This window comes from Bos taurus, chromosome 18, assembly GCF_002263795.3.
Source record: "Bos taurus isolate L1 Dominette 01449 registration number 42190680 breed Hereford chromosome 18, ARS-UCD2.0, whole genome shotgun sequence".
Lineage (NCBI taxonomy): Eukaryota > Metazoa > Chordata > Mammalia > Artiodactyla > Bovidae > Bos > Bos taurus.
The window spans coordinates 3,833,098-3,905,186 of record NC_037345.1 but is presented as its reverse complement, the minus strand read 5'-3'; the positions used below and the strand labels follow the sequence as shown (position 1 = coordinate 3,905,186).

Below are 72,089 nucleotides of genomic sequence, written 5' to 3'. Positions count from 1 at the left end.
CAATGGCCATACAATTGTGCAGTTATTCATATATAATGTGTATTCCTATGATGAAAGATCTGAGAATTTATTTTGTTTATACTCAGTGTATACTGAGCAAAATTTGGCCTTGGAATCCTCTCCCCAATTTCCAGTTAACTTTTAAAATCAGCATTCTACAGAACTTACGTTGGGAATGCCTAGTTATAGAGTTAAAGTTTGCTTCCTAATGAAGTCTAGAGTCAGCAACCCCAATTAGAAATGTGTATCACATGGAGCCTGGGCTGGTCATTTAAAAACTAGGAATTAGTTACTCACTTCAGTGACTCTCAAGGTTTTACAAGTTTTGTTAGAGCTACCTGACTCCCCATATTTATTTTCAATTTGCAGTTTTAAAATTGCATCTTAAAAAAAAACAGATGAAACATTTATTTTCATCCTGTTTATATCATGAAAGTCAAGGTCTGTGTGACCAGAAGCCTTCTTCGGTGTCCAGCAGGACTTGGTCCACGTCCTTAGTGCTCAGTACTCCCCAGCTCTGCTGGGTGTCACCGAAAGCGTCAAGTTCTTCCCTACCCTCTGGGCCTCGTCACAGCCCACAATGTTTCCTCCACCCAGCGTCACTCCCCCTAAATCAACAGTACTGCCTTTTTTATATTCTCATCTGTTGACCTGAAACAAATAGGCTGTCAGCTGTTTCTCCAGCAAAGTTGGATTGCGGATTGGGAGAGAATTGCAGTGTGGAGGGGTGGTGAGTGGTGGTCTGCCCCTGTGGTGAGGCACGTGGGAGCCCCTTCTGGGAAGAGAGACTTTTATAATGGGGAGTAGGCAGCTGGGAACAGGGAGTCCATGGCTTCTCTCTCACTGGCTGTGTCCTTGCCAGCAGAGGAGTCTTGTCTTCTCCCTGTTGGGCTCTGCTATCTTCTCAGGGCGTGAGAGCTCCCCCATTCTGGCCCCCCAGGTCTGTTTAGTTGAGGCTTCTGTTAATTTTTTGCACACCCATTCATTTATTGTTTCAGTGTCCCTTCAGATGACATTTGAGGATGTAAAGCACTGTGATCATAAGACTCTAAGTAGGGAAGTTCTCTGACAGTCAGTGTCATTCACGTAGGAGAGGAAGCTCTGTCTGAAATCGTTCAAGTCTGGACATTGTGATTAGTGCCCAAAGAAAATCTGTGCATTTCACTGCTACAGTGGGGATCGTTTGTTTGAGTCACCCCCAGAGGATGAAGTGAGTCGTTTGAAGGTGGGTTTTGTCAGTGGGTTCTTGGGGGCCCCTCCACAGTCCTGTAACGGAGATGTAGGGCTCAGACTGGGTAGCGTCAGCAGAATAGTGTCCAAAGCTGTGGCATTGGGGTATTCACACCTAAATTGTTAGTTGCGCGAACTGTTGTTAGACTTGTAAGACCTTCAGTTTGTATATTTAACTCACTTCACATTCTAGCTACCAGCTGATGCCTGAATGCGTTGCAAGCTCTCTTCATGGGTATTTGACTTATCCTGTGCCTATAGCTCTTCCGTTTGCCTTTTCTCATTAAGACTCCGGTCAACTCCACTCCTCTCATTCATGTCAGGCCACAGAGTTGGAAAGGATGGTGTAAGAAGAGGAGAATGTTAAGATTCTGCTTAAGAAATGAAGTACCCTTGTGAGTGAATGACGTTCATTCTTCACTCACTCATTTCTGGCTATCACCATTCCGTAGCTAGCGAGGAACTTTCTGTTGCAAATCTGAATTAGCTTTGCAGTCCTTTGGAGGAGAAGTGTATTCCCTTGATAAATCAGGGGGTTTATCAACCAGTCCTAGCGCTTGGCCTCTTCACCTGTTTTTCCAAACTCTCAATCAGCAGCTACTACATGGCTCATATATTTTTAGATATAAAGATTAAAAAAAAGTAGTGCTCAGCATTACATGATAGTTTAAAATAACATTTACCCATTGACCTTGACATTTTTATGAATGTGTTCAAAATTAGGTCCTCCTTCTTTTCAGCTTCATTTTAAACTTGATTCTGCACAGATGTTGATAGGAAACTAATGTGTAAGTGAAAATATAGAATATATAGGAAAATACAGAATTAGCATACAGAAATACAGAAATATACTTTTTAAAATGTAAATATATATACACATATATATGAATATGGCTTGAAAATTCATACAAACACAGCCCTTAAAACTGCCTGAATGAGTTACTGAAAGGCTTATACACAGTAATAAAAATAGCAGTTTTATAAAATGCCAAAGTTACAGTAATAAAAGAGGCAAATGCTTCCCACACATTAGAGACTGTCCCTCACAAGTCAGCAATTACGCTCAAGAATTATCTGGTAAACACTTGCATTAGGGATTTTTCTGACTGAGTTCCTTCCAGTAAAGATGGTAGGTCTGTTATGTAGAATATGACAGTGACTAGAATCAGAAAAAGGGAAGCAAACAACATTCTTGTGCCACAGAATAAAATCATTTAGTTTCAAATTAAAGTCATTCTGATGAATTTTGACCTAAAACCTTCAACATAACTGATGTTACAAATCTAGGTGCAGCTCTTTAGTTTTCTGAAGATGCAGCATGTGTTCTAAAATGCTTTTTACAGAATTCCAGTAAGAGGTAAAATAAATCATCTGTCTCAAATTGGTATTTTAGCAAACATTTATTTCTCTGTTAGAAAATATGCCAGATACCTTTTGAACCAGATGAACTGATAGTTTTTCCTCTGAATTTGTATACCTTGTTGAAATTGTTCCTAATATGTGTTTGTAAATGGTCTCCTTCATGAGAAAAGCTAAAGGGAAGCATAAAGTATTTTGTCATTAACATACCTCAAAAGTCAAAATATAACCAAATATAAAATAATTTTCAGAGAGAGTAGATTAACAGTTGCATTTGAATGCAATAATTGTTGGTTTTCAGTTTGCCCTAACAGTCAATTATGAGTGAAAGTGTGGTCTATGTGTTTATTCTTTTATCAAATTGTTTTTCCTCTTTTTAAATAAGTGAAAATATTATGATTTAGCCATGTAACAGTTTCAACAAATAATTTCACAATTTGTATGGAAATACAAAAAACCTGGAATAGACAAAGCAATCTTGAGAAAGAAGAATGGAACTGGAGGAATCAACCCGCCTGACTTCAGACTATACTACAAAGCCACAGTCATCAAGACAGTATGGTACTGGCACAAAGACAGAAATATAGATCAATGGAACAAAATAGAAAGCCCAGAGATAAACCCACACACCAATGGACACCTTATCTTTGACAAAGGAGGCAAGAATATGCAATGGAGAAAAGACAATCTCTTTAACAAGTGGTGCTGGGAAAACTGGTCAACCACTTGTAAAAGAATGAAACTAGAACACTTTCTAACACCATACACAAAAATAAACTCAAAATGGATTAAAGATATAAACATAAGACCAGAAACTATAAAACTCTTAGAGGAGAACATAGGCAAAACACTCTCTGACATACATCACAGCAGGATCCTCTATGACTCACCTCCCAGAATATTGGAAATAAAAGCAAAAATAAACAAATGGGATCTAATTAAAATTAAAAGCTTCTGCACAATATGTAACAGTTTCAAACTCTACCCCATTTTTTAAAAGAAATTCTCATCACTATATGCCACTATCCCAGTTGCATTTTAGAAAGATGATGGAGAGAGGGTGTTCAGCAAATCTTAACGTCTCTGTGTCTCTTAATTAAAGATGTAGATAAGTGGGCTGTTGAGTTGCCGGCTCAATTGTGTCTGACTCTTTGCGACCCCATGGACAGTAGCCTGCCATGCTCCTCTATCTGGGATTTCCTAGGCAAGAAGACTGGAGTGGGTGGCCATTTCCTCCTCCAGGGGATCTTCCTCCTCCAGGGATTGATCCTTTGTCTCCTGCCCTGGCAGATGGTCTCTTTACTAGATTGAAAGGACAGCAGTTCTCCAGGTCAGGCGGGAAGGGGAACGGCCCATCTCTGGACAGCTGGGGAAGGCAGGTTTGTTGCCAGACCTTTCAAATGTCTCTGTATTGTCGTCCCTGAGATGTGTCTCCTGAAAGTGGTAATGAGTGTAAAGGATGGAGAGATACTGTTCTTCTCAAATTTGGGCAGAGGGTCCTGTTCTGCACAGGGAGGCTGCGGTGGGGGCGCTGCTCTGGGCATATCCACACCCCTTTGCATCACAGTTTGGCTGCCATCTTTGGGAAGCACAGCATGGCAGCCTTTCAGCCACTGCAAATAGTTTAAAATCATCAGGGCCATTAGGAAGTGAGGAGAAGCACAGAAGGATAAAGGAATCGAGAGAAGCCACCCAGCTGGCTGAAGTCTGAGGAACTCGATGGAGGTGAAACAGGGGTGATCCCTAGTAGAAGTCATCATTGACCTAAAACAGACAGACTGCCGGGTGTCTCTCCAATACAGATGGGCTCATCCCGTGGCGAGGGAAGGAAATGCCTTCATAGAAGGGAGTAGGAAGTCGGGGTCTAGGAAGGGTAACCCGTCTGTGGCTTTTCCTTGACTGAGTCCTTCCCCAAGGAAGGAAGAGCCGGAATTCTTCCTGTCGGGCTCTGCTGTCTTCATAGGGCATGAGAACTTCCTCTCTGGTCTCCTAATTCCGAGATTTCTGTTTCTTAATTGTTTACATCACTCAAGAATAAGATTGTGGGTGAGTGGTATTCGACTTGAAGCTGTGTTTTTGTTCCCATATGTGTTGCACAGAAGAAGCCAATTCTGGCTCCATGTTAGAACTGTTCCTTTGACTTGCCTTTCGTTGCTTTTGTTGTTATGATCATGCAGAATGGCTGCCTCAGAGAACCCTGCCCCTCTGCCTGTTAAACTGAAGTGCCTTTGTTCAGAACCCTGTCTCTCTGCAGATGGCAGGCAGGAAGGAATTAACACACCCCTGCCTGAAGCTTGCCATTCCAGATGTTTGCAAGACCAATGGCCTTTTTACTTTGCTTCCTCACCTTCCTGTCTCTGACCTATATAAGATGGGTATTTTGAGGTGCTAGCCTGCCATCTTCCCAGTCAGTGATCCGCTCCCCACACCCCCAATAAAGTCTCTTCTTTGCCTCAGCTCCTCGTCCCTCAGATTCATTGGCCTGTCCTGCAGTGAGTGAGCGAACGTGGACTTGGTAACATAGGTACCCCGTACTCTGCTCCTCCCAAATCCTAATTCTTCAGTTACGGCTGCCAAATAACCAATTGCCATATGTGGAGTTCTGTGGTTTTTTAGTGATTGTGTAGACATAGAGAAAATTATTTTCCAGTTGATGCCGTGTGGAATAGAAACCATTATTCCCAGGACAGAGAGACGACTTGAATCTGTAAAGCTGATCGGAGAGCCAGAGGGTGAGGAAGACAGTGAGGAGGAGCACACATGTTTGGGGAGGCGTTTTAGAGATCCCTGAAGGTTGGGTTTCGTGATAAAAGCAGGGCTATCAACATGGAGATGAGGGTCTCTGTGGTTGCTGGCAGCCTGGGTCAATAGACAGGAACTGACTGGAAGCCTTTTCTAGGGGCCTGGCCACCCAGAAGGTGTGGCTGCCTCAGGCGTCTGGTGAGGAAGTCAGCAGAGTCTGTTGACCGCCGTGGAGTGTGCAGTGAGTGGCGGGCCAGGCCCCTGGCCCGGGGTCACCAGTGCCCCTTCCTTTGTCAGGGCAGCCCACACTGTCTCAGGTGTAAAGCCTGTGGCTCTACAGCAAGTGTCAGGCATGTGGGGGTCAGAGAACGTTCCAAGGGCTCCTGGACCCGAGAAGCAGTGAGGCCCCTGGTCCTTCCATCCTGCTCCTAGGGTTGTGCCTCGACTGCTGGACCTGCTCCCAGTAATGTGTGCCACTTCTGGTGTTTGCTCCTCTGCCCCAGGCATGGAAGGGCTGGCACAGGGAATTAGGGCACTCATGCCTGGGAGCCTCAAATGTTCTGCAGGCCGCGGGCAGCGTGGGCATCCCGTGTGGAGGAGCCGGCGGGGAAGGCGGTCTTCCGAGCCGTGCCCCCCCCCGCCGCCCCCCGCACACACGCCTCCATTCTGGGCAGGGCCTCCACATCAGGCTCCAGGCTGCAGCCGCAAAACGGCAGCGACCCCCTTTCAAGTGTGCTGCTAAGTTGCTTCAGTCGTGTCCGACTCTGTGCCACCCCATAGACGGCAGCCCACCAGGCTCCGCCGTCCCTGGGATTCTCCAGGCAGGAACACTGGAGTGGGTTGCCATTTCCTTCTCCAATGCATGAAAGTGAAAAGTGAAAATGAAGTCACTCAGTCGTGTCTGACTCTTAGCGACCCCATGAACTGCAGCCCACGAGGCTCCTCCGTCCATGGGATTTGCCAGGCAAGAGAACTGGAGTCAGTGCCATTGCCTTCTCCCTTTCAAGTGTATAGACAGTTAAAATGTGGGACACTTTGAGTGACACTGTTGCGGTTTTCAGCAGAATTCAACTTACCGATGTAAATATAATGTTCTTCAGAGTACCTGGGCTCTAGCCAACTTGGCTTCGTGGAAATAGCCGTCTTATTCCTATTTAATGTGCAGCATAAAGTCTCCTGGCCACCGTTGGTTGAAACACTTAATAAGAATAATGGTATTGTAATTATTCCTACTGGGAATCATGGCCTCCACCTAAAAATACAGTTTTATTTTGCAGTATCTTCTTAATTGCAAGATCTCATTGCTGCTCCTAGATGTCTCTAGGCTATGGACAGCCGCCTGTGTCCTCTACTCACCTGACCCCTGGGCACTTTCTTTCCCGTCTCTTTAGGAAGTTTTTCGTGCAGAAAGGGAACACGAACTTTGCATTTCACTCTTATTCAGTAATGCATGTCCCTGTGTGAGAGTCTTTAAGTACTACTCTTTCTAAAAATTGAAAAATAAATGGAGAAGTGCATCGAGTGGATTCTAATCTGAATAAGAGAACTGGAAATGTTATTTGGATAAACTTTCAAATAAATTCAAACTTGGAGAGAAACCTTTAGCAGCCTATTCATGGTAAGTCATCCCATGATGCTCAGCTCTGTTTATCTGCAGATTAGTAAGTGCAGAGTTGATGAATGGACAGAGTGTCAGAGAGTTCTTCACTTTTTGTTCTCAAGTCAATCATATTCACTGTATACTTTTTAAAAATAAACTTTATGTTTTAGAAACAATTTTAGATCTATAGGAACATAATGAAGTTAATACAGAGGAGCCTCCGTCTAGCTTATATTCCCCCCTGTTGTTAACATCTTATGCTTGCAGGGCACATTTGTTACAATTAAAGAACTGATAGTGACGTGTCTTTATTAACTAAAGTCCATACTTTACTCAGATGCCCTTAGGATTATCTTACTGTACGTTTTATGTTCTAGGATCCCATCCTGGATACTGTAATCAGTTAATAGTCGTGTCCCCTTAGACTGCTCTTGGCTGTGACAGTTTCTTAGACTTCCCTTGGTTTTGGCGATATTTTTAGTGTTTAGGGATACCGTCAAGTATTTTATAAAATGTCCCTCAATTGGGATTTGTCTGATGTTATGATTGGATGGGGTTATGTGTTGTGGATAAAATCAGAGAGGTGTGCATTTATACCACATCATATCAAAATATGACTTAATTTGTTGGTAGTGATGTTGATCACCCAGCTAAGAATGTGTTTGACAAGCTCTATAACTCATTCAAAGTTACTCCTCTTTGGATAGAAGTCAGTATGCTCAGACCATTCTCTTACAAAGAAGCAGGGGTCCTTGGAGAAATAACAGAGTCTAGCAATGGGGCAGAGAAAATACAAGATGAGCCTGGAGGATATTGTATTATGAGAAAGCAGGGACATGTTCAGAAAACAGAAGGATGGAGTTATGTCAAGGCGATGCAGAAGTCAACCAGAAAGACTTCTCCATGTCCAAAACTGAAGTAATTCCAGCAACAAAATAAATAGCATCGTGCTGGATTATAACCCAGGATATAAAATAAATATGTATTTGTGATACTAATGTACATAAATAATTGAATAAATGAATATAAGGACGTTTCTTGTTACTGAGAGCTTCCCAGAGCACTAGTGGTAAAGAGCCTGCCTACCAATGCAGCAGACAAAAGAGACGTGGGTTCAGTCCCTGGGTCAGGAAGATCCCCTAGAGGAAGACATGGTGACCAACTCCAGTATTCTTGCCTGGAGAATCGCACGGACAGAGGAGCCTGGTGGACTACAGTCCATGGGGTTGCAAAGAGTCAGACATGACTGAAGTGACTGAGCACACACGCATATTACTGAAATACTCAAGTAATACATGTACATAATCCCGTTTTAAGAACATGGACCTGTCCTCTTCACTTCCGACTCCACTGAATGTAGGTTGAATTTAGTGATTTGCTTCCAAGGAATAGAATCAGTTCAGTTCAGTCACTCAGTCGTGTCCGACTCTTTGCGACCCCATGAATCGCAGCACGCCAGGCCTCCCTGTCCATCACCAACTCCCGGATTTCACTCAGACTCATGTCCATCAAGTCGGTGATGCCATCCAGCCATCTCATCCTCTGTCGTCCCCTTCTCCTCCTACTCCCAATCCCTCCCAGCATCAGCATCTTTTCCAATGAGTCAACTCTTCACATGAGGTGGCCAAAGTATTGGAGTTTCAGCTATAGCATCAGTCCTTCCAATGAACAGCCAGGACTGATCTCCTTTAGAATGGACTGGTTGGATCTCCTTGCAGTCCAAGGGACTCTCAAGAGTCTTCTCCAACACCACAGTTCAAAAGCATCAATTCTTTGGGGCTCAGCTTTCTTCAGAGTCCAACTCTCACATCCATACATGACCAATGGAAAACCATAGCCTTGACTAGAGGGACCTTTGTTGGCAAAGTAATGTCTCTGCTTTTGAATATGCTATCTAGGTTGGTCATAACTTTCCTTCCAAGGAGTAAGCATCTTTTAATTTCATGGCTGCAGTCACCATCTGCAGTGATTTTGAAGCCCCCAAAAATAAAAGTCTGACACTGTTTCCACTGTTTCCCCATCTATTTCCCATGAAGTGATGGGACCAGATGCCATGATCTTAGTTTTCTGAATGTTGAGCTTTAAGCCAACTTTTTCACTCTCCTCTTTCACTTTCATCAAGAGGCTTTTTAGTTCCTCTTCACTTTCTGCCATAAGGGTGGTGTCATCTGCATATCTGAGGTTATTGCCATTTCTCCCAGCAATCTAGATTCCAGCTTGTGCTTCTTCCAGCCCAGCGTTTCTCATGATGTACTGTGCATATAAGTTAAATAAACAGGGTGACAATATACAGCCTTGACGTACTCCTTTTCCTATTTGTAACGAGTCTGTTTTTCCATGTCCAGTTCTAACTGTTGCTTCCTGACCTGCATATCGGTTTCTCAAGAGGCAGGTCAGGTGGTCTGGTATTCCCATCTCTTTCAGAATGTTCCACAGTTTATTGTGATCCACATAGTCAAAGGCTTTGGCATAGTCAATAAAGGAGAAATAGATGTTTTTCTGGAACTCTCTTTTTCCATGATCCAGCAGATGTTGGCAATTTGATCTAAAGAACAGAATAGGGCAAAATAAAAAATAATAATAATTTTAGAGTTGGAGAAACCTGGCAAACTACCTTAACCAAGGGATGAAGACCAATGTCATTAATAGTCATGCTGACATCATATACCCCTCCTGCTAGGAAGAAATAAGAGCACTTCACCAGTGCAGTGGTTTTGCCAAGACCCTTGACCCCAGTATAATCATGACCAAGCATGGTACTGCCCTGGGGATATTCTGCAGGACAGCCTGGAAGGTCATAAAAAGACAGAGAAAGACCGAGAAACTGTCACGGATCAGAGGAAACTGGGGAGGCATGACAGCCAAATCTAATGTGATATCCTATACTGAATCCTGAAACAGAATATGCGCATTAAAGGAAAGACTGGTAGAATCTGAATGAAGTCAGAACTTGAGTTAATGTTCCAATGTCAGTTTCTTAGTTTGGACAAATGTACTGCAGTCATGTGAGATATTAATAATAATGAGAATGCTGAGTGGTGTGTGAGAACTGTCTCAACTCTCTTTGCAACTTCCTGGTAGTATTTCAATACAAGTTTTTTTTTTTTTTTTTTTTTTTAAGAAACTAGTGTTTCTAAGTTTAAAATAAATCATCTCTGAAGGAGGATGTGCATTTAGTATACAAGAAACAAATGTGGACTAAGTGGAATGACTCCTTGTATTTCTGCTAACATGCAGTGTAATTTGCAGGTAGCAGAAATATTTCTGACCTTCAAATCTAAAGAATCCATAAAAGGATTCAAGATTCCATTATCTTTACATGAACCAGGTTATCAAGCAGAATTTCTTGTATTTAGAACAGATGGTACTTCGTATTTCTTCCCTGAAAATTCTGAATTTTGCAAGCAGAGCCATTCTTCAATTTAATTGGAGGAAAAAAGGTTTAAAATGTATTAAGCTCATGAGATGTTGGTGGTTTCTCCCCATTTGCACTGCATGGAATATGAAAAGAGATGTTTTTACCATGGTAGGTGGCTTACTCTGAAGACATTAGGACAGGAAATAACTATAAGAAGCTACAGAATATGCTGCCACTTTAGAATCAGTCAGAATATAGCCATTGTAAGATTCACTTAATGCCCATCCTCCTGCTTTATCCTGAGACACATAACACGACATGGTAACACCAGCCAGATACTGTTTAGACACACATTTATGTCAGTGTAGATGCAGAGAAACCATGAGACAGTATAATGAACAATATGAAAATATGACTTCTATTAAATGACCATTTCTTTATATTTTTAGATTCTTATAAGTAACATGCAGTTCTTATAAACTAGAAAGCAGTATATGTAATTTTGAGCTTACTAATATTATCAGTATTTAGTAGAATCTGGGATGAAATTAGATGATCACATGAGTTTCTTAAATATGAAACTATTTAGAATAACAAAGTCATTTATATCATAATTGTAATGTTCTATTAAAATAACAATATAAAGTTATAATCTATTTATAAAATAAGAATTTATACTTTATAGCTTCTTTTTTTTCTTATACCCATGTTATAATATTTGGCATAAATTTCATCTCATTAACAGAAGCCTAAAATTGAAAGTAGAACAGCTGGAGTGTTGAATCAAGAGCCCTCCATAGCAAAAATCAAAGTTTTATACTTAATTACTTAATCTCATCTACTAATTATTATGGGAACTAGTACTTGATTTAGAATATATGAATTATATTTTATTTTACCTTATATGCCACTCATGGCAAGGAACATACAGAGGAAAATGTAATATATATATTCACTTTTTCCTTCTTAAAAAATTAAACTCCTTTAGTTCAAATAAGAATGGAGAAGAAAACAGTTCAGGATAAGTTTGGAAATCAAGAAAACAGCGCTACTCTGTCCTTTTGCATATAATTCATTCTTCTACTAAAGGATAGATTTGACATTCTTCCAGCTACCACTAAAACCGTCAGAAAACCCTTGAAAATAGCATTTAAAAAAAATCAATAGTGCCCCTTCACATCTTTTAAATTGGTCAATTTTGATTGCCTAGTTCCCTGAAATGCTTTGAAATTCACTTGTGAATAGATGACCTAAGCCAGTCATTATAAAAGCTATTAAAGAGAGGCACCAAATTTACAGAGCAAGATATTGTAGAAACGTATAAAAATGTGTCCTGAGGTACTATTTATAAGGAATACCACGGTTTCTTAAGTGTATCCATCTCCTGGGTCCATACCAATCATTATAATTGATTTTTTGTATGTGGTTTAAAACATACTGTCTTCCTAATTTGCAAGCATAGGTTTCCTTTTTAGGATGGTATGAAACAAATTGAGAGAACCAGAAGTGATTTCCAGCCAAAGGTAGTATGTGAAGATTGGCCTGTCTCATGGTCAGGAGCTCTGAGCTGCTGTGATTTTGCTTTGCTTCTCCTCTCAAGACTTAGGACTCCGAAGGTCCTGACAGGCACCACCCGCCCTGCCCATCCCTCCATGCTCCCTCCTCCCCACTCCCTCCCTCAAGACAGTAGACACAAGCCAAGCTACAAGAGGTGATCATGTGATCACAACTGTATCCACCCTGCTGTCACGGTAGCCCAACTTAGGAATGAGAACCATTGTGTCTGCAATCCAAGGAAGAGGTGAGAGGGATGATAAAATTAATTGGGTGGGGACTCCCAGGCGGTTCAGTGTTCAAGTCTTCACTACCTGGTAGAGGGATATGGGATCAGTCCCTGGTCAGGGAGCTCAGTTCCCACATGCATCATGGCCAAAACAAACACCCCACCCCCTAGAAAAGCAAAACAAAATGTGAAACAGAAGCAATATTTTAGCAAATTCAATAAAGACTTTAGGGCTTCCCTGATAGCTCACTTGGCAAAGAATCTGCCTGCAATGCAGGAGACCCTGGTTCGATCCCTGGGGCAGGAAGATCCACTAGAGAAGGGACAGGCCACCCACTCCAGTATTCTGGGGCTTCCCTCGTGGCTCAACTGGTAAAGAATCTGCCTGCAATGCGGGAGGCCTGGGTTCAATCCCTGGGTTGGGAAGATCCCCAGGAGAAGGGAAAGGCTTCCCACTCTAGTATTCTGGCCTGGAGAATTCATGGACTATATAGTCCATGGAGTTGCAAAGAGTTGGACACAACTGAGTGACTTTCACTTCACTTTGCTCCATAAAAAAAAAAAAAAAAAAAGCCTTAAAAAGATTAACTGGGCGAAGCCATAGTGTAAGAAGTGATGGCCACATGAAACAGATTTTAAGAAAAACAGTTGTTTAATTTTAGAATAGTTTTGATTTATGTATTGCTTGATTTTTTTTTTTAAAGAGATAGATTACTTTTAAACTAACAGTCTGCCTGCAGTGCAGGAGACCTGAATTCCATCCCTGGTTGGTTCCTTGGAGAAGGAAATGGCAACCCACTCCAGCGTTCTTGCCTGGGAAGTTCCATGGACAGAGGAGCCTGGTGGGCTACAGTGCATGGGGTTGCAAGAGTCGGACATGCCTTAGTGACTAAACCAGCAGCACAAGCCTATTCTAAGATACGATACACTGAGTAGAGGACCTCAGGGGCTGCTCCTGAGGCTCTCCCTGGAGTCTTGAATCTGGCTGTGCCTCCTGCTCAGGTCAGCCTCGTATTTGCAGTTAATGGAGCAGATGTATGTTATGGGCTGAACTGTGTCCCTGCAAAATTTATAAATTGAAGTCTTAGCCTCCAGCACCTCTGAATGTCACTGTATTTGGAGACAGGGTTTTTAAAGAGGTTGTTATTGTTCAGTCACTCAGTCATGTCTGACTCTTTGAGACCCCGTGGACTGCAGCACATCACGCCTCCCTGTCCTTTACTATCTCCTGGGGTTTGCTCAAACTCATGTCCATTGAGTCAGTGATGCCATCCAACCATCTCATCTTCTGTTGTCCCCTTCTCCTCCTGCCCTCAATCTTTCCCAGCTTAGGGTCTTTTCTAATGAGTTGGCTCTTTGAGTCAGGTGGCCAAAGCATTAGAGCTTTAGCTTCAGCTCCATATGCGAAGAGGAAGTTAGCACACACACAGTGAGAAGACCACGTTAATATAGAGGGACGAGTTAACACAGAGGGAGAAGTCAGCCATCTAGCTGTCTTATAGCTGCGAAGGGAGACCTCAGAAGGAACCAGCCCTGCTGACACCTTGATCTCAGACTTCTGGCCTCCAGAACTGTGAGAAAATAAATTTCTACTAAGTTGCTCCGTCCATGGTACTTTGTTACAGCAGCCTTAGCAAATTAATACAGATATTTGTTTGTAGACTTGTTCATTTGTTGCATCAGCCAGTTTGAGATGGTTTGTGGATCACTTCTAACTCACCAAATGCTCAAATATTAATGAATGTTATTTATTTAATTCTTCCTCATTGACTTAGCCTGTTGGTTTTCTTCAAAAGCGTGGTGGTCCCTTGATGGCCTTTTGTGCTATAAAAGTTGGAAAATCTCACGGAAAGCTCTGTTTTCTAGGGCTCCTTTTTAGGCTGAGCCCGTGCAGAGCCATTCATCACACTGAGGCGCCCCCTTGCTGGGGTGGGAGGCTTACTCTATGGGTGTCACCCACTCTGTACCGCAGCTGTCTTCCAGCGTGTGTTCAGGCCTTCTGTAGAGACTTCAGTGGTTGGTCCAATGGTGAGGACTGAAGGATGGAATTTTTAATCATCTTTCAGTTATTCTCTGGTTTTTGCTGGTTTTTTAGCTCTCCCTCTTGTTCCGGTCCTCCACCTTGCCTGCAGCTCCATTTCTGGGTATTTCTGACACTGCACCTGGCAGGGCAAGGTGCTACAGTACTCCAGTCCTCCCCATGGTTGTGACATCCTCCACTCTGTTTCTTCTATTAAACTTTTGTATCCACTTTGGATTTCAGGAAAAAATACTTTATATCTCTTATCTCAGGGTGGGGGGGGGACTCCCCCTCCTGTCTGTTACAAGCGTGCCAGAGGAGGCAGGAGTTGAGCGCATCTCCTGTGCTGAGAGCCAGAGAGGAGGTGCTCTTGTAGGAGCGTCCTCCCAGGAGGAGCCCTGGCCCCCATCAGAGTTGGCATCAGTCAGCCCCCAGTGTGACTGCCCGACAGTCTCAGCCAGCTGGGACCCCTGTGTCAGTCCCCTCCTGTGTCTGAAGCAGAAGAGCCCATGGTGGGCTAGTGAGGGAGCGGAGGAGGAGGGCAGGCCCATGGTGGGGAAATTAACAGGAGAGTGGCCATGTTCCTGCATTCTCCATAGTAAGTATCCAGTCTGTAACAGGCTAGAGCCCAGGGGGGAAGGAAGCTGTGACCTTGAACAGTCTCAAGGTTGACTCTCACCTAGGATTAGACATTTCCATTGCTAAAACTAGACTGACTGAAATGAGACTTAGGATTTTTATTATCTAAGAGTAGCTGGGGTGGGGGTGGGGGGAAATGAGACCTGCCCGACTGTTCACAAGGTCCAAAGCGAAAGTTATGACCACAGAATGGATTGAAAAGGACTATGACCAATTCTTCACTAATTCTTCAATTTTAAAAATACGTCAAAAACGCTTTCCTTTTAGCACATGTAGTATGGTGGCACCTGACTTGTGATTTGTTCTTAATTTTGTTTCTAAAAAAATATTCTCCTATTTTGGGTGGTCTGTAAAGTAACAATTCTTTATGATAAGTGCATCTTTTTTCTTCGAATGGTTTAGTTATGTGATAATCTGATGGTACTTAGATACATGTGCAAACTATCAGAGGAAAACTACTGATTCATGGCTTAAAGAACAAAAATAAACATAATTTCAATATTACTGTTAGGTTGAAACTTCTGGGGTGATAAAATATTATGAAGTTGGAGCAAGTTTTAACAATTAAGTTCATTTTCAATTTGCTATTTAATTGGAAAAGATCCTGAAAGCAATATGACTCAGTGGTACATTTTTTTCATACTGGTGCCAGTATTACAAGTTAAACTGATTCTAACTAATTTTCTCTTAGAATGTGGACAAGAGAGCATCCATGCAAGTATTAATCTTGCTCATTTGCTTTCTTTCCCCCACAAGATTTTATTATTCTGATACAAATTATGAAAGACAACACGTTGCTTTGAACCCACCTCAAAAGTGTGTTTTAAAATCAATTTTTTGAGGTATATTTACATACTAATACTTACATACTCATTACAGGTACTCATTTTAAGTGTCCCGTTCAATGAGTTTTGACAAATGTATACACCCATATGACCATGGTTTAGGCAAATGCACACACCATGTGACTTCTGAGACACTGAATATTTTTTATCATCCCAAGAAGTTCTGTTGACACATTGGCAGTCAGGTCCCCCAGCCCCCAGGAGTGGGCAAAAACTGATAACCCTTCTGTCCCTATAGTTTCGCCTTTCCTAGAACGTCCGAGAAGCTGAATTGTACTGTGTGTGTGCAGGCGTCTTTTGTTCAGCATGGTGTTCAGAATCATCCAAATTGTATACATCGGTGGTTCATTGCTTTTCATTGATGAGGTTCATTGCTTTTCATTCATTCATGATGATGATGCTTTTCATTGATCCATTTTCCTCCTTCGCTTTCTGTTGCGAGCAATGATCTTGTATCTACAATGCTTGGAAGAATGAGACAGGGGGATTTTATCCCCAGACATGCTATTTATGTATTGTATAACCCTCAGCAAATTCCACTAAGCCAGCCTTTTCCATTTGTTAGATACGGGTGATGATGGAATGTTACTCTGTGAGCCCCAGAAAAGTTTACATAAAAAACATGGGGAGTCAAGTTCTGGTGATGACCTCGGCAGCACTGAAATGCTAAAAGCAGTGTGAGGAATAGCCGCTCTCCTTGTGAACTCAACTAACAATGCTTTGAGCCTGATCCAGGCAGCCAGTTATCGTCTTTTACACCCTCATTTGTGGAGGGTCATATTTCCAACATTCACGGCCGTGAAAAATGATTATTTACAGAGGGTTGCATTTTCAAATAGGAAATGGGCATTAGGGCTAGAAAGCAATAACTGTCAGAGAACTTTTCGGGGGGAAAGGGGCATTACTTATAGGTCCTGGAAATTCCATGGCACACCTAGGGCCCACAGGACAAGGTCACAGTGGGGTGGGGAGGTGCGGAGACCAGGGCCTGGAGTTCACCTCTGTTGTGGTTGGGAAGGGGGGCGTCACACCACTGATTCTAGCAGAGGTTCATCTGGGCCCGTGGGGGGCAAGGTCTGAGGTAGGGTCAGCTGTCTGACCCTTGAGAAGTCCCGCTCTGGTGCTCCAATGCTCCTGCAGGCTCTGTGACTCAGGGGCTGAGGATCCCCCCATCCTGCCTCTCCTGCAGTTCACTCCCTACTAGGGCCTTCCAGGGCACTGTCTGTGTGGTAACCTCAACAACCATCACTCCAGTCACAGCTGTGGGCTTAGACGGGGGAGTCTGGGGTCCTGCCGCAAGGGCTTCTTCCTGTCTGCCTCTTCAGGACCGATCCACCCTCCTTTCAGGAAGGAAATCTTTTCATCTGTGATTGTTATGAACAGCAACAGTATCTCAACAAGGTGCTTATTTCCTATGTGAAAATAACAGTCCTTGGTATGTAGAAAGATTAATCATTTTCACAGCAGACATTGTGATGGTTAATTTGGTGCATCAACTTCATTGGGCTAAGGGTTGCCCAGGTAGCTGGTGAAACATTATTTCTGGAGGCTTCTGTGAGAAGGTTTCTGGAAGGAATGAGCTTTTGAATCCAGAGTAAGACTGCCCTCACCCATGCGGATCGGCCTCACCTAACCCACTGAGGGCTCAGTGGAACAAAAAGCCGGGGGGCGGGTAGACCTGCTCTCCTCTTGAGCTGGGTCGTCCTCCTTCTCTGCCCTTGGGCGTCAGTGCTCCGGTTCCTTTCAGACTGAGATCACTGGATTCCCTGGTCCTCAGGGCCTTTGGGTTTGGACCAGAAAGAACTCTACCCCCAGCTGTCCTTGGCCTCCAGCTGGCAGACAGCAGGTCATGGGGCTTCTCAGTCTTCAAAATCACGTGGGCAAATACCTCATAATAAATATCTATTTATTGATCTGTATCTGATTGGATCTATAGCTGATTGGTTTCTCTGGAAAATCATGAATAATACAGATTTTGGTATCAGAAGTAGTTCTAGAAGAACAGAGACTTAAGGACAGATTTTCTGAATGGGTTCTGGGGTTTCTGGAATTGGCTCTCTAATCTGATCAAAGATGCTAATGACTCTTACTTCTAGCAGTAAAGGGAGCCCTGATAGTCCACAATATGAACTCTTTATGGCAATAGGTAAAATATCTCGGCATTGGACACTCCTGAGCAACCAGTTAAGTGACTCCATATAATGATGCTTTCGAACATTATTAGAAAACTAGGGACTATAAACGACATTGGTTAGTTGCCCCTGATGTTGCTGGACAAAGTGGTGAAAGAAAAGGATGAGGTCAGGGCTTTGAATTCCCAGCTCAGACACCATATAAATGACCTAAAAGCTTTTGTGTGTGGTATGCAGGGCTGAAATTGCCCCATCCTGAGAGTGGCTGAATTACTATGCAAATTGAGCTCCCAGCCTCGGAGGGTATACCCATCTGAGAATACTGCCCCGGAAAGAGTCAGGTCCTGTAAGGTGATGGCGACGTGAGGGAAGACCCTGATGAAGCTGGGGGCCCTGAGCCTCTAGATTCTAATGAGTCTCCTGTGCGGGGGAGGAGGTCTCCCCCACGCCTAGCTCTTCCCACCACCATCTGAGGGATGGGACTTGGGGAAACTAAAATGGGACAAAGTTGACTGGACTTACTGAGGTTCAGATGTTTTTCTTGAATGAACGCCCCCTGTATTTACCACTTCGGTTTTTTCCCAGAGTTTTGAAAAACCTGATTTTGTCCACTGCTGCCAGCATTCGCATTCTTTTATGGAAAAGGAGGATTTTTGAATGAACTTATCCCATTATTCCTGCGGCTGTCACCTAGGGTCATGTAATGACATTATTAAAAGCATGACTAGCCCTTTCTCATCATGTTCCCAACAGTTATTTGCTATTCATTCAGGGATTACGACAGTCCATACTCTTCCACTTTTTTGAATGAAGTGACAGATGGTATTGTTTGTTGGGGGAAAAAAAAACTTTAAAAAACTTTAAAATATATTCCTAGTGTTTCCCTTTTAGCGGTAGCTTGCGATAATTGCCAGCTGTTCAGTACTTGCCACATTTCATGAGGAATTTACAATACAGTAGGGTTTGTTGTCCATGTTTTTTAAACAGACATACTACCTCAGTTTGTCCAGATTTTCTCTCTAATAATTTTTTTTTTGTTTTATCATTTTAATTCAGCTCAATAAAATAGCTGTGTTCTTATTAAAAGAATATTAAACAATAGTTAGTACCCTTTGTTTATTTTTTATTTTTTTATTTTTTTTAATTTTTATTTTATTTTTAAACTTTACAATATTGTATTAGTTTTGCCAGATATCGAAATGAATCCGCCACAGGTATACCTGTGTTCCCCATCCTGAGCCCTCCTCCCTCCTCCCTCCCCATACCCTCCCTCTGGGTCATCCCAGTGCACCAGCCCCAAGCATCCAGTATCGTGCATCGAACCTGGACTGGTGACTCGTTTCATACATGATATTATACATGTTTCAATGCCATTCTCCCAAATCTCCCCACCCTTTCCCTCTCCCACAGAGTCCATAAGACTGATCTATACATCAGTGTCTCTTTTGCTGTCTTGTACACAGGGTTATTGTTACCATCTTTCTAAATTCCATATATATGCATTAGCATACTGTATTGGTGTTTTTCTTTCTGGCTTACTTCACTCTGTATAATAGGTTCCAGTTTCATCCATCTCATTAGAACTGATTCAAATGAATTCTTTTTAATGGCTGAGTAATACTCCATTGTGTACATGTACCACTGCTTTCTTATCCATTCATCTGCTGATGGGCATCTAGGTTGCTTCCATGTCCTGGCTATTATAAACAGTGCTGCGATGAACATTGGGGTATATGTGTCTCTTTCCCTTCTGGTTTCCTCAGTGTGTATGCCCAGCAGTGGGATTGCTGGATCATAAGGCAGTTCTATTTCCAGTTTTTTAAGGAATCTCCACACTGTTCTCCATAGTGGCTGTACTAGTTTGCATTCCCACCAACAGTGTAAGAGGGTTCCCTTTTCTCCACACCCTCTCCAGCATTTATTGCTTGTAGACTTTTGGATCGCAGCCATTCTGACTGGTGTGAAATGGTACCTCATTGTGGTTTTGATTTGCATTTCTCTGATAATGAGTGATGTTGAGCATCTTTTCATGTGTTTGTTAGCCCTCTGTATGTCTTCTTTGGAGAAATGTCTATTTAGTTCTTTGGCCCATTTTTTGATTGGGTCATTTATTTTTCTGGAGTTGAGCTGTAGGAGTTGCTTGTATATTTTTGAGATTAGTTGTTTGTCAGTTGCTTCATTTGCTATTATTTTCTCCCATTCTGAAGGCTGTCTTTTCACCTTGCTAATAGTTTCCTTTGATGTGCAGAAGCTTTTAAGGTTAATTAGGTCCCATTTGTTTATTTTTGCTTTTATTTCCAATATTCTGGGAGGTGGGTCATAGAGGATCCTGCTGTGATGTATGTCGGAGAGTGTTTTGCCTATGTTCTCCTCTAGGAGTTTTATAGTTTCTTCTAATAATTATTTATATAATGCTTTTGATAAATATGTCTCATTGATCTTTTCTCACTTTAATTTTTTTCCCTCAAATGCTAGTGCAGAAATGAATCAAATTCTGCAACTAGTGCCAGGAGTTTTGTGACATTTCTGTTATCTCAAGAATTGCCCTTGTCACCATGACCTCTGAAGGGAAAACTGCTTTCTCTGAGAATTGAATGACTGCAAAGAACCTCTTAGTATCTCAAACTGTTGCTCAGTGTTTCTTCTTCCGAACACTGGTCCAGTCTGTGCATGTTTATTTACTTATGTATAAACCAAGTAACAGAGAAGGCAGTGGCACCCCACTCCAGTGCTTTTGCCTGGAGAATCCCATGGATGGAGGAGCCTGGTGGGCTACAGTCCATGGGGTCGCTAGAGTCGGACACAACTGAGCGACTTCACTTTCACTTTTCACTTTCACGCACTGGAGAAGGAAATGGCAACCCACTCCAGTGTTCTTGCCTAGAGAATCCCAGGGACGGGAAGCCTGGTGGGCTGCCGTCTATGGGGTCGCACAGAGTCGGACACGACTGAAGCGACTTAGCAGCAGCAGCAGCAAACCAAGTAAACCGAGCCTTTCTAGTTTGTGGACTATTGATGACTTTGGAGTATTCTCATCATATGCACCTGGTCTCAAGACCCGACTTATGGAAATTATTTCTATCTTCTTGAAAACAGTTTATAAGCAAAATGTTCTCTGAAACTGTTAGGTGATAGGCCATCCAGCATCACCTAACTGTGACTTTTCAAAAACAGTTTTTCACAAAATACTTGAGAATATCTGTTTTGGCCATAGTATATTCTCTTTGATATTCTATAAATATTACTGGGAATGTTATTTCTTATCCCTGGGAATACAATTTGGAGAGGGGACCATTTTTCATGTAGCAGTGTTGTGTCAGTCTTATCTTTCTCTATGGTTTACCCTTATGGTCCTTTTTGAACTTTGGTGTGATTGATAATGCTGAGAAAATATCAATATTCACTGAAAGTTAAGAATACTTCAAAATGCTTATAGCCTCTACAAATTCCCCCGTCAGGAGAGGAGAGAGAGAGGCTGAACCAGAGAGAGAAGCCGGTCTTACGTTGTAATTAAAATGCCTTACTTTTACAACATTTATAGAAACATATGATTATCTTAGATCATTTCCAGGGCCTTAAAAACTGCCTGTGTACCCGAAGCATCCAGAAGCTTAGGTACATTTGAATCTCGACCCCAGACTTTTCTCCTCCCTCTGAGATAACAGAAATTCCTGGGGCTCCTTTAAGATATAAAGAGTAGCCTCCAATTAGCAATTTAAAGCATCCAGTGAAAGGCCTCCAGTAATCAGCATCTGTACTGTCGTTGACTGCTTCCCCCAGTGGGCTGATGCAAGCGGGAGTCTGTGACTTGAGGAAGGAGATGCGGCTTCTCTGTCTGTCGCTCACCTGCCCTTCCCCCCGTGTCCCTCCCCCGCCGCTGCTTCCCGTGTCAGCGTATCTGAGGAAAGAAGTGGCTGATGGCAAGTCCCAGCTTAACTGGCACTGTTGTAGGTTGGCTCCATCCCCTCTAGACCTGGGAGATATGGAAGCAGGCTCCCTCTCTGGCCTGGGTGTTCTCATAACTTCTGCAGAGCTCCCCCACCCGTGCGCCATCTGGCTGCACCTCGCAGTCATCTGGGGATGCTTGCTTTGACACCCTTTGCCCTCCTCCCTGCACCCCTGGGTTTCAGGAACAGAAAGTCACATGACTCTCCATTAGAGTTCCATCTTCTTCCTAGCTGGTTTACTGGTCAGGTATCCAAATAGATCCAGGCTGACTCTCCCACTCTCTCTACTTCCAGGACCAGGTCTTGTTCATGAAAAACAGTCCCCTGTCCTGTGTTCCTGCTCAGCCAAAGTGTAGGGTAATTCCTATGTAGGCCCGCCCTTTTTTTGCAGACCTCTGGGTCTCATGGCAGAGGTCAGCAAAAAGGTCTCATGTTTCCCCCTCCAGGAAGCATAAGTCAAGCGTTCCTTGAAGCTTCCCCTTGTGCCCCCCAGAGAAAGGAGGACGCCCATCTCCCCACACAGGAACTCAAGTCACACTCCCCTTCCCCTGGTGTGTAGGTGGGCGGGACAAAGGCACAGATCTCTCTGAGGAACTTATCCTCATAAAACTCCTTTCTATAGAACTAAAATCCTCACCATTCTTTGCCCTCACGCTAAAGAGTTTAGTCTTTAGCATTTGCTTTGATATCTACATCTTGATCTGACTCATAACACACTTTATTATACAGTCTTTTGTATCTGGGTGCTTAAATTAAAACTTTCAGTATAACAGCGTTTACTCTTGGGGGACTTGAAAGTAACAGATTCAGAAAATCTCCTTGATTATATTCTTTGGGTTGGAAAAGATCTCAGAAAATACAAGCTTTGGCAGATCAAAACTGGGCTTGTATGAAGTTACAGATGCTGAAAACATAGTTAAGATGTTAAGATCATTCAATCAATTAATCAAAGACTGTCTTCCTGGACTAGCTCTCTCTATACATAAGTAGAGAGTTAAAATTTGTTCTTTTACATTGCTGTTTCATGGTTTAAGTCATATAAATTCAGGAGCTAAATCAGGTTTGAATTTTTACTTATGTCCAAATGGGATTTTCTCCTTGCCGTCTCTCTTGCTCCCATCTTATTTTTCCATAAACACACCACCAGAGACTGTTCTTTTTCCTGGTGCTCTGTTCCAGCTATGGCGACTGCTAATTATTTGGGTAAGATTCAGAGCAAGACGGAAACTAAATGATCTGTGATCTCTGTTTACCCTTGACAATCAGCCTTTTTCACGCTACCTGCCTGCTTAGTGGGAAAGGCAGACTTAATTAGTAAGTCACCAGTAACGCTAAACAAAACATTCATTTTCAGCCTTTTATGAATCTTTAAAAGATTAAATTTTAAAAACTTTTTTTTCTTTTTTTTGGGTCTGTGATAACTTAAGTCCAGGAAGGCTTTGTTATTTATTCGGTATTTTCCTATTTTCTCCTCAATCTAAGCTAATCTATCTTAAAGTACTTCTGCATAAGCCTTCCCAAGTGGGTCAGCTGGTAAACAATCTGCCTGCAATGCAGGAAACATGGGTTCAATCCCTGAGTTGGGAAGATCCCCTGGAGAAGGTAACAGCCACTCCAGTATTCTGGCCTGGAGAATTCCATGGACGGTTCAGCCCATGGGGTTGTAGACAGTCGAATACAACTGAGCGACTTTCACTTTCACAAATGGTCCTCACTTCTGCCTAAGGGTAAATATAATACTTCAAATGTATAAGTTTTGTTTGACAAAATTAATAAAATACCTCTGTAACCTAAAAAAACCCTTAAAAAACCTAGACAAAGGAAAGATGTCTCCTAAATAAGACTCTTCCAGGAATCTCTCATTTTCTATCCCTCTAACTCTTCTCATCCCCAAAACCTTCCTTAACTGTTTATTTTTTTAATAAGTTACTTCATAATTTTACATTTGGGTTGTTAATAAACTGATTATTTCCTCCCAGCATTAGTTCTCTTATTCCTTAATAATAGATCCCAGTATTTCACTGTTCCCCTCGTCCCTAATGCTTTTCTCTGCTGTCTTGTTAGCTGGGTACAAATTACAATAAGCTGTTCTTTTTGAGATATAAGGAGAAATTCTGTGTGGTAATTGTGTGTGTGTGTGTGTGTGAGAGAGAGAGAGAGAATACTCACTCAGTCATGTCTGACTCTTTGCAACGTCATGGACTGGAGCCCACCAGGCTCCTCTGTCTGTGGGATTCTCCAGGCAGAATACTGGAGTGGGTTGTCATTTCCTCTTCCAAGGGATCTTCCCGACCCAGGGGTCAAACCCACATCTCATGTCTCCTGCACTGGCAGGCAAATTCTTTACCAACTGCGCCATCATTACAAAAAAAAAAAAAAATTTAAATGGAAAAATCTTTAAGAGGTAGCAAATTCCTAAACAAAAGATTCAAGAGGCTCTTGGATACTATGGGTATTCACTGCAGCACTATTTATAATAACAAAATGGTGACAGCAACTTAAAGGTCTAGTAGGAGATTAAATTTTTATATGATCATAATACAAAATCCTCTACTATCATTCAGATCAAGTTTTCCAAGGATACTTAATAATAATAGGAATATATCTCATTATTTATATGCTGCAAAAGAATTAAGTAAACTGTGTTTTTTGGTATTATGGAAAATTATACAGACTTCAAATATCGTTTCTTAGGATTCGTATAACATGGAGGAATGTTTATGATACTGTGTTAAAAAGCATAGCGTGCACTTGTACAAAGTGCCTATCTATGTACGCATTGAAACTAACCCTGATAGGAAGTGTATGGGGATGTTAAACACTGCTTTAATGTGAGTAGTGAGGATATGCATATACTGTTTTCTTCTTTTGTCCCTTCTTTTTGTGTAGTCAGAGTTTCTATAATGGAAAAGTATAATCTTTATGGTAGAAATAGACATATTTCCAAGAATAAATACAAGTGCTATAGAGACTTCAGGTAAAATGAGGGTTGGGGAGCTTTCTTCAGCTTTGGCATTTAGAAGGTGATTGGAGAACTTAGAACATTTTCTGTGAAGTTGATGGGGGTAGAAGTCAGTTTTCTGTAGATTAAAATTTAAAACTGGCCGCTAAGAGTGTTCGTGAAGTTGAACCCTATTTTGAAACAGCTCGCCTGTGAAAGGAGAGGAGCACAGTGAAACAGCTGAAGAGGGATATTAGGTTAGAGAAGGGCCATATCTGTGTCCTTAACAGGAGACATGAGAGAGTGCATAGGTGCTTTATGGGAGCTGGTAGAAAAGCAAACATTTTGAACATAGGTTAAAAGCCTCAATTTTGTCTGTGAAGAAGGAGGGGAGATGATCAGCAGACAGAAGTGGCTATGGCAGGGTCGGCTTGTGAGGAGAATAATGAAGAATTAAAGTTGTCGCAGTGCTGAGCAGTCCCAGGTACTGAACAGTGAGCAGAACGATATTACCGAGCAAGTCCAACTGCTGGCTGGGTTTCCAGGAAGCATGATGACACCAATCTGCCCAAGCATGTGATTTAATCTAACGGCCAGCAAGAGTCTGGGTACGGAGCAGAAAAGGTGGATAACCACGCTGATTCAGAGTTGAGAAATTAGAAGGATATTTGGATAGGAAGATGGGACAAAAATGAAAATTCCCGTGAAAGTTCAGTGACATGGGAGCCGCGGAACTTGCAGTGGTTAAGTAACTACTACTTTATAAAGAAGTCCCCGTAACGTGCCCAGATTAGTGACTGACAGCATCCCCGGGAGCAGGCCGAGGAGCTTGGGTCACTGCGCAGTCTGGGGTCTTTCAACTGCTAGGCGGTCTAGGTCGTCCTCGTGGCTTAGTGGGCAGGGTTTTGTTGTGAACCAGGTCTGCCGGGGAATGTTCTCCAGGCTCGCTTCCACGTGTTTATTTCTCTCACTGAGTAGTCAGAGAAGCAGCAGTGTTTAGTGCCGCACATACAAAAGTTTGTCTATTGACTGCTGACAGGGAACCTGCTCAGATGGAGCTGCTCAGTTCGCCCTATGGTCTGTGCACATAATGGGGGTTCCAGAAAGAGAGAAGACCCCAAGGCCCTGCCTCTCTTGGTTTCCAGGAAGCTAAACTTCCTCTGATGGAGAATCTTCAGTATGATCAGGCTGTGGGTCCATCACAAGTAGAAATACGGTGAAGACTGAAAGGCAACGTTTGTCTCTCTGATGAGAGGAAATAAGGTAGAAGGATAGTGTGTTTTAAAAATACTTGTAAATATATACTTTCTTATTAGTATGATATAATAGTTCATAATAATTGTCATCTCATACTTTCATATGATTTTTATTCTGTATCACTGTGATCCCAGCATCTCCAGGCTAATCACATAGTCCAAGGGACATATAGATTCATCATAAGCATCTGCATTGTAGGTTGTGATGAGTTAGAAGGTCATCAGCTATATAAAAAAAGGTCCAGATAGACTTTGAGATAGATTATGACCCCACACTATAAGAGAGGTTATTATATCATCTACAATGATTAGTATTATAGATCAGTTCTTCTACATCTACCTATGGGCATCTCTGTACCTGAAAGTGTTAGTTGCTCAGTCATGAGCATGTCCAACTCTCTGCGACCCTATGGACTGTAGCCCACCAGGCTTCTCTGTCCTTGGGATTCTCCAGACAAGAATACTGGAGTGGGTAGTCATTCCCTTCTCGAGGGGATCTTCCCTACCCAGGGATCAAGCCCTGGTCTCCTGTATTGCAAGCAGACTCTTCACTGTCTGATCCACCTATTCATGGTCTAACTAATAATAGACCTTATGGGTTTTAAAAATTAGCCATGTCCTGTAAATAGATTAATAAATGCTTCAGAAGCAAGTGGGGAGAAAAGGAAAATACTATATATACTATAACATATTAAAATCAGTGTTAGTACTATGTTTCCACAAATAACTAGAATGTGTCTTGGAAAATGTTTCTAAAAGCAAGCTCTTCTTAAGGAGATTTTAGTTATGATGATGGTCTTTGTTGAGTGTGCACAGTGCTTGGCACGCTGTAGGTACTTTACATGTACTGGGTCATTTAGTCTTTTCCTTAGCCTGATCAAGTAAGTATTGCCACTCTTTAAAGGAAAATAAAATAAAGAGGGAAATTCTCATGGTAGATGTTATATATCCTCTACCACTATGCAGGAGTTCATGTATCATTATTTGTTACACTTTCAATAAGGTAAAGTTGTTAAATTTTACGGTTTCCAAGAATGATCAGGTTTTGTATCCACTTATCCAGTGGGATTCATTATTTTTGCTTTCAGACATCATGTTATGACACTGAACTTCTTTTATTACTAGAGGCATACTGTTTCAAAAGCTGAATTGATACAGGCAGCAAGATCTCGTGATTCTGAGTCAGTGTCATTCATCGACTGCTGAGGCAACCTGCACCCGTGCTTGGTCGTGCCCAACTCTGCAACCCCACGGTCGGTAGCTGCCAGTTTCCCCTTTCTATGGAATCGTCCAGGCAAGGATACTGGAAAGAGCTGCCATGTGTTCCTCCAGGGGGTCTTCCTGACCCCAGGATTGAACCCATGTCTCTCGCATCTCCTGTACTGGCAGGCGGATTCTTCACCACTGTGCCACTTGGGAAGCCCAAAGTGAACCTGCTATATCTCTTAACACAGAAAAACAGTCCCTCCAAAGTCCATTAATGCTAAATATTTAAAGTACAACAATATTTAAATTCCAACATTGGCCATAAAATGGGATTTTATGTTTTTGTTTGGTTCTGATGTTTCCTATTTGGATCCATCTTATCTTTGAAGTTTCATTAAACTGGAAGCTTTATCATGTACACAGTATTTTCTGTGTGCTATTGAGCATAGATGTTGGATTAAAAAAAACCACACATCCTTGGGAAGAAACATGAAGTATGTGTCTTGGTATATTTTTATTATCTGAATACATATCTAGATTACTCTCCTGAGAAGCATGGGGGAAGTATATAACAATTTAGGCTTTAAGGAAATTTTGCGAGTGCAAAGTAAATATAATCTAATGTAGACTAATGTAGTTTTTATCACCATTCTCCATGAGGGGCAATAAAGTTTGTCTAAACAGGTGTTGACCTTAAAGATAATAGTTAATTTACCAATAAAAATGGTTTTGTGGGGGGAAAAGCAGAGAATTGCAAGTGGGGACAAGCACACTATAGCAAAAACTGTAGGCAAGTGCAACAAACAAAGGAAAGAAATGTTACTTTATAGAGAAAAAAACAGGCTGCTGGGAAGTGTTGTTATGAATGAAATTCACTGGGGAAAAGGGACGTCAGGGTGATGATGGTTTCGCATTGGCTGAGTTGGTGGGGTAGTGGATTTTTCTTTTGGAGTATAATTGCTTTACTATTTTATGTTAATTTCTGCTGTACAATGAAGTGTATTAACTACACATATACATATATCCACTCCCTCTTGGGTGTCCCTCCCGCCCCACGGGATCATCACAGAGCGCTGAGCTAGCTCCCAGCGCTATACTGCAGGTCCCACTCGCTATCTCTTGTACAATGGCAGTGTATCTACGTCACACCTGATCTCCTGACTCGTCCCACCCTCTCTTTCCCCCCATGTCCACACATCCCTTCTCTGCATCTCTATTTCTGCCCTGGGACTAGGTTTATCTGTACCACTTTTCTAGATTCCGCATAAATGTTACAGATAGTAGTTTCTCTTTCTGACTTACTTCACTGTGACAGACTCTAGGTCCATCCACATCTCCACAAATGACCCAGTTTTGTTTCTTCATATGGCTGAGTAATATTCCATTGTATGTATGTACCACATGACCTTTATTCATCTGCTGATGGACACTTAGGTTGGCTCCGTGTCCTGGATGTCGTAACTAGTGCTGCTGTGAACACTGGGGTACATGTATCTTCTTGAATTACAGTTTGCTCAAGGTGTATGCCCCATAGTGGGATTACTGGGTCATAAGGTAGTTTGTTTTTTAGTGTTTTAAGGAACCTCCATACTGTTCTCCACAGTGGGTGTATCAGTTTACATTCCCACCAGCAGCATAGACAGATTCCCTTTTCTCCACACCCTCTCCAGCACTTATTGTTTATGGGTTTTTAAATTATGGTAGTAGATTTCTTTTTAAACGTCCCTATTTTATTTGGTTGTTTCACTTTTGGCTGCACGGGGTCCTGTTGCTGGGCACAGGCTTTCTCGGGTTGCAGCGAGCAGGGCCCACTCTTCATCGTGGTGTGCAGGCTTCTTGTTGCCATGGCCTTCACTTGTTGCAGAGCACAGGCTCTAGGTTGCTCAGGCTTCAGTAGTTGGTGCATGCAGGCTTAGTTGCTCTGCAGCATGTAGGACCTCCCCAACCTAGGGATCAAACCTGTGACCCCTGCACTGGCCGGTGGATTCTTAACCACTGGGCAACCAGGGCTACCAGAAGCCCTGGGGTAGGAGATTTCTTATAGGAGACACAGTGTACACCTTCCCTTGTTGGGGCCTGAAATTGATGCCTCTTCCTGTAATGGACATCACGTGGCACCGCACAGGAGCTCTCCTTTCTGACGCCCCAGCCCCATTTTAGGGAGGCATCCCTTTACTAAGTTTCACATGGGATGAAAGTAATTGATAAAGTCTCAAAAACTAGAACTGGCCCATTATTGGCAAACACTGAGTTGATTTTCTGTCAGATTCCCCAACACAACTATTCTCTGCATTTAGCTCAAGAGGGAAAGAAATGCTTTAAAAATAAAATGTTTCTCCAGAGACTGTTTCAAGAGGGCCATGACTTTCTAATACAGTCTCATCTGCCCTGAAAGTTTGCTTTGACAAGAAATAAAGCTCTCACCTCCCTAGGACCACTCATGTTCACCAGTCCAAAGACTTAGAGCGGCAGTTTACCTTGAAACGGATGAGCTCAGCTGATCCTTCACTGGGCAGTAATGCCAAAATCTCTCCTGCTGAAGTTGCATTTCCTGTGCTAACGATTCCTTATGGAGGTCCTCTCATCTCCCACTCAGTTCTAATAATTCTCCTCCTGACTCTTACCACTGACTGGGTGTTCATCTAACCTGAGTTCAGACTCTGAGATCTGTCGCTATCACCTGCATGATTTGGGGCAGATAATTTCTGTGAACTTCAATATTCCTATCAAAATATAGTGCTTAATTAAAAAGGATGAGTTGAAGATTTAAACAGATACTGCGAGTGAAGATTACTTGTTGACACATGATACTATCACTACATAAAATTTTGTGAGGCTGCAAAATAAATCCAACTTTGAAACGATGGAAATGTGAAGTTGTGGTATTACAGAGAGATAGTACACTGTGTAAAATTAACAGGGCAAAACCACTGAGACAAAGTACAGTTTACATTAATTTTTTTATTAAGAATGTATAATTTATAAATATATAAGTAATAGATTAATGTTCTATCCCATTAAAATTAATCTTTACATCTCAGGAAAAGGACAGAAAAGCTGCGGCAAAGCCTGCAACAGACAGATGGTAAGAGCAGTGGAATCAATTTTTAGTGATTGGCCTCAGTTCAGTTCAGTTCAGTCACTCAGTCGTGTCCGACTCTTTGTGACCCCATGAATTGCACCACGCCGGGCCTCCCTGTCCTACACCAACTCCCAGAGTTCACTCAGACTCACGTCCATCGAGTCAGTGATGCCATCCAGCCATCTCATCCTCTGTCGTCCCCTTCTCCTCCTGCCCCCAATCCCTCCCAGCATCAGAGTCTTTTCCATTGAGTCAATTCTTCGCATGAGGTGGCCAAAGTACTGGAGTTTCAGCTTCAGCATCATTCCCTCCAAAGAAATCCCAGGGCTGATCTCCTTCAGAATGGACTGGTTGGATCTCCTTGCAGTCCAAGGGACTCTCAAGAGTCTTCTCCAACACCACAGTTCAAAAGCATCAATTCTTCGGGGCTCCGCTTTCTTCACAGTCCAACTCTCACATCCATACATGACCACCGGAAAAACCATAGGCTTGACCAGATGGACCTTAGTTGGCAAAGTAACGTCTCTGCTTTTGAATATGCTATCTAGGTTGGTTCTAACTTTTCTTCCAAGGAGTAAGCGTCTTTTAATTTCATGGCTGCAGTCACCATCTGCAGTGATTTTGGAGCCCAAAAAAATGAAGTCTGACACTGTTTCCACTGTTTCCCCATCTATTTCCCATGAAGTGATGGGACTGGATGCCATGATCTTAGTTTTCTGAATGTTGAGCTTTAAGCCAACTTTTTCACTCTCCTCTTGCACTTTCATCAAGACACTTTTTATCCTTTTCACTTTATGCCATAAGGGTGGTGTCATCTGCATATCTGAGGTTATTGATATTTCTCCCGGCAATCTTGATTCCAGCTTGTGCTTCTTTCAGCCTAGCGTTTCTCATGATGTACTCGCATATAAGTTAAATAAACAGGGTGACAATATACAGCCTTGACGTACTCCTTTTCCTATTTGGAACCAGACTGTTGTTCCATGTCCAGTTCTAACTGTTGCTTCCTGATCTGCATATAGGTTTCTCAAGAGGCAGGTCAGGTGGTCTGGGATTCCCATCTCTTTCAGAATTTTCCATAGTTTATTGTGATACACACAGTCAAAGGCTTTGGCATAGTCAATAAAGCAGAAATAGATGTTTTTTCTGGAACTCTCTTGCCTTTTCGATGATCCAGCAGATGTTGGCAATTTGATCTCTGGTTCCTCTGCCTTTTCTAAATCCACCTTGAACATCTGGAAGTTCATGGTTCATGTACTATTGAAGCCTGGCTTGGAGAATTTTGAGCATTACTTTGCTAGCATGTGAGATGAGTGCAATTGTGCAGTATTTTGAACATTCTTTGGCATTGCATTTCTTTGGGATTGGAATGAAAATTGACCTTTTCCAGTCCTGTGGCCACTGCTGTGTTTTCCAAATTTGCTGGCATATTGAGTGCAGCACTTTCACAGCATCATCTTTCAGGATTTGAAATAGCTCAGCTGGAATTCCATCACCTCCACTAGCTTTGTTCATGGTGATGCTTCCTAAGGCCCACTTGACTTCACACTCCAGGATGTCTGGCTTTAGGTTAGTGATCCCACCATCGTGGCTATCAGGGGTGTGAAGATCTTGACCACCTCTTCTCAAAACCTTCTGCTTCTGTTAGGCCCACACTGTTCCTGTCCTTTGTTGTGCCCATCTCGCATGAACTGTTCCTTGGTGTCTCATTTTTTTGAAGCGATCACTAGTCTTTCCCATTATACATATTCTTTCTTTTTCAGATTCTTTTCCTTTCGAGGTTTTTACAAGATACTGAGCATAGTTCCCTGTGCTGAACAGCAGGTCCTAGTTGTTTGCTAGTCTATAGTAACATGTATCTCCTAATCCCAAACTTCTAATTTATCCTTCCTACCCTTCCCGTTTGCTAACCATAGGTGTGTTGTCTGTCTGTGAGTCTATTTCTCTCATGTAAATGCTTTCATATGTACCTTTTTTTCTTCTTTTATACTTTACTTTAAAGTATTTATCTGTGTATGTACTTCAATTTATTTATTCTTTGACTGCACCGTGTGGCACGTTAGTTCCCCAATCAGGAATTGAACCTACGTCCCCTTCATTGCAAATATGGAGACTTAACCACTGGACTGCCAGAGAAGTCCCTCCCCACTTTTTTTCCTTTTGGCCACACCCTTGCAGGAACTGTGTTTCCCGACTAGGGACTGATCCTAATAGGGGCAGTGAAGGCACGAAGCCCGAACCACTGGACTGCCAGCAGGTTCCCTGGACCATTTTTCTTAGATTCCACAAATAAGTGGTATGATATTTGTCTTTCGCTGTCTGACTTATTTCACTCAGTATGGTAATCTCTAGATCCGTTCATGTTGCTGCAGATGGTATTATTTCATTCTTTCCTTATGGCTGAGTAGTAACACTCTGTTGTATATTATACCACATTTTCTTTATTCATTCATCTGACAATGGATATTTAGGTTGCATCCATGTCTTGGTTGCTGTAAACATCGGGGTGCCCATATCTTTTTGAATCAGTCTTTTGTCTGGATATATGCCCAAGAGTAGGATTGCAGGATCACATGGTAACTATTTTTAGTTTAAGGGACCTCCATATTGTTCACCATAATGTTTTGATAATTAGAAATATGCCTGTTTTTAATACTGAAAGTTTTAGTAGAGGATTTTATCTTTGGGAATTTTGTTCTCAACAGGACCAATGACTTCTCCTGAATGGAGCTATTACTATTTTGTGTAGAGAAGGAGATGTAGTACTTCTCTTTTCTAATACTCTGAAGAAAAGACTTTAACCTAAAGGCTACTGTCATGCCATGCATGACATATGAATAATAAGTACTTTGATTAACTTTTCTCTCTCATGAGCAGTGAATATCTAGTCCCAGGTAAATGCCCCATGCCCAAAACCAATTCAAAATTATATCTGTTTTTACCCCAAGTTTAACCAATATTTAGAATTGCAAGTAAAATAATGATTTCTCTTTCATTTAAAATTATTTCATTTAGGGATAAGACTTGTCTCTAAGATAGGATGACATACAACTGATTTAAATAAACCTCATACTTGTTTATTAACCACTGTCCATAATTTTAGTATTTTAACTCGGATGTATCTAAATAGTTAGTCTATTGAATTCTACTTTTGATATTTTTACTTATGAATATCAATTTGGTTCAGAAATATTTGCCAAAAATTGTAATTATACCTAAGAATTAGTATGTTTTCATTTACTTTCCTTAGTAACTGTGTTTTAACATTGCAGTGTTTATGGTTTTCAAACACATCAGGGAAAATCTGATCATGGCAGAAATAATATTTAAAAAACTAATGAAACTGAAAGATGGAAGTGAAAGGGGGGAGTGAAAAAGTTAGCTTAAAACTCAACATACAGAAAACTAAGATCATGGCATCCAGTTCCATCACTTTATGGCAAATAGATGGGGAAACAATGGAAACAGTGAGAGACATTATTTTCTTGGGCTCCAAAATCACTGGAGATAGTGACTGCAGCCATGAAATTAAAAGATGCCTGCTCCTTGAAAGAAAAGCTATGACTAACCTAGACAGCATATTAAAAAGCAGAGACGTTACCTGGCCGACAAAGGTCCGTCTAGTCAAGGCTATGGTTTTTCCAGTAGTCATGTATGGATGTGAGAGTTGGGCTATATAGAAAGCTGCGTGCTGAAGAATTGATGCTTTTGAACTGTGGTGTTAGAGAAGACTCTTGAGAGTCCCTTGGACTGCAAGGAGATCCAACCAGTCCATCCTAAAGGAAATCAGTCCTGAATATTCATTGGAGGACTAATGCTGAAGCTCAAGCTCCAATACTTTGGCCACCTGATGTGAAGATCTGACTCATTGGAAAAGACCCTGATGCTGGGAAAAATTGAGGGCAGGAGGAGAAGGGGACGACAGAGGATGAGATGGTTGGATGGCATCACCAACTCGATGGACATGAGTTTGAGTAAGCTCTAGGATTGGGTGATGGACAGGGAAGCCTGGCGTGCTGCAGTCATGGGGTTGCAGAGTTGGACACGACTGAGCGACTGAACTGAACTGAACCATTTCCTTTCTAAGCACTCTCATTTTATTCTTCACCAATTTATGAAGATTCCTAGCATTATCATTGTGTACCTTTCTGTAACGTCTAACTCCTACCTGAAAGAATCACCATTGTCGTTTTACAAACTAGCAGTTATTTTGGAAGTGTTAAATAAACAGATTTCAACATCAAACTTAAAGGTAGATCCAGATCTCTTAACAAGTCTCCTGTGGCCATGTGCATGTCTTTGTGAGAAATTCTTAATACTATTTATAATCCAATTTCATGAGCCCTTCCATCTTTTATTGGAATCTAAGTTCCTCCAGAGTATGAAAAGGACTGATCATTGTGTCAGAGATCTATAAGATGTCCTTAATATTGTAGTTGCTATTTAATAATTACTCTATCAGAGTTTAACTAAAAAAGATTGAGATTTTTCTACTTAAAAATCAAAGTCATTTGGCTTTACTGAGTTTTATCATGATGAAATCTAGCATGTTGTTACTAGAAGTGAGTGAGTGATAGTCGCTCAGTTGTGTCCGACTCTTTGCGACCCCATGGACTATAACCCTGCCAGGCTCCTCTGTCCATGGAATTCTCCAGGCAAGACTACTGGAGTGGGTTGCCATTTCCTTCTCCAGTGTTACTAGCAGAATTTCCTATAAATAATTAAGATGAAGTAATTTAGATTCATTTATTCAAGTGTCTGTTGAGTACCATATGTGTGTCACTGTTTAAGTGCTTAGGATATATTGGCAATTCCTTACACCATGACAATATATATTATTAAAGAGCAAGATAGGAGATAAAATAGTAGCAAATAAATATACCTTATGGGATATTAGACATTGATAAATATGTGAATAATGAGAATAGTAAATCAGAATCAGGTGTTTGGAAATACAGAATAGGAAATGAGTTTGTATTAAAATTCTAAATATTCTGGATGTAGTAGAACTTACTGCAAAGCTGATACATTCTGGGAGAGAGCAATCCAACACACTAGCTCATAAAAGTACTCTATTTTTAGAATTACTAAAGTTATTTCTCTAAATACATGTGATCTTTAGACATCTCAGTTTTCCTTCTTAATGGCTTAAACCTTTTAGAGCAGTTTCTAGGAGAAGCCCTCGCATATCTTTACACATCTATAAAAAGCCATTTTATGTGAAGTCTTTGTATATCATACATCTTATATTTCCATACCTGCTAGTAGCCATCTCTCAGTTGAATCTTGTAGGTCATTTCCAACCTTGATTTCCCAGGCAATTGATGTACATTTTTATATTCATTATATAGCATAGATATATGGACACTTTGATACCCAATTACTGTTTCATCTTTAATGTAGACCCTCTCAAATTAGAGAGTCTGTGGTAGCACATCTTTTCATTATAGTATTGCCATTCATATTTATTTTCCTGCATACATATATTATTTTTCTTGTTGTTTTGTTTAAGCTCTCTGAAAATCAAGGAAATGTTTTGTCATTATGTGTTTCAAAATTTCCCCCAGTTTATTATTAACTTAGTTTGTCATTTGACATTTAACGTATCTGTGTATAGAAAACAAAATGTATAAATGAATTTGGGTTTTTTTAATATTTTGTTTAAGTTTATTGATTTTTTTCTGAGTGTGGCTTTTGATACATTTTCTACGATTTTATACTTTTGAACAAGTCTAAATTTATATACTAAATATGTAATAGTAAAGTTTATTTATTTATTTCTACAGATTGAAATATCCCACTCTGAAATGATTCTAGATAGATATTAAAGAGACAAAGCAAGCCCCAGCTCCGTGAAGGTACTAATTTTTTAAATTTACAATCTCTCATTTCTTGATTTACATTAGTCTACTGCAATTGAAGTCCACTGGAATTAAATACAAATCTTAAACATATAAATATCCTAAAAAAATGGATAAACAGAGAAGTCGTGAAATGCTGCAAGAATAAAGGTCAATCAGAAACGTTGTTTTAGTGGCGAAGTGGAAGAACTGTGCACTGGACATCAGACGCTCACAGCTAGTTACATAGTATTAAGCCTTAGCTTTCCCACAAAGAGTCTGCCTGCAATGCAGGGGACCTGGGTCCAATCCCCCGTCAGGAAGATTCCCTGGAGAAGGGAGTGGCAACCTACTCCAGTATTCTTGCCTGGAAAATCCCATGGACGGACGAGCCTGCAGGCTATGGGGTCCATGGGGTTGCAAAGAGTCGGACATGACTGAGTGACTAACACTTTCCCACTAATGAAACAGGAAGGTAGGACTATCTTACTGGTTTCCAAGCAAAGTTTGAAAGACTCCCTAGAGCTAAGAAAAACACTGAAAGGGTCTGTGAAGCTAAAATGAAGCTTTGTGTTCAACCTCATCTACCACTAGAACCTCAGATTAACTCTGACAGCTGAAAAATAAAAACGAACTTCTGAGTGTTAGGTTTCCTCTTTCCACCCAATATAAGCCAACTGCAGGTAAATATACCGTGAAATGGGCTTATGCCTCTGCATGTGTAAAGTGAGTGTTTCCATAAACATCTAATGACTGGTAAAAATGCTCTAAATAGCACACCTGTGTGATAGTCAGAAAAGTCCTTTGATCCTGGTGTAATTATTTATATAAAGGAACAGATTGGCTTTGCTGGATTCACTGACTTAAAAACTGCATCTCTACATTTCTGCCATTTCAAGGCTGTCTTGATTAAGATGTAGAAAGGAATTAAGTTTATTCAATCTGGATTAATGAAATGTTTTGTGTCCTTGCTTCTCTCTCACTTTTTAAAAAAATTCTTTTTCCTTCCTCCTCGAGTTTAATATATGATTCTTTTACAGAAAGTACTCATATAAAAGGTTTCAGAACCACATATGTGGCTATTTTATATTGGTTGCAGTGTTTTGAAATTATGGTTTCATTATCTCTTGGCCTGCTTTTTAGAGAGAAAAATACGTGTATCACCATCATTATAAGCTTTGGAACACTATTGAGATTGAAGTGCTATGCTTGCAAAAAAAAAATTGATTCTAACAAATGGTGTGCTTGGAATTTTCCTTTCTACTGAGTTTTTATTCATATTTTAAATTCTCACATGGTGTTCTGAAACAGTTACAATGAATCAGAGGGCTGGCTTCAGCTTTGCAAATATATTAATAGAAATTATTGGGCATTTCAGTTCATCGAGAAATAGCATCCGAGGGGGGAAAAATAAACCTTTGCCAGCTAGTGTTAAGACAAGGAGCAAAAAGAATTGAATCAGTATTATTGCTTTCCATTTGACAAGCACAAAATTGTACTATCTCTGAGAGGAACTATTTGTAAACTTCTTGGAACATAGCTACCATTGTATTCATTTCTTACTAAGATCTATAAGGTACCTTAGTAATGCTGCCTTCATACCGCTGTGCTTGAGCTTACACGATGCACCCTGTTTAAAGACCCTGATGGTGTTTAAATACTGACTGTGGGAAACCGTACCCTGGGAGTACATTCACTGAGATCCAAAGACAGGAGAGACTGTTGCACACCATCAGGACCCGCCGTCACCTGTGGGTGCAAAGAGACGTGTGGGTTTCTAAAGTGCCTCCAGTGCGGTTTCACGGATCACCGTGAACAGCACCCAAATGATGATTTACAAATCACTGCTTACGTGTTGCTTCAAATTCTAAATGTTATTAATCAACTTGTGACTAAGAAAACCTTTGAATGGGTCGTGTCTTCCTGACAACATGTCTTAAAATAACTGTGTAAAATACCACACTGCCTTTGGGCTACCCAGAGACTGATGATTCTGTATTGTGATTATGCAGGATATTTGGTTAGCCACACTTTTCCTCTAAACCATCACACTGAACTTTGGGTTTCAAATCAAAGAATGAGGAGGAATAAGGCAGGTAGAAGTTACCTAAGACCATTTGGTGTGTGGGCTTCACCTCTATGAAAGTTTATGAGATGGTAAGTAAGCCACTGGCTATGTGGATGTCAGGAATTCCTTGTCCACTAGTCTGTATTTTCAATTACCAGGGACAGTAAGAAACCAGGTTTTATGCTCTTCTGAAAGAGGGGAAGACCTTTAAAATCTGGGTTACCATGGACTCTGACAACATCCCATATATTTACTCAGGTCACTGCTGTTTAGACTTGTGTTTTCTTTTTATATAAGTTATTAATGAAGACTGCATATCAGAGACAATATCATTGTAAGTAAATACAAAGGAGCTTTCTATACCTCTTGCTTAGTATATTTACTATTTTAATAAATGTTTTATTTCCATTAAGCAGCCCAAATTTAAAATTAAATATAAATGATCATGTAGGAATTAGTTTCCCTTTATAGGGCAAAAATAATTTCTGAGATAAATATAGACAAGTAACTGCTGACATGGACAGGCATTCATTCATATACACCTTCAGGATAGTTCAGTGGAGTGTTTTGTTTTGTTTTGTTTTAGCTGAAACTGTTCCCCTTTCTATAGCTCTTAGGTTTGAAAGTAGCCTTCTGTGTGATAGTTATTCTTCTAATTCCTCTCTGTAGGGGCTGAAAATGCCAAGACTCTAAAAGGAATCAGAACATCCCCCTCCATTCCTTTCAGGATGTTTTAATGATTATGATCCTATTACAGATACAGCATTTTCTTTTCCCTCTTTAAAGAAGTGGGATGAATAAAGGAAACAGACAACTAGCATTAAATTGCCAAAGTCAAGGTAAAAATTGGAACTTCTTACCTGCATAAATGCACTTTTTTACAACATTGCATTGGAAATCACTAAGAAAACCCTGTTTTTTAAGAATGTGTCCTTAAATTGTATGCTTTCCTGCCATTAAACATTTATTTTCTTCAAACAAATCAAGAATGTCATTCATACAAAGCCTTATTATCTTATAAACTACAACTAGGCTTATTGAATATGAATACATTCTGTAGTTATATGCATTATAAAATGCTGTGCTCTGCTTTGGGGGGAAAAATCCCCTTTTCTGTGTCACATTGGCTTATGAATATTATAACAGTTCTTTTCTGTTCACATTCAGTGAACTGAGACAACCTTCACTCCCGTATTTGGAATCTCCTTCTGTAAATTTATCTTATGAGAATGCATATTCAATGTTTGAATGTCTCTGAAGGAAAACCAATATGGGAAGTTTATAACCTTTATGGTTACTTTGGGTTTTGTTTCATTTTTCAGTATATATCAGACAAATTTTTTCATATGTTCCCTTTTCAAAGAGCAGTTAAATAGATTTCACAGAGTAGATGATGCTACTATTTTTCTCACCAGGAAAGTTTTGTTTTGACATATGGCATGCATAGCAATTATCCTCCCGGATTAATAGCCTATGTGAGTATCATGGCTACTTAGGTTATGTAACCCTTTGCCTTCTGAATAGTTCAGATATTTTTATTTAGAAAATATTAGAAGGTTCTCTTTCCAATCACTGAATAAAAATGTTATTTTTATTAAACATCTGAATTTAGAAACTATATGCAGAATATGCCAATGGTAGACAGCATTGTGAAGTCCAGGGCCAAGAAAGGTAAGAATTTTTTTATGCTGGGAGGAATCTTTCCCTACCTCTTTCTTGTCACTTGTAAAAATGTATATAACTGTTAAGTATAAAGTGATCCCAAAGCAGAGCTAATAGTCAATTAACATGCTTTTATTGGGGCAAAATAGTTCTAGTTCAGTAAATCTGTTAAAAAGTAAATGGGATCTGGGTTGAAGCCTGGCGAGCCCATCTCCATGGAAGCATGTCCTGTGAGCCCTCTGCAGCCGATGTTCCCGGCAGCTCAGGTCTGGGCACCTGGGCTCTGGAGCCAGTATCTGGGGAAGCCAGTACCTACCATGATCTCCAGGGAAGTCCTCACATTTCTGTGGCTCTGGAGCATTATCATCAAGAGCAAGGCCACATCTCTCAGAAGCTTCTAAGTGTCCTTCTAAGACCGTGCACCATGAATCTGGATTCCTACTAAATGAGAACAAGAGAATATACAGCAAGATGATCTGTCTTCAATCCCGTGCATCTCTTACAGGAGGAAACACCTCGTCGTGTCCCAGGCTGGAGGCCCTCCTGAAGGATCTGTTCCTGGTGATGTGATTTCAGCTTTCATCCACTCCCCTGGCTGGACCCGTCACACTGGGGATGACAACCTGAACACGGGGAGCTGAAAGTCTCTTCTCTGGCATCACAGGTGATTTATGGCAGTAGACTTTTTTTTTTTTTTTACATGGACATATTGAAGAGCTGTCAGATCGTGTTGATGAAGTACTCAGGCTCAGGAGGCACACTGCCAAGGCTGAAAACAAGATGATGGTAAAGCATCCTACCTTGGCACCTGCCAGCAAGTTCTCTATGCTTTAGCTTGATTTCCCAATAAATAAGCCAGGGATGATGATGGTGATGATACTAACAGTAGGAGTTACCTCACAGGATTGTTTCAAATGTATGAAATTAATTTATGTAAGATAACACAGCAAAATCTAGAACATGGTAGACATGTGTTTGGCTCCTAAATTACTCTAAGTACATATCCTATAGGGAAATTATGATACAGTTAAATTACATTATTCAAAAGGATTATTTGCACACAGCAAGCAGTAGTCATACTCTGCATTTTTGCAGCATCCCTGAACTAGGGGTGCAGTCATCTCAGAGATTCAGGGGATTAAAGGATGGAGCCTCTGACAAGTGAGCATTTATCCTCAGGCTTCTCTGTAACCACTGGACTAGGAGACATCAACCCAGGGCAGGATGGAGGGGTGGCATCTGAGAGCTCAAAAGAGGCCCCTAATCCAGCCTGATTGGCTGGGAGGTTCAAGGAAGAGTAAGGCTGTGTTTTCACCTAGGTGGGTGTATTAATTTTCTATCACTGTGGAAACAAAGTAGCACAAAATTAGTGGCTTAAAACAGTGTAAATGTATTGTCTTTGTGGCAGTCAGAAATCTGAAATGGGTCTCAGTAGAGACAGAATCACCATGGTGACAGGGTTGTGCTGCATCCTTCCTTCCAGAGGCTCTTGGGGAGAATCCACTTCCTTGCCATCTCCAGGTTAGAACCCACCCCCATTCCCTGGATCAGGGCCCCTTCCCTCATTTCCAAAGCCAGCAACTGAGGCCAGAGTCCTCCTTACATCACACTGCCTTCCTCTCACCTGCCTTGAGCCTCCACCTTCAATTTAGGGACACCTCTTGCTATTATATTGTCGTATAATAATACTGTTCCCTGATAGCTCAGTTGGTAAAGAATCTGCCTGCAATGCGGGAGACCTGAGTTCAATCCCCAGGTTGGGAAGATCCCCTGGAGAAGGGAAAGGCTACCCACTCCAGCATTCTGGCCTGGAGAATTCCATGCACTGTATAGTCCATGGGGTCACAAGGAGTTAGACACGACTGAGCGACTTTCACTTCATTTGGGGCAGGGTGGGGCCGGGGCGGTTCATTCTGCTTAGCACTGAATGCTAAGGAACAAACTGGGAAGGAAGGAAGAAACACAACACCACAACACTAAGGATTGAATTTTTTGTTTTTTTTTTGTTGCAGTGAGGGCAGTTCCCTGTCCAAGAATCAAACCTGTGACCCCTGCAGTGGAAGCAGTCTCAACCACTAGACCGCTAGGTAAGTCCCTGAAAATGTTTTTTAATACATAAAGATACGAAAGGAAAAAAATACCTCCCCTTCCCACACAGTTGAACACAAAGAGAGGAAATTCGACTTAGCAAGGCTTTCCAAGATCGCTTGCTTAAAAATTCTCAAATAGGTTAATATTACCAAAATGCCTTCCTGTTAGTTTTTGAGAGAAATACACAGAGTGTAATGAAAGCATCCAGTCATCTGATTGCACAATAAACGGGGGAAACTGAGGGATGGTTTCATCTTTGCTCTGCACAGACTCTGTTCACATTCTAGCAGCATTAATTTGCAAACCTCATGTCCTTTATTATTATTTTTTTTGTACTGTCCAGCACTCTTATCAGAAAAACAAAATCAGCTTGTAGGTCAATGACATCAATCCAAACAGGAAGAAAAATAAAAACAGAGTAAAAAGGTGATACTGATTGTATTTAAGCATATTTAAAACTGCTCCAGTTTTGCTTTCATATAAAATTGTAAGGTAAAAACAGTATATAATTATCGTTTAAAAAAATCAACACTTGGAGTATGCTAAAAAATAGTTCACAAACCTTCCATAATACCCCTGACTCCAGTTTTCATTCTTAAGTATAGTTCCCATTAATATTTGGTATATGCATCTTTCTTGGTGTTTTTTATGCATGCCCATGTACCCATTAAATAATCAGGATGAAAATATGCATTGCTCTGCAGTGTGGTCTGGTTTGAGATGACAGAGTTGAATTAGGAAACATTTCCATATTTGATATTTAATATATCTCTCCAGGAAGAAGAGATATCTTTCCAGTATATCAGAATCTCTTATCTGTGTACTCTAGTTATCTTCAGTTCAGTCCAGCCCAGTTCAGTCGCTCAGTCATGTCTGACTCTTTGCAACCCCATGAATTGCAGCATGCCAGGCCTCCCTGTCCATCACCAACTCCCGGATTTCATTCAAACTCATGTCCATCAAGTCGGTGATGCCATCCAGCCATCTCATCCTCTGTCGTCCCCTTCTCCTCCTGCCCCCAATCCCTCCCAGCATCAGAGTCTTTTCAATGAGTCAACTCGTCACATCAGGTGGCCGAAATATTGGAGTTTCAACTTTAGCATCAGTCCTTCCAATGAACACCCAGGACTGATCTCCTTCACAATGGACTGGTTGGATCTCCTTACAGGCCAAGGGACTCTCAAGAGTCTTCTCCAACACCACAGTTCAAAAGCATCAATTCTTCGGGGCTCAGCTTTCTTCACAGTCCAACTCTCACATCCATACATGACTGCTGGAAAAACCATAGCCTTGACTAGACAGACCTTTGTTGGCAAAGTAATGTCTCCACTTTTGAGTATGCTATCTCCGTTGGTCATAACTTTCTGTCCAAGGAGCAAGCATCTTTTAATTTCATGGCTGCAGTCACCCTCTGCAGTGATTTTGGAGCCTGTTTCCCCATCTATTTCCCTTGAAGTGATGGGACCAGATGCCATGATATTCATTTTCTGAATGTTGAGCTTTAAGCCAACTTTTTCACTCTCCTCTTTCACTTTCATCGAGGCTTTTTAGTTCCCCTTCACTTTCTGCCATGAGGGCGGTGTCATCTGCATATCTGAGGTTATTGATATTTCTCCCAGCAATCTTGATTCCAGCTTCTGCTTCTTCCAGCCCGGTGTTTCTCATGATGTACTCTGCATAGAAGTTAAATAAGCAGGATGACAATATACAGCCTTGATGTACTCCTTTTCCTATTTGGAACCAGTCTGTTGTTCCATGTCCAGTTCTAACTGTTGCTTCCTGACCTGCATATAGGTTTTTCAAGAGGCACAGTCAAAGGCTTTGGCGTAGTCAATAAAGCAGAAATAGATGTTTTTCTGGAAATCTCTTCCTTTTTCGATGATCCAGCAGATGTTGGCAATTTAATCTTTGGTTCTTCTGCCTTTTCTAAAACCAGCTTGAACATCTGGAAGTTCATGGTTCACGTATTGCTGAAGCCTGGCTTGGAGAATTTTGAGCATTACTTTACTAGCGTGTGAGATGAGTGCAATTGTGCAGTAGTTTGAGCATTCTTTGGCATTGCCTTTCTTTGGTATTGGAATGAAACTGACCTTTTCCAGTCCTGTGGCCACTGCTGAGTTTTCCAAATTTGCTGGCATATTGAGTACAGCACTTTCACAGCATCATCTTTGAGGATTTGAAATAGCTCAACTGGAATTCCATCACCTCCACTAGCTTTGTTCGTAGTGATGCTTTCTTTTATTATTTTTTTAATTAATTTTTTTTTTACTTTACAATATTGTATTGGTTCTGCCACACATCAACATGAATCCACCACAGGCGTACACGTGTTCCCCGTCCTGAACCCCCCTCCCACCTCCCTCCCTGTACCATCCCTTCGAGTCATCCCAGTGCACCAACCCAAGCATTTGTATCGAAACTGGACTGGCGATTCATTTCTTATATGATAGTATACATGTTTCAGTGCCGTTCCCCCAGATCCTCCCACCCTCTCCCTCTCCCATAGAGTCCAAAAGACTGTTCTATACATCTGTGTCTCTTTTGCTGTCTCACATACAGGGTCATAGTTACCATCTTTCTAAATTCCATATATATGCGTTAGTATACTGTATTGGTGTTTTTCTTTCTGACTTACTTCACTCTGTATAATAGGCTCCAGTTTCATCCACCTCATTAGAACTGTTTCAAATGTATTCTTTTTAATAGCTGAGTAATACTCCATTCTGTTGTACCACAGCTTTCTTATCCATTCATCTGCTGATGGACATCTAGGTTGCTTCCATGTCCTGGCTATTATAAACAGTGCTGCGATGAACATTGGGGTACACATGTCTCTTTCAATTCTGGTTTCCTTGGTGTGTATGCCCAGCAGTGGGATTGCTGGGTCATAAGGCAGTTCTATTTCCAGTTTCTTAAGGAATCTCCACACTGTTCTCCATTGTGGCATATACTAGTTTGCATCCCCACCAACTGTGTAAGAGGGTTCCCTTTTCTCCACACCCTCTCCAGCACTTATTACTTGTAGACTTTTGGATAGCAGCCATTCTGACTGGCGTGAAATGGTACCTCATGTGGTTTTGATTTGCTCTGATAATGAGTGATGTTGAGCATCTTTTCATGTGTTTGTTAGCCATCAGTATGTCTTCTTTGGAGAAATGTCTGTTTAGTTCTTTGGCCTATTTTTTGATTGGGTCATTTATTTTTCTGGAATTGAGCTGCAGGAGTTGCTTGTATATTTTTGAGATTAGTTGTTTGTCAGTTGCTTCATTTGCTATTATTTTCTCCCATTCTGAAGGCTGTCTTTTCACCTTGCTTATAGTTTCCTTTGCTGTGCAGAAGATTTTAATTTTAATTAGGTCCCATTTATTTATTTTTGCTTTTATTTCCAATATTCTGGAATGTGGGTCATAGAGGATCCTGCTGTGATGTATGTCGGAGAGTGTTTTGCCTATGTTCTCCTCTAAGAGTTTTATAGTTTCTGATCTTACGTTTAGATCTTTAATCCATTTTGAGTTTATTTTTGTGTATGGTGTTAGAAAGTGTTCTAGTTTCATTCTTTTACAAGTGGTTGACCAGTTTTCCCAGCACCACTTGTTAAAGAGATTGTCTTTAATCCATTGTATATTCTTGCCTCCTTTGTCAAAGATAAGGTGTCCATAGGTGCCTGGGTTTATCTCTGGGCTTTCTATTTTGTTCCATTGATCTATATTTCTGTCTTTGTGCAAGTAACATACTGTCTTGATGACTGTGGCTTTGTAGTAGAGCCTGAAGTCAGGCAGGTTGATTCCTCCAGTTCCATTCTTCTTTCTCAAGATTGCTTTGGCTATTCGAGGTTTTTTTGTATTTCCATACAAATTGTGAAATTATTTGTTCTAGCTCTGTGAAAAATACCATTGGTAGCTTGATAGGGATTGCAAGAATCTATAGATTGCTTTGGGTAGTATACTCATTTTGACTATATTGATTTTTCTGATCCATGAACACGGTATATTTCTCCATCTATTAGTGTCCTCTCTGATTTCTTCCACCAGTGTTTTATAGTTTTCTATGTATAGGTCTTTAGTTTCTCTAGGTAGATATATTTCTAAGTATTTTATTCTTTCCGTTGCAATGGTGAATGGAATTGTTTCCTTAATTTCTCTTTCTATTTTCTCATTATTAGTGTATAGGTATACAAGGGATTTCTGTAGGGTGATTTTATATCCTGCAAATTTACTATATTCATTGATTAGTTCTAGTAATTTTCTGGTGGAGTCTTTAGGGTTTTCTATGTAGAGGATCATGTCATCTGCAAACAGTGAGAGTTTTACTTCTTCTTTTCCAATTTGGATTCCTTTTATTTCTTTTTCTGCTCTGATTGCTGTGGCCAAAACTTCCAAAACTATGTTGAATAGTAGTGGTGAGAGTGGGCACCCTTGTCTTGTTCCTGACTTTAGGGGAAATGCTTTCAATTTTTCACCATTGAGGATAATGTTTACTGTGGGTTTGTCATATATAGCTTTTATTATGTTGAGGTATGTTCCTTCTATTACTGCTTTCTGGAGAGTTTTTATCATAAATGGGTGTTGAATTTTGTCAGAGGCTTTCTCTGCATATATTGAGATAATCCTATGGCTTTTATTTTTGAATTTGTTGCTGCTGCTGCTAAGTCACTTCAGTCATGTCCAACTCTGTGTGACCCCATAGACGTCAATCCACCAGGCTCTCCTGCCCCTGGGATTCTCCAGGCAAGAACACTGTAGTGGGTTGCCATTTCCTTCTCAAATGCATGAAACTGAAAAAGTGAAAGTGAAGTCACTCAGTTGTGTCCAACTCTTAGCAACCCCATGGACTGCAGCCTACCAGGCTCCTCCGTCCATGGGATTTTCCAGGCAAGAGTACTGGAGTGGCGTGCCATTAATGTGGTGTATTACATTGATTGATTTGTGAATATTGAAGAATCCTTGCATCCCTGGAATAAAGCCCACTTGGTCATGGTGTATGATCTTTTTAATGTGTTGTTGGATTCTGATTGCTCGTATTTTGTTAAGGATTTTTGCATCTATGTTCATCAATGATATTGGCCTGTAGTTTTCTTTTTTTGTGGCATCTTTGTCAGGTTTTGGTATTAGGGTGATGGCATCATAGAATGAGTTTGGAAGTTTACCTTCCTCTGCAATTTTCTGGAAGATAGGTGTTAGCTCTTCTCTAAATTTTTGATAGAATTCAGCTGTGAAGCCGTCTGGACCTGGGCTTTTGTTTGCTGGAAGATTTCTGATTACAGTTTCAATTTCTGTGCTTGTGATGCATCTGTTAAGATTTTCTATTTCTTCCTGGTTCAGTTTTGGAAAGTTGTGCTTTTCTAAGAATTTGTCCATTTCTTCCACGTTGTCCATTTTATGGGCATATAATTGCTGATAGAAGTCTCTTATGATCCTTTGTATTTCTGTGTTGTCTGTTGTGATCTCTCCATTTTCATTTCTAATTTTATTGATTTGATTTTTCTCCCTTTGTTTCTTGATGAGTCTGGCTAATGGTTTGTCCATTTTATTTATCCTTTCAAAGAACCAGCTTTTGGCTTTGTTGATTTTTGCTATGGTCTCTTTTGTTTCTTTTGCATTTATTTCTGCCCTAATTTTTAAGTTTTCTTTCCTTCTACTAACCCTGGGGTTCTTCATTTCTTCCTTTTTACTTGCTTTAGGTGTAGAATTATTTATTTGACTTTTTTTTGTTTCTTGAGGTATGCCTGTATTGCTATGAACTTTCCCCCTAGCACTGCTTTTACAGTATCCCACAGGTTTTGGGTTGTTGTGTTTTCATTTTCATTCGTTTATATGCATATTTTGGTTTCTTTTTTGATTTCTTCTGTGATTTGTTGGTTATTCAGCAGTGTGTTGTTCAGCCTGCATATGTTGCAATTTTTAATAGTTTTTCTCCTGTAATTGAGAACTAATCTTACTGCATTGTGGTCAGAAAAGACTGCTTGGAATGATTTCAATTTTTTTGAATTTACCAAGGCTAGATTAATGGCCCAGGATGTGATCTATCCTGGAGAAGGTTCCATGTATGCTTGAGAAAAAGGTGAAATTCATTGTTTTGGGGTGAAATGACCTATAGATATCAATTAGGTCTAACTGGTCTATTGTATCATTTAAAGTTTGTGTTTCCTTGTTAATTTTCTGTTTAGTTGATCTATCCATAGGTGTGAGTGGGGTATTAAAGTCTCCCACTATTATTGTGTTATTGTTAATTTCCCCTTTCTTACTTGTTAGCATTTGTCTTACATATGCAGTGCTCCTATGTTGGGTGCATATATATTTATAATTGTTATATCTTCTTCTTGGATTGACCTTTGATCATTATGTAGTGTCCTTCTTTGTCTCTTTTCACAGCCTTTGTTTTAAAGTCTATTTTATCTGATATAAGTATTGCTACTCCTGCTTTCTTTTGATCTCTACTTTTATGGAATATTTTTTTCCAGCCCTTCACTTTCAGTCTGTATGTGTCCCCTGTTTTGAGGTGGGTCTCTTGTAGACAACATATATAGAGGTCTTGTTTTGTATCCATTCAGCCAGTCTTTGTCTTTTGGTTGGGGCATTCAACCCATTTACGTTTAAGGTAATTATTAATAAGTATGATCCCATTGCCATTTACTTTTTTGTTTTGGGTTCGAGTTTATACACCCTTTTTGTGTTTCCTATCTATAGAAGATCCTTTAGCATTTATTGGAGAGCTGGTTTGGTGGTGCTGAATTCTCTCAGCTTTTGCTTGTCTGAAAAGCTTTTGATTTCTCCTTCATACTTGAATGAGATCCTTGCTGGGTACAGTAAGGATCTGGGCTGTAGGTTATTTTCTTTCATCACTTTAAGTATGTCCTGCCATTCCCTCCTGGCCTGAAGAGTTTCTATTGAAAGATCAGCTGTTATCCTTATGGGAATTCCCTTGTGTGTTATTTGTTGTTTTTCACTTGCTGCTTTTAATATTTGTTCTTTGTGTTTCATCTTTGTTAATTTGATTAATATGTGTCTTGGGGTATTTCACCTTGGGTTTATCCTGTTTGGGACTCTCTGGGTTTCTTGGATTTGGGTGATTATTTCCTTCCCCATTTCAGGGAAGTTTTCAACAATTATCTCCTCAAGAATTTTCTCATGGTCTGTCTTTTTGTCTTCTTCTGGGACTCCTATGATTCGAATGTTGGGGCATTTAATATTTCCTGGAGGTTCTGAGATTGTCCTCATTTCTTTTAATTCATTTTTCTTTTTTCCTCTCTGATTCATTTATTTCTACCATTCTATCTTCTACTTCCCTAATCCTATCTTCTGCCTCCGTTATTCTACTATTTGTTGCCTCCAGAGTGTTTTTGATGTCATTTATTGCATTATTCATTATATATTGACTCTTTTTTAATTTCTTCTAGGTCCTTGTTAAACCTTTCTTGCATTTTCTCAATCCTTGCCTCCAGGCTATTTATCTGTGATTCCATTTTGATTTCAAGATTTTGGATCATTTTCACTATCATTATTCGGAATTCTTTATCAGGTAGATTCCCTATCTCTCCCTCTTTTGTTTGGTTTGGTGGGCATTTATCCTGTTCCTTTACCTGCTGGGTATTCCTCTGTCTCTTCATCTTGTTTATATCGCTGTCTTTGGGATGGCCTTTCTGTATTCTGGCAGTTTGTGGAGTTCTCTTTATTATGGCATTTCCTCACTGTGAGTGGGGTTGTACAGGTGGCTTGTCAAGGTTTCCTAGTTAGGGAAGCTTGTGTCGGTGTTCTGGTGGGTGGAGCTGGATTTATTCTCTCTGGAGTGCAATGAAGTGTCCAGTAATGAGTTATGAGATGTCAGTGGGTTTGGAGTAACTTTGGGCAGCCTGTATATTGAAGCTCAGGGCCGTGTTCCTGTGTTGCTGGAGAATTTGCATGGTATATCTTTCTCTGGAACTTGTTGGCCCTTGTGTGGTGCTTGGTTTCAGTGTAGGTATGGAGGCTTTTGATGAGCTCCTGTCGGTTAATGTTCCCTCGAGTCAGGAGTTCTCTGGTGTTCTCAGAATTTGGACTTAAGTCTCCTGCTTCTGGTTTGCAGTCTTATTTTTACAGTAGTCTCAAGACTTCTCCATTTATACAGCACCGTTGATAAAACATCTAGGTTAAAGATGAAAAGTTTCTCCACAGCGAGGGACACCCAGAGAGGTTCACAGAGTTACATGGAGAAGAGAAGAGGGAGGAGGGAGTTAGAGGTGACCCGAATGAGATGAGGTGGAATCAAAAGAGGAGAGAGCAAGCTAGCCAGTAGTCACTTCCTTATGTGCGCTCCAAAGTCCGGACTGCTCAGAGATGCTCACAGAGTTATACAGAGAAGAGAAGAGGGAGGAAGGAGACAGAGGTGGCCAGGAGGATAAAGGGGAGAATCAAAAGGAGAGAGACAGATCCCGCCAGTAATCAGTTCCCTAAGTGTTCTCCACTGTCTGGAATACACAAAGAGATTCACAGAGTTGGGTAGAGAAGAGCAGGGGGAGGGAGGAAACAGAGGTGACCTGGTGGAGAAAAAGGAGAGTCCAAAGAGGGAGAGAGCAGTCAAGCCAGTAATCTCGCTCCCAAGTGAAAATGGGTACTGAAAATTGGGTTCTTAAAGGTACAGAATTGACAACAAATACTAAAAAGCAAAGATTAAAAATCTAGAGTAGAGGTTGGATTTTCAAAAATATAATATTAAAGAAAAGAAGGAAAAAAAAAGTCACAAAAATTATAACAAAAAAAAATATATATATGAAGTTTGTTTTAAAAAATAGGGTCTCTTTTTTTTGCAAAGTAATAGTAGGTTATAAAAATGAAAATTAAAGGAATAATAGAGGACTTAAAAATTAAAAAAAAAAAAAAAGAATGATAGTAAAAATAGTAAAAATATATCTAGGACTTTCTTTGGTGGTGTTGTGGGCAGTGTGGGATCAGTTCATTTTCGGATAGTTCCTTGGTCCGGCTTATATTTCTCAAGATCTCTAGGCTCCTTCCTATGTAGTCGGTACTAAATACAGGGTTTTAATCTATTGCACCTGTCACTTCCAAGGCAGTTCCCTCTGTTTTAGCTTCTTCTGTTTGCTGGTCTCTTCAGTGTCTGATTTCCGCCCTGACACAAGGGGGCAGTGGTGGACACTTTTTTAGGCTCACTTGTTCAGTCTTGCTGTGGGGAGGAAGGGACACTGCAAACAAATAACACTGGCGTGTGCTCACAGTGTCTCAGCCACACTGGGCCTGCCCCTGCTCACGGTGCATGTGCCCTCCCTGTCCACACTGCTCAGGCTCTAGGTTGCTCTGCCAGGAACCGTCCAAGGCCAGCCCTGGGCTGCATGCACCTCCCAGGTCTAAGCTGCTCAGGTTCAGGCACTCGGGTAGTCCTCAGAGGTGCAGATTCAGTTGGGCCTTCGTTTTGTGCCCTTCCCAGGTCCAAGCAGCTCAGGTGATGAGGTGTTTGGTGAGCACGGTCACTGCGATTTATCTCCTCCCCCGTCCCTGCCACTCAGTTTTCTGGATGTACAACCGGCACACCTTCTCAGGTGGATGTTGACCGTCCAGAACCCCAAGAAATCTTAGCAAAGAAGCCTGCTTGCATTTTGGTAGATAATGTCTCTGTGGGGCTGCCATTACCCACTTCCGGCTTTGGCTGCCTGTCACTGGAGAGGGATGGTCTGCAGCGAGCTAGCTCTGTTCAGTCCTTTGTTCTGTGAGCGGGCCTGGCAGTGTCTTAGTTAGGGCTTTTCACATGGTAGTTATCCCGCAGTCTGGTTTGCTACCACAAGTTAGTTCCTCAGATTGTCCTCGGGGCATTCAGGCCCGGTCCTTACTCTAAGCAATACAGCCCGAGCCTCCCTGCCCAGCTCCCGCTTGCTAGTGGCGGATGCAGGCGTCTGCGCTGCTTCTCCCCTGGGGGAGTTACAGTTGGACACGTAATCTGTGGGTTTAAATTATTTATTTATTTTTCCTTCCGATTTTGTTGCCCTCTGGTTCCAGGGCTCTCCACAGACTCGGCAGTGAGAATGTTTCCTGGTGTTTGGAAACTTCTGTCTTTTTAAGGCTCCCTTCCCAGGACGGAGCTTCATCCCTCCCTCTTTTGTCTCTTTTTTTGTTTTCTATATTTTTTCCTACCTCCTTTCGAAGACACTGGGCTGCTCTTCTGGGTGCCTGATGTCCTCTGCCGGCATTCAGAAGTTGTTTTGTGGAATTTACTCAGCATTTAAATGTTCTTTAGTTGAATTTGTGGGGGAGAAAGTGGTCTCCTCGTCCTATTCCTCTGCCATCTTAAGACCGCCCCCCCCCCGCCCCCCGCCATAGTGATGCTTTCTAAGGCCAACTTGACTTCACATTCCAGGATGTCAGGCTCTAGGTGACTGATCACACCATCGTGACTATCTTGGTCATGAAGATCTTTTTTGTATAGTTCTGTGTATTCTTGCTACCTCTTCTTAATATCTTCTGCTTCTATTAGGTCCATACCATTTCTGTCTTTTATCAAGCCCATCTTTGCATGAAATGTTCCCTTGGTATCTCTATTTTTCTTGAAGATATCTCTAGTCTTTCCCATTCTGTTGTTTTCCTCTATTTCTTTGCATTGATCGCTGAGGAAGGCTTTCTTATCTCTCCTTGCTATTCTTTGGAACTCTGCATTCAGATGCTTATATCTTTCCTTTTCTCCTTTGCTTTTCGCTTCTCGTCTTTTCACAGCTATTTCAAGGCCTCCCCAGTTCATCAGGCACTCTATCTATCAGATCTAGTCCCTTAAATCTATTTCTTACTTCCACTGTATAATCATAAGGAATTTGATTTAGGTCATACCTGAATTGTCTAGTGGTTTTCCCTACTTTCTTCAGTTTAAGTCTGAATTTGGCAATAAGGAGTTCATGATCTGAGCCACAGTCAGCTCTCAGTCTTGTTTTTGCTGACTGTATAGAGCTTCTCCATCTTTGGCTGCAAAGAATATAATCAATCTGATTTCGGTGTTGACCATCTGGTGATGTCCATGTGTAGAGTTTTCTCTTGTGTTGCTGGAAGAGGGTGTTTGCTATGACCAGTGCATTTTCTTGGCAAAACTCTATTAGCCTTTGCCCTGCTTCATTCCGTATTCCAAGGTCAAATTTGCTTGTTACCCCTGGCCAGTCCTCTATAATGAAAAGGACATCGTTTTTGGGTGTTAGTTCTAAAAGGTCTTGTAGGTCTTCATAGAAGCGTTCAACTTCAGCTTCTTTAGCGTTACTGGTTGGGCCATAGACTTGGATTACTGTGATATTGAATGGTTTGCCTTGGAAACAAATAGAGATCATTCTGTTGTTTTTGAGATTGCATCCAAGTACTGCATTTTCGACTCTTTTGTTGACCATGATGGCTACTCCATTTCTTCTGAGGGATTCCTGCCCACAGTAGTAGATATAATGGTCATCTGAGTTAAATTCACCCATTCCAGTCCATTTCAGTTCGCTGATTTCTAGAATGTCGACATTCACTCTTGCCATCTCCTGTTTAACCACTTCCAATTTGCCTTGATTCATGGACCTGACATTCCAGGTTCCTATGTAATATTGCTCTTTATAGCATCAGACCCTACTTCTATCACCAGTCACATCCACAACTGGGTATTGTTTTTGCTTTGGCTCCATCCCTTCATTCTTTCTGGAGTTATTTCTCCACTGATCTCCAGTAGCATATTGGGCATCTACCGACCTGGGGAGTTCCTCTTTCAGTATCCTATCATTTTGCCTTTTCATACTGTTCATGGGGTTCTCAAGGCAAGAATACTGAAGTGGCTTGCCATTCCCTTCTCCAGTGGACCACATTCTGTCAGACCTCTCCACCATGACCCACCCGTCTTGGGTGGCCCCACACGGCATAGCTTAGTTTTACTGAGTTAGACAAGGCTGTGGTCCGTGTGATTAGATTAACTGGTTCTCTGTGATTATGGTTTGTGTGTCTGCCGTCTGATGCCTCTCACAACACCTACCATGTTACTTGGGTTTCTCTTATCTTGGACGTGGGGTATCTCTTCACGGCTGCTCCAGCAAAGCGCAGCTGCTGCTCCTTACCTTGGACGAGGGGGAGCTCCTCACAGCCGCCCCTCCTGACCTTGAACATGGAGTAGCTCCTCTCGGCCCTCCTGCACCTGACCTAGTTATCTTAGTAGAGTTCTAAAGCTTTCTATGTAACAACCAGACATTTTTTTGAGACTTACTCATAATGTGTTTTAATTCTTCTTCCTATCTTTGTTTCTGTTAATGGTCAATTTACCTACCCGACTCTTTCCTTTTGGAAACATTCTTCTGCCACATCCTGCAGTAAGGAAACCATTGTTTCCTTGTTCTATTTCAAGGATACAGTCATCTACAACCTCTGGCCTCCTTAGTGTCCACCTTCTCCTTAGCTTTTCCAAGTACTGTGGGTGAAGCTCTCCTGTTATTCCTATGATGGAACAGATTTTCAGGAAGAGTCAGTTTTTTGTTTTTGTTTTTGTTTTTTCTTTAGCAGTTTGTGGAATTTCCCCATTTTCCATCCATGTACCCAAGGGCCATCTCCAGTGGGGACACAGCATGAATTCCAGCCCTGGCCCAGCAGCCACAACCTAGTTTTACAAACTCTGATACACAGTAACCTCTGTGGTAACTACTTTCTCATCAGTCAAGAAGGCTGGGGTGGGTGGGGTTCAAAGCACATTATGAGCCCTGATGCTAGCTCAGTTGGTAAAGAATCACCTGCAATGCAGGAGACTGCAGTTTGATTCCTGGGTCGGGAAGATGCCCTGGAGAAGGGATAGGCTACCCACTCCAGTATTCTTGGGCTTCCCTTTTGGCTCAACTGGTAAAGAATCCACCTGCAATGCAGGAGACCTGGGTTCGATCCCTGCTTTGGGAAGATCCCCTGGAGAAGGGATAGGCTACACACTCCAGTATTCTTGGGTTTCCCTGGTGGCCCAGCTGGTAAAGAATCCACCTGCAATGCAGGAGACCTGGGTCTGATCCCTGGGTTGGGAAGATCCCCTGGAGAAGGGAAAGGCTACCCACTCTAGTATTCTGGCCTGGAGAATTCCATGGACTGTATAGTCCATGGGGTCACAAAGAGTTGGACACAACTGAGAGACATTCACTTTCACTTAATGAGCCCTGGGGTTCTGTGGGGCAACCCTGGGATAGAGGGTAGGCTGGAGATAAAGTTTGTCCTACTTCAGTGAGCTCATATTTTACAGTTGAAAGTCATATTTTGTTTTGTTTTTTACCTAATAGAAGGCCTGATCCTTAAGCAAAATACAGAAGCTCGCTAAATATACTCTCTATATCAACATCTCTGAGAGAATCATATAGAAGCTCCTGTTTTAGGAATGAAACATAAAATATTTGTAGAACTTATCTAAAATTACCTAAACCAAGTCCTAATTTACTCTTAACTTAATAAAAAAAAATGTGTAGGTTCTCTGCATTTTAGTAGACTCGGCTCCTTTTAATCTGATATTTGTATTATCAAAAGCAAATATATTTGATATTTTGTCATTGGAACACATTTTCATCACTGTAAAAATTCAGACCTCTTCTGGAAACTTTGGTTTCTTTTTCTAACAGCTACTTTCCAACCTACCCTACTTTCCCAAACAAGATTGATTTCTCCCAGTCATAGGAATCTACTGGTTTAAAACTCCCACAGCTAAATTTATTTTATAATTACTTTCAGTTGTGCTACACTAGAAATGGTAAGGGAAAGTCATAGTATAATTACTAAGAGTACAAGTAGCTGGATATTTTGGCCATGTGTTTGTGTAGTCACATGTTCCTTGCTGCAACTATGGTTTGAGCAAAGTGATTAATCTCTGTGTATCTCTTTTTTTCAGAATCTCTAAAATGCTTTTGTGAAAGTTAAATGTTATAGGTTTTATATGTTAATCACTTGGTACAGTGCCTAGCATGTAGGAGACTGCAGTTGGCTGATAACATTGAATTGTATGCTTTTTCTGTGTCAGCCCAAGAAACTAAAACCTTACCATCTAGTGCCAAATTAAACACACACATACGCTATAAATTTTATTATCATTATTGAAAGAGGTTAACTTGGAACAGTTTAGGTATTTCTACTTCCTATATTTTTTAATGAAAAAATTTAGGAATTCATGAAAGAATATGATGGATCCTCATTGTTTAATCATGGAAAATATAATCTAGACAAAATAATAGTACACAGAACACCATGGAGCAGATAATGCTGTGTGTCACTGGACCACTAACACAGAGGGAGGAAACACAGAGTAAATATAAAGGCTAAAACTTCACCTGCCCAGCTTCCAGAGCAGACATTGCAAAACTGATAATGTCCCTCTTTGCAGATATGTGGAATGATCTTACTATTCTCAGCACACACTTCAGGCAGCCACCATCATAACAACCAGAAATGCATAAGGGATGAGTCCTATTTTTATCACCCCCATTCTCAGGTAATGCTATAAAGAAGGGCTCAAAAATACACAGAGAATGTCAATGAGTTAATTTCCTCCAGATAAAAATAAGCCAATAAACCAATAAATAGCAAACAAAACCATGTTCCTATAACTAAAACATACTTAGAAAAATGTACCTAAAATGATAGTCAATATAACAAAGAAGACTGAAAAGTAAGTGCAATATTGAGCTTAGTTTTAAAATCTGATTTAAAAGAATATTTTCTTTTTTACCACAACTGAGAATTACTGTGAAGCAATGGAGACTCAGTAAAATCATATCAATCAAATACAGAACTGAAATGTGTATATAAATTTGTAACTAGTGCAGGATGAACTTAATTTTCAAACGTACAAAGTAAATTCCTTAATATTGCACTTTAATTGTCATCAAGTTCTTAAAACAGTTTTTGTAAAATACATTCTGATTTAAATACTTTCAGAATATAATTTCTTCTAAAAATATGTTTTTAGAGCATTATTTGTCTCGTTGTTGACATTATACTGGAAAGCATGGAAACAGAGAGCATGTAAGACTCAAGTAAAATAAACTGTGTACTTGTTTTCAAATACAGATTCCCAAAATACTAGAACTAAAAGCCTTTTGAAGGATTAACTGCCCCAATCTTCCTCAGCCTTCCCTTTAACCGTTTATATCTTTATCTTATATGCAAGAGAGCTATATCCTCTTAACAGTGTGTATGTGTGTGTTATACATATATATATATATATATATATGAATATGTATGTCTAGAAATCACCTGGGGTTTTTTAATGAGATGACATAAATAATTTAATGTCTTTCCCCTCTTTTTTGTGTATTAAAATGAGACTCAGAAGGGTCAAGTGACTTGGCCAAGCATATAGTCAATCAGTCAGAAATTAGGAGAAGCCCCTGAGGCCCAGGGATCTTTGTTCAGTTTCTTTTTCCTTTGTTTGTACATTTAAATCAATAGGAAACTTTAACCAATTAACTATGCATAGAATCCTTTCATCTATAAAGTCCCAAATACTCCATAAGTTCATATGCACACAAAGAATAAGATAATAATTTCCAATGATAAAATACAAGATTATTTTATTGGAGTACACTTTGAGTAAATATATGAAATAACATGTTATGTAAGACTGCTAGAAACTTAGAGTCAGCACCTTAAATTACAGCAATCATATTTTAATGAGTTCTAGCATGCATGTTGAAATCCACATTGAAATTGCGGACCATATTAACATACATAGCTAAGTATAGTTTCCTGAGGGAACCTTTGTTTCCCTCTATAGTAACAGCTCCTTTGGGCCCGTACGTAGCTTAGTGGTGAAAATCTAATTGCCCCTTGCCCTCTGTGTACATGGCAGACGTGTCTCAGGATGAATCAGACCATAAATGATAGTAAAACTCTGTAGGTTATTCCAGAGACTCCTTCATCATCACTGTTTTCTCTGTGGAGTGAAGATGTATAGGTGTATTAAAGGTATTTCGGTTAATTATTTATATTTTGAGGTCTTGATTTCACAGTTCAAGCAAAAGCAGAATACTATTTTCCAGTATTGTGTCTGAGGAGAATAGCTATTTGAAAATTAGCAATTACTTTTAAAAAACTGAAGTATAGTTGATTTACAATATTGTGTTACTTTCAGGTGTATAGCAAAGTGATTCAGTTATATATATTTTCCATTGCAGGTTATTATAAGATATTCAGTATTGTTCTCTGTTATACAGTAAATCCTTGTCTACTTTATATATAATAGTTCACTTCAGTTCAGTCGCTCAGTCATGTCCGACTCTTTGCAACCCCATGAATCGCAGCACGCCAGGCCTCCCTGTCCATCACCATCTCCCGGAGTTCACTCAAACTCACATCCATCAAGTCAGTGATGCCATCCAGCTATCTCATCCTCTGTCGTCCCCTTCTCCTCCTGCCCCCAGTCCCTCCCAGCATCAGAGTCTTTTCCAATGAGTCAACTCTTCGCATGAGGTGGCCAAAGTACTGGAGTTTCAGCTTCAGCATCATTCCTTCCAAAGAAATCCCAGGGCTGATCTCCTTCAGAATGGACTGGTTGGATCTCCTTGCAGTCCAAGGGACTCTCAAGAGTCTTCTCCAACACCACAGTTCAAAAGCATCAATTCTTCGGTGCTCAGCTTTCTTCACAGTCCAACTCTCACATCCATACATGACCACTGGAAAAACCACAGCCTTGACTAGCCGGACCTTTGTTGGCAAAGCAATGTCTCTGCTTTTGAATATGCTATCTAGGTTGGTCATAACTTTCCTTCCAAGGAGTATACATATGTTAATCCCAAGCTCTTAATTTGTCCCTCCTCCTACCTCCCTTTGCCCTTTGGCCACCACAAGTTTGTTTTCTATGTCTGTGAGTCTGTTTTCCATTTTGTAAATAGATTCATTTGTATTATTTTTTTAATTTCACATAAAAGAAATAAAAGCAAAAATAAGCAAATGGGACCTAATCAAAAGCTTCCGCACAGCCAAGGAAACCATAAACAGGATGAAAATACAACCCTCAGAATGAGAGAAAATATTTGCAAATGGTCCAACCAAAAAGGGGTTAATTTCCAAAATACACAGTAACATAAAAAACAACCCAATCAAAAAATGGGCAGAAGGCCTAAATAGACGTTTCTCTAAAGAAGATATACAGATGGCCAACAGGCATGTGAAAAGATGCTCAACACGGTTGATTATTAGAGAAATGCAAATAAAAAACCACAATGAGGTATCATTTCACACAAGTAGGATTGGGTACCATCAAAAAGTCTACAAACAATAAATACTGGAGAGAGTGTGGCGAGAAGGGAACCCTCCTACACTGTTAGTGGGAATGCAAATTGGTGCAGCCGCTATGGAGAACTGTGGACGTTCCTTAAAAAACTAACAATAGAACTACCATACGATCTAGCAGTCCCACTCCTGAGTGTATATCTAGAAAGCACAAGAAGTCTAATTTGAAAAGATACATGTACCCCAGTGTTCACAGCAGCACTGTTTACAACAGCCAAGACAAGGAAGCAATCTAAGTGTCCATCAGTGATCAAAGATGTGGAACATGTATACAGTGGAATGTTAGCCATAAAAAATGAAATAATGTTAGCCATAAAAAATGAAATAATGTCATTTCCAGCAACATGAGTTGGACCTAGAGATTATCACACTAAGTAAATCAGACGGAGAAAGCAATTACTTTTAAGAAGACTATGCATATCTTAAAACATTTATAAAATGAGAAAATTTATTGGAGGGGGAATATCTTTTTTTTTTAATACCAAAAACATTTTGTACTGGGGTATAGCCGATTAACAACATTGTGATAGTTTCAGGTGAGCCAGAAAGGGGCTCAGCCACACGTATACATGTATCCATGGGGGGAGGGTGGCGGTAATATCTTAATGAGCCAACATCTAGGAATGAAATCTGCCACTAAGCTCACTCAAATGCATGATGTCCTCCAAATTCAAGTCACTGTATATTTTGTTTCTTGGACAATAATTTCATACCATTCTTGTTGTTTACTTGCAGTGAGCACCATCTCAAATGCATCCAATTAGTTTTTCTTCTTTTACAGGTTACCCTTGGTGAAATTGATCCAACCAGCAGGTTGTATACCAATTAAAAAGCTTATTTATATTGGGTTGGCCAAAAAGTTCATTTGGTTGGCCAACCCAGGAGTAACTATCTTTTCAATCTCTCTCTGCAGTTGCATTGTGTCTTCTGTGATTTACAACATATCACAGACTTTTAACTCAAGCTTCCTATAATAAAACTTTGGGGTTGCTTATAGAAGAGATGATTTTTCTTTTTTTTTTTACTACTGACAATAGCTGTAGACTCACAGAATAGCAGATTCAGGTGAAAAGGCCTTTATTTTAGGCTGTCAAATATAGTAGCCCCTAGAGAAGGCAATGGCACCCGACTCCAGTACTCTTGCCTGGGAAATCCCATGGACGGAGGAGCCTGGTGGGCTACAGTCCATGGGGTCGTGAAGAGTCGGACACGACTGAGCGACTTCACTTTCACTTTTCAGTTTCACGCATTGGAGAAGGAAATGGCAATCCACTCCAGTGTTCTTGCCTGGAGAATCCCAGGGACGGGGGAGCCTGGTGGGCTGCAATCTATGGGGTTGCACACAGTCGGACACGACTGAAGTGACTTAGCAGTAGCAGCAACATATATCTATTTAAATATACAGTCCTTAACATTAAATATTAAACATTCAGTTTTTTAGTTCAGTAGCCACCTTTCAATGTGCAGTAGCCACCTGTAGTTTCTGGCTATTACATTAGACAGGGCAGAGAACATTCATGTCATCACAGAAAGTCCTAGTCCACAGGTCTATAGGTTCTATATCATTCCTAGATGAGATCTTAAGATCTGTGAAGATCAAAGGGTTAAAATTCTCCTTTTTCAAATGTAGCTCTTTGTCCAAAGACAAATGACTTAAGTGCATTTCACTTAAATCACTAAATTTAAAAGGAATCTCATCTGTGTAATTGTGAGTAGATATTCTTGAATGTGGTTATAAAATGGTTGGGGATTACCCAAAGTCTTTAAATTGGATTTAGGTATATGCTGATGATTTGTAAAATTTTCTGAAATGCATTGGGATATAATTTATGTAAGTAAATTTTGTTGTTGTTTTTCAGTCACTAAGTCGTGTCTGACTCTTTGTGACCCCATGGACTGTAAGTAAATACATCCATTTTAAGTATAGATTTTCATGAGTTAAAAAATGTATATACTAATAAATCTCAAGATATAGAACATGTCATCACCTCAAAAAGTTCCCTTGAGACCCATTCCAGTCAAACCCTTGCCAATGTCCAGCTTTAGGCAACCACTAATTTGCTGTCAGGATGTATTAGATCTCTGTTCTCTACAGTTCAAGAGAGTCATGTATATTTAAAATACTCTTTTTTTCTTTTTGGATTACATTCTGTATACTTGCTAAACTCACCTTTTTTTCAGTAGCTTTTTATGCAGATTCTTTAGGAATTTCATGGATGATCATTTGTAAAGACAATTTTATTTCCTTATTTTAACAGTTTGCCTTTTGTTCCTTTGTCTAGCCATTATTTCTTTGGCTAGAAGTTCTAGAATAACACTGAAAATAAACTGCAAGAATGAACATCTTGTATTGTTCCTGAAGCTAGAAGGAAACAGCCAATCTCTCATCGTTAAGAATGAAGTCAATATCTAGATTATCCATCTATCAGTCATAGGAATCTGACCTCACACAATCACAGGAGCTAGTTCAGCAGTGTCTTTAAAAGGCTGTGGTCTTTGTATCTGATGCTAGATGTTAAGTCAACAAGGAGTAAAAGAGGGAGATTAATGTAAGGCCAGGTGATGGTAGACAGGATGGAACCCACAAACCTGAGCTGGAACCGTGAGACTAGATGGGAGCCTGTGTGCGTTTGCAGTCTTCACCCTTGCAGGAGAGGCTGATACCTAGATGGCATCCAGCTCCCAAATCAAAGAAACCAAAGGAGGATTTGGTAGAAGAGCAGATCTTTCCGGTCTGGCCGCTGCCACATGAATGGAAAGACCCAGAGTCCCTCTTAGCACTGCTTTTGCTACATCCTGCACATTGTGATAAGTTGTGTTTCCTTTTGCTTCAGTTCACTTTTACTTTCCCCTGTGATTTCTTCTTTGATGCATGTGTCGTTGAGAAGTATCTTTTTTTCATTTCCTAGTGTTTCCAGATGTTTCAGCTATTACTGATCCCTAGTTTAATTCCATCCTGGTCAGAGCAGGCATTGTATGGTTTCTGTTCTTTCAAGGTTGTTAAGCAGTGTCACAGCCCAGAACGTGGTCTGTCTTGGTGAATGTTGCCGTGAGCTTGAGAGGAATGCGACGTCTGCTGTCGTTGGATGAATTTGTCCGGAGACTGCATTACATCCATTTGATTGATGGTATGTTGAGTTTAGTATGGACTTAGTTTAGTATGAAAAGATACATGTGCCCCAGTGTTTATAGAAGTGTTAATTACAATTACCAAGATGTGGCTGGAAGCTAAATGTCCATTACTAGATGAATGGATAAAGATGTGGCTGGGGGTTGGTGGGGGGGTGGGGGCGGCGGTGTGTGATATTACTCAGCCTAGAAAAAGAAGGTGATGGCACCCCACTCCAGTACTCTTTCCTGGAAAATCCCATGGACGGAGGAGCCTGTGGGCTGCAGTCCATGGGGTCGCCAAGAGTCGGACATGACTGAGCAACTTCCCCTAGAAAAAGAATAAAATTCTACCATTTGTGCTAACACAGATGGACCTGGAGGGTATTATGCTTAGTGAAATAAGTCAGAGAAAGACCAATACTTATGTTATCACGTATATGTAGAATCTGAAAAATAAATAAATATAACAAAATATTGATAGACTTAACAGATATAGGGAACAAACAAGTGGTTTCCAGTGGGGAGAGGGAAATGGAGAAGGGCCAAGATAGGATTAGGGGTTTAAGAGGTACAATCTACTATGTATAAAAAAGGCTATAAGGATATATTGTACAGCACAGGGAATATAACTACCTTATAATAACTTTAAGTGGAGTATAATCCATAAAAATTTTGAATCACTGTGCTGTACACCTGAAACTAATACAAATCAACTATGGTTCAATTAGAAGAAATTATCATATAAAGAAATATATCATAGATATTATATAAGATATATGCCATATAAAGATATCATAAAGATGTAAAGATTCCATTATAGGAATAAACTGTAACATATATAGTAATGCTATGGATAAAACTTTGACAAAGTTGAGAGGTATACCATATTTCACTTACTATAAATGTACTTTATCTGTGAAATCAAAATACATCTTATTGTTTGATAATATTTTCTTTTTTAGTGGTAGATAATAGTACAATATTGTTTCCTTTAGTTTGATGAAATATGGCAAAAGATGCCTTGAATTAAATAGCCAAATAGTCTGTATTAAAAAAAAAAAAAGCAATTGAGAAAGGAGACTGTTTCTTTACAAAAGAAATGTCTAAATAAGATTGCTAAATTATGTATAAGACTGGCTGTCTAAAGGCTAGTAAATCATATTATCAATATTTTGTGGCTTACCTCTAACTTTATTGGGCTGTAAACTGCTTGCACATTTATCGGTTGTGGATTGTTAATCAAATATCCTGTGACCGCAAAGTCACACCTCCAAGAGTTTCAGGTAAGAGGCCAGCAGAATCCTTACGAAATGCTCTGACATGGTGAAACAGTAATCGTTGCTTTCTCGCTTTCTAGATGCAGCCCCGAGATGCATCCTGGGTTCAGAGGGACATGGTGGTAACTCTCATCTGCTGCACAGCCTCACCAGAGGTTTATTTACAATGTACAACCCAGACACACCAGCCGCCGCATACTAAAAGGATGTCCTAGGTAAGAAATCAGTGTACAGCAGTCCCAGGAGACCCTCATTTATCTTCCAGCCAGTAAATTCCATCTCGATGTTTAAAGGACAGAACTGCCTGAGTCGTCCCCCAAAGCAGGAGGAAACGGTTACAGACCCACCGCTAACCCCTTCTTACCCAGAGTGAAAAGTGAAAGTGCTAGTCTCTCAGTTGTGCCTGACTTTTTTTTTCTTTCTTTCTAATTTTATTTTATTTTTAAACTTTACATAATTGTATTAGTTTTGCCAAATATCAAAATGAATCCGCCACAGGTATACATGTGTTCCCCATCCCAAACCCTCCTCCCTCCTCCCTCCCCACACCATCCCTCCGGGCCATCCCAGTGCACCAGCCCCAAGCATCCAGCATCGTGCATCGAACCTGGACTGGCAACTCGTTTCCTACATGATATTTTACATGTTTCATTGCCATTCTCCCAAATCTTCCCACCCTCTCCCTCTCCCACAGAGTCCACAAGACTGTTCTATACATCAGTGTCTCTCCTGCTGTCTCGTACACCGGGTTATTGTTACCATCTTTCTAAATTCCATATATATGCGTTAGTATACTGTATTGGTGTTTTTCCTTCTGGCTTACTTCACTCTGTATAATAGGCTCCAGTTTCATCCACCTCATTAGAACTGATTCAAATGTATTCTTTTTAATGGCTGAGTAATACTCCATTGTGTATATGTACCACAGCTTTCTTATCCATTCATCTGCTGATGGACATCTAGGTTGCTTCCATGTCTTGGCTATTATAAACAGTGCTGTGATGAACATTGGGGTACACGTGTCTCTTTCCCTTCTGGTTTCCTCAGTGTGTATGCCCAGCAGTGGGGTTGCTGGATCATAAGGCAGTTCTATTTCCAGTTTTTTAAGGAATCTCCACACTGTTCTCCATAGTGGCTGTACTAGTTTGCATTCCCACCAACAGTGTAAGAGGGTTCCCTTTTCTCCACACCCTCTCCAGCATTTATTATTTGTAGACTTTTGGATCGCAGCCATTCTGACTGGTGTGAAATGGTACCTCATAGTGGTTTTGATTTGCATTTCTCTGATAATGAGTCAGGCACATTTCTCATTATCAGAGAAATGTGCCTGACTTTTTGTCGACCCCCATGGAGGCGGTAGCCCACCAGGCTCCTCTGTGCATGGAATTCTCCAGGCAAGAATATTGGAGTAGGTAGCCATTCCCTTCTCCAGGGCATCTTCCTGACCCAGGCGTCTGACAAATAATGCTTCTAGGAATTATCTAGCACTGGTTTTGGGTGGTGCTAAGTGATGACTTTTTTTTTAAGGCAAAAATCACAATTTTTATACAGATATATAAAAATCTGTGACCTGTATTCTTTCCATAATTCAAGCCAGCAAAATATTCCATTGGTTCAAAGGAGAATTCAAATACCCATCTACAGGCAATCAGGAATGCCGAAATGAATTTATAAGTGAATGCTAGTCAACATTTACAGGACAGTAATCAATTGCATTCCACAAGATTAAATTCATTAGCATTTCTATAGAAAAATAATTTATAGTACTATACATTTCCTTCTACCTCCAGAGTTATAAATAGCTCAGAAATACTTAATTAGAAGACATGGAAAGATAAGCTAGACAGTAATCATCTGTGTGGGTGGGTGAGCACTTCAAAGTGTTTCACAGTTTTTCCTGACAGTGGCCCCTGTTATCAAGTATTTACCTAGAGGTGGATTTTTTGAATCAGGGGGATTCCTATGTTCAGGGTTAGTGGATATGGACAGACATTTGTTTCCCAAGTGATTATGACAATTCGCCTACTCACAGCCATGTAAAGTTCTTTCTGTGCTCTTGAAAATTAGGAAGCTCCAAACCTCAGTTCAGATCTACAGAGGATGCATGTTGACATGGCCTCACTGGGAGTTCTCGGGCATTCCAAACCACTGCAGGTGGTGACCAGGGTCTGAGCTCAGCTCCGCCAAGAGAAAGGGCCAGAGGTGGGGATGAGGGTGGAGTGAGAGGGGGGGACACGGGCGGCGTGTGTGTGTCGGATGGCTTTACCCGGAGGGGAAGTCAGCTCTCTTATCTTTGGGACAGGAGGTTGATTTCTAAGTAGGAGCAAAGCATGTATCAAAATTAGGCCCCCTCTCATCGCTCAGAAATTGCACAGTGACAGACGCTGTCTCCCTCCACATTCTAAGAGCTAGGTAGTAAAAAGCTGAGAGGCTTTTAAAGGGATTTATATCTCAAAGAGGCAGGAAAAAAAATGTACAAGTTTTCTAACATACACATTCTAGAAAAGGGAAGTCTGGTGTCTAGAGTCCGGAAAATCCTGTGTAGAGTCTGGACAAGCTGAAGGTAACATAAGGCCATCTTGGCCCATGTAGTCAAGTTCCTTAAAAAGCACTGGAGCAGTCATATAAAAAGGCTGTATATTACAATTGTATAGGAAAATAGAATTGATAGGGTGTGTGTGATTTCGGAGAGACTGGTTGATTTAAAATAATCAGCTTGCAAGGCAGAAAGAGACGCCAAGGTAGAGAACATGTGCATGGATGCCAAGGAGGGGGAGGCGGGATGAATCAGGAGGTTGGGACTGACACGTGGACACGACTGTGCCTAACAGGTGACTAGGGAGAACCCGGAGCTTAGTGCTCTGTGGCGGCCTAACTGGGAAGGAAGTCTAAAGAAGAAGGGGACGCGTGTGTACCTGTAACTGACTTGCTGTACAGCAGAAACTGACAACATTGTAAAGCAACTATACTCCAATAAAAAAATACAGTGATTTGTGTAATGACTGAGCACTGGGCAGTCTGAAACTTGCAGGGTAAGCTGCAGACCCAGGGAAGAGTGGCTGCTGACCTTGGGCCTGAAGGCCATCTCCTGGCAGAACCCCCTCTTCTTCAGGGGACCCCAGTCTTTTCCTCTTACGGCTTTCTAACTGAGTGAAGGAGGCCCACTCACATCACGGAGGATAATCTACTTTGCTCAGATTCTACCAGTTTAAATGTTAATCTCACCTGAAAACTATCTTCATGGCAGCATCTAGACTGACTATATAACCAAAATTATCTGAGTACCGTGACCTCACCAAGCTGACACATGAAAGTAACGGTCACAGGCGGTGGGCCTGGTACACAGAGAAGCCCTCTAATGAGCTCTGTGGCGTCCTGACGCCTTTCTGGAGAGTAAGTGTCTCTGAGAAGCATTCTCCTGCCACGTTTATTGAGTACGTCAGTTACGTAATGGGGGAAATTCAGATAACTGGACACCAACTAGGTTCTGGTGCATTTGTAAAGTTTCAAAGAAGCAGAAACAATCATCATTTTCCTTTTCTGGATAATGAAGCTGGCTTTGAAATATATGAATATCAGAAGAGTGCCCTGAGGCAAAGAAGGTATACCACTGTTTAAGGAAAGGATCCAATTTGGGAGCAAGAACTGTGCTTTCCGTTGGCATACAGGTAAGAAGATTCTGACCTTCTGATGATAAGAGTGTATTATTTCCGTAGCAGCAGGGGACCCAGCACACAGTCTGAGAAGTAAAGAGATTTGCAATTTACATTTTCACTGTGATATGGGGGAAAAAAAAAGAGAGGGAGATGTGGAAATAGAGCTTTCTTTAGAGTTAGCCTACACACCTACAACCCATGATAAGAATTAGATGTAGTTAGCCTTAGAAATGATAAGTTTAGATATTGTGCAGTGCTCAGTACTTTGGGAGAGAAGGAGATAGGAGAATAAAATAGAAAGATGCATTCAAGCACTAAATAGAGATGTTAAGAAAAGCTTGCAGCAGATGAAGTTATTATTCACCTGATGTGTTGCTATCTCTCAGATCATTGGATACACCTTAAAATGCAAATTGCTCCTTTCTAGATACTGGCAATTTTTTTCCCTCTCTCTTCAGAAGTTAATTTTGGTTTTCTACCCAGGGCCCTGTTTTCAACTGCCAAAGTCTGTGTAAAGGTAGAGTTGTTTTAATCCATTCCCACAGGTTCCTCCTGCTCCTGGAGCCTGTATTGTCCTTTACTGTTTAGTTCTGAAGAGTCTACTGGTAACACTGGCTTCTAATGCAGAGGAAGTTAAATCAATCTACACACAGATTCATGGAAACATACTTGCTAGCTATTTAATCATGTGCGTAATAGCAATGAATTCTGACTCTAATTTTCAGAGTCCTTACTCATTTTTTTCCTATTCTGCATCGTTCCTGGTTTTAATTCTTAGGTAATAATGAACAGTAGCAGAAGATGCCAGTTGAAAATGGCACTATGGCATAAGGATTCATTTGAGCTGATGGCAACAGAGAGCAGGCAGATACAGGAAGAGCTGTCTGTCTTCCCCCATGTGCCTAAAAGCAGGACATAAATTTGTAAAGGTGTCCTGTCTCCTCTCTACCAGGAAGGACAGAAGTTAATCACCTACAACAACTCTAAACTCCAGACCAGAGATAGCACCAGAGGAGTCTACACAATAAAGGTGACTGATCACCCTTATCTTCCATTATTTCCCCATATATTTATCTTGCCACAATTTGCTGCCCTGGACACTCAAAGTCCTTTTCTTTTGTCTTATCACTTCTCTAAAAATTTATCAATCTTTTGTTAAGATGCCAAGTAAGCTCAAGTTCTAACCAGCCCTTTGAGTTACTTATCTCTGAGTGCTGCCTTGGGTATGAAAGACGCACATGTTAATAAACTTCTGTTTTTCTTTTGTGGATCTGTTAGGGGCAACACTGACTGAAACCACCCACCTTGGCCAGGAAAGACAGTAGCCACTTGCACAAGGATTCTTAACAGGAAGACCTGGGAAGGAATGTGGAACTAACAAGCTACTACGGACTGGAAGAATTCAGGAACAGTCCAAAGGAGACACCACGCGTCCTACCTACCAACTTCCCAGAATCCTCCTGGCTGGAATCCATCTTGGCTGAGTGATGGATGCACCACCAGGCAGGACCCTGAATCAGTGATTGGCCAGAGACAAGCCAGAAGGTAACTCCAACACCGTAAAACCCAAGACCACGAGCCAGGGGGCAGAGCCATTCTCCTGGGCTCTCCTTCCCAACAGAGTCTCTTGCTTTGTTAGCCCATGTGTCTCCTAGGACAATTCATTTCCAAGTGTTAGACAAGAGCCCCCTCTTGTCCTGGAAGGGGTCCTAAGTGAAAGTGAAGTCGCTCAGTCGTGTCCAACTCTTTGCGTCTCCATGGACTGTAGCCCACCAGGCTTCTCTGTCCATGGGATTTTCTAGGCAAGAGTACTGGAGTGGGTTGCCATTTCCTTCTCCAGGGGATCTTCCCGATCCAGGGATTGAAACTGGGTCTCCTGCATTGCGGGCAGACACTTTACCCTCACCTTCCTGCAAAAGATCTGTCTTTGCCAGGCCCTAGAGGACTAAGGAGGGTGGGGGGAAAGGTTTTGATCCTTTCCCTACAATACTAAAGCATGCTGTTACAAATATTAATACTTTTCCTCCTCTATTCTATTTTCTAAGTAATACACTCTTCCCCCCACCCAATTATAATGCTAAATATTTAATTCTTTGAGTTCATAACCTTATCAACAATATACCTTATTTTTTTCTGAAATGTTATAAAATTTATAAACTAAATATAAGTTATGGGATCAAATGTGATATTAGGCCATAAAACTAAAAGTAATATAATTTATACATCTATGCATGTGCATAAAACTACGAAGTAAAGCAAATTAATGCAAAAGGGGAGGTGTCAATGGAAAGAGTGGATTTGATTTCTTGAAATGAGAAAGAGGTTTCTCTTTTATTATTACACTTATATATACATATACTTTATAAACATATAAAGTTTATAAATGCATATACTTTGTAAATTTATACATGTATGTATGTGTACACATATGGTATCTGTATCATTTGTGAAGACATCAGTTTGTGCTGGCTGATTTCTGATTTAGACTGAGCATGGACTATTACTCTCTTTTGAGATGATCTTCTTTAGTCATTGTTTATGTAACTCATGGATTGAATAGCTTTTGAAATAGGCTTTCTCTAACTTAGTTGGGAATAAACACTTTTGACAAGATTATATCCTATTACTTCCCCAAGATCAATCTACTGGAAAGCTTGCTTTAAATTATAATTGTGTAAAAGAAAAAATTTTCCCTTACAGCAGCACTTGCCTGGGAGACATCAAAATGAAAACTATTTCACTAAAATTCTAACCAGCTAGCATTGTTAAAGTATCGTCAACTTTGAGTGACCCCACCATGAACGCTAGCCTGGCCTGGAAGGAGATTCAGTCCTTAATCAGAATGCCCACTGGAGAATCCTCTTCCAAACCTTTCAAACCCAGGGCTTTCCCCCGTCTAAGTACTCAGGGAAAATTCTTCACTACTATTTGTCTTTGAAGCTGACAAATAAAACAAACCCAACTTTTAAACTTGTCTTGTTTTGTTCTTTACTGGCTCCAGAGGGTATTGCAGTTATCTTGAAACCTAGGTTCAGGATACTTATTTAATTTTTTGTTTATTTAAATCTGAAAATATGCTTGTGAGAATGAAGCTCAAGTAATATTCAGTCAATGTTTTATCTGATATTAACTCTTCTGATGATTTACCTTTTTTAATAATTTCTTAGAACAATAATCCTATGTCTAATGTTTTTATGTCAATACAAAAAAGGCAAACTGAATCTTGTTATCTTTTCTTTTGCCTCCTTTTATTTTCTGCTCTCATGACTATAATAACACTGCTGCTGCTGCTGCTGCTAAGTCACTTCAGTCGGGTCCGACTCTGTGCGACCCCATAGATGGCAGCCCACCAGGCTCCCCCGTCCCTGGGATTCTCCAGGCAAGAACACTGGAGTGGGTTGCCATTTCCTTCTCCAGTGCATGAAAGTGAAAAGTCAAAGTGAAGTCGCTCAGTCGTGTCCGACTCTTCGCGACCCCATGGACTGCAGCCTACCAGGCTCCTCCATCCATGGGATTTTCCAGGCAAGAGCACTGGAGTGGGTGCCGGCGCCTTCTCCGACAATAACACTAGTGGTTTGCAAATGAGGTTTGCTTGTTTGTTTGTTGTAGTTTCAGCTTCTTTAAAAAATCCGTTGCCAAACCTTGGCTTGCTCCTCTGCTGCCTGGAGTGCACATCATGAATGTATCCAACTGAGCTCAATTATGTCAAACAAAGCAAAGAGAACTTGGGAGGTGCTTTTTTTATCCACACCTGCTTCTCCAAAAAGAAATAAATCGGAGTAGTCTTTTCAAGGACTCACTGTGGGCTGTCTGTGAGAATGTGGGTATGTTTTCTTAACAAACTGGTAATCCATCCTCCATCTAAATTGGTTGAACACTACAACCATCATTGTTTCCATTTCATTTAATGCCCATAAAAATGAATTCACTTGAATTCAATGGCTGTAGGCTCAGAACATTTGCAGTATATTTGTGCTGGACCATAAGACAGATCTCTTCGCTATTTTTATTCTCATTTTATGAAAGAACATTTACACAGGAATAAAGAAGGTAAAGAAAAATGCTCAGAATTCCATCATGAATTAAATTATTTTCAAATTTCTTCCAACTCCAAGCTCACATACTAATTTTATACAGCTATCATCAATGCTTTTATATGATTATGTTAACATAAGCATTTTTGCCATTACTGTACATTTTGTAATGATATTGATTGGATTCATAATATTATACCAAGCAAGAGTTTCCTAACCACACTCTCATTCTGGGTAGTGGAAATTTAAGCTATTCCTGTTTAAAACAAATTACTGCAGTTCAAATAACAAATGCTAGAGAGGGTATCGGAGAAGGCAATGGCACCCCACTCCAGTACTCTTGCCTGGAAAATCCCATAGATGGAGGAGCCTTGTAGGCCGCAGTCCATGGGGTCACTTAGAGTCGGACACGACTGAGCGACTTCACTTTGACTTTTCACTTTCATGCATTGGAGAAGGAAATGGCAACCCACTCCAGTGTTCTTGCCTGGAGAATCCCAGGGACGGGGGAGCCTGGTGGGCTGCCGTCTATGGGGTCGCACACAGAGTCAGACATGACTGAAGTGACTTAGCAGCAGCAGTAGAGAGGGTATGGAGAAAAGGGAACTCTCCTGCACTACTGGTGGGAATCCAAGTTAGTGTAGCCACTATGGAGAACAGTATGGAGGGTCTTTAAAAAACTACAGACTTGCCATATGATCGAGAAGTTCCACTCCTGGGCATACATCCAGACAAAAGTATAATTAGAAAGATGCATGCAGCCCTATCCACAAAAGCCAAGACATGAAAGCAGCCTAAATGTCCATCAACAGATGAACAGATAAGCGAGAGACATATGTACAATGGAGCACTCAGACATAAAGAATGAAATAATGCCATTTGCAGCAACATGAATGCAACCAGGGACTATCATACTAAGTATGTCAGAAAGACAAAAAGAAACACCATATGATGTCACTTATACATGGAATCTAAA

General features: G+C 40.8%; 1 long non-coding RNA gene across 1 annotated transcript; it reads left to right on the top strand.

The window, feature by feature from the left end:
• The first annotated feature begins 39,328 nt into the window (after positions 1-39,328).
• Positions 39,329-59,889, top strand: LOC112442251 (uncharacterized). The gene is made up of 3 exons (XR_003030277.2): positions 39,329-40,374; positions 41,723-41,797; positions 59,817-59,889. It is a non-coding gene; the product is annotated as an uncharacterized lncRNA (long non-coding RNA).
• Positions 59,890-72,089: the final 12,200 nt, after the last annotated feature.